Below are 63,311 nucleotides of genomic sequence, written 5' to 3'. Positions count from 1 at the left end.
TCCAGGCAGGATTTGAGTCCTCAATTTGTTGGTGGTGTACAATTAACAAGAACATAGACAGGATCAATTACGTCCACTACAACATACAAAAACTGGGAAATTGGACACAGAGAGGTTTCGAGGCAGTCCACGATCAACTGGCTGCAACTTCCCTCATGGCTTTCCAGAATCGAATAGCCCTGGACATGCTATTGGCCGAAAGGGGAGGTGTTTGTGCTATGTTTGGTGAACAGTGTTGTACATTCATCCCTAATAACACTGCCGCTGATGGCAGTCTCACAAAGGCCATAGAGGGGCTCCGAACACTCAACGGAAAGATGAAAGAACACTCCGGAATTGATACCACAATGTGGGATTCCTGGATGGATGCCTTTGGGAAGTATAGAGCCCTTGTGTCCTCTGTTCTGGTTTCCATAGCAGTATTTGCTGCAATTGTAACCTTGTGTGGATGTTGTTGTGTGCCCTGTCTGCGTGCCTTGCTTGACCGTCTCATCACCACAGCTATCTCACCTATGGAAAACAAAATGCCGCAAATGTATCCCCTGCTCGGCAGCGATCCTCAGAGTGATGAGGGGGACAGTGATGACGAAGAGGAGCCAAGCTTTTCACCGCCTGACCTGTACCCCGAGTCTGCTGAATACGACTCCAACTGTTAAGTACCTCTGAGTGTAAATGTGTTTGTGCTCATAAAAATTACCTTACAGCTGAAAAAGCGAACTGAAGTGGCTGTTCCAAAGTGAAATGAGAATTTGAGCAAATATGTAATAAACAGGAGGGAAATGTTGGAATTATTGTACATAAGTTATCCCATATTTACTCTGAGTGTTTATGTATCTATTAATTTCCAGGTAGGCCAATGTGCAACAGTATATGCCTGTAGAGTTGTTTTGCAGGAAGGAGAAGTGGAGAGACGTGGTTTCATCCCGGAGCCATCGCTGACATGCAGGAAGTGCGTCTCCCCACAGAAATAAGACTGAAGACGGAGCATACGGTCCGGAGGACAAGGTCGAAGTGATTAAACATGTACCAAGAAGAAGATAATGCTTGTATCATTTGAAGAGTTACAGCTATGTATTCCCCTCCCCATTAGTGCTGTAACTTTTGCTGTAAATCAGGGACCTCCCTAAAGAAATAAAGAGAGGGTACGGCAAGGTACGCTTCAGAGCGGTAGGAGATTGTAACTGAACGTATCTCTGCTGTTCTCCTCACGAGTAAAAGTAACTCTTGTCTTTCTCTTCTTTATGCAATGTTTATGAATGTTTTAGGTCGCTGATCCTGACAGGTTGTCATTGGCTCAGGTGGGGACTAGCAGAGAGACCAACGCTAATAGCTAACAGCCTCTGGCAGTGCCTGTCACTCAAAGCAGGAACGCCCTTAATTATGCAGAATTTTAAACGTCAATAAAAAAATAAACGAACAAGTTAGAAAAAAATCCACCTCTGTACAGTTGTCACGAATAGGCCTGTCACGAATAGGCTTGCTGACATTGCTACATGACCTATGACATCACTAAGCCTGAGGGTGGCCTGTGCTTCCTGTATCGCGTCTCTCGGATTCCACTTCCTCCCTGTTTTAACCGTGGGGGCTGTACACCTGACTACTGGACTGCGTAAGAGTCATCTGCAGTCTAGCCTTAGCACACTTAAACTCCTCTGTTAGACTAGTTACAGGGAGCTCCAGTATGCCTTTCCCATACAGCGCAGCCTGGGACACCAAGCCATCTCCTGATTGATGAATTAATCATCCTTACAAGCTTCTCAACCTTTGACAGACACACTGTCAATGGCCACATTAGTCTGGGCAATAAACCCAACTGCAAACACCATAGCCCTAGCCTACCTGGGAGCCCTGACCGGTCTATGCTCGAAATGCCTTGCATTATTTCCTGCCTACATCCTTGAACTGCGCTCTGTCACTAAGACTAGCATTCACCCCATTCCCAGACTCTTCACTGCCTTTTCTGGTATTTTGGGAAACACCTCCTCATTTATGACAAACCTCTTATTTACTACCTTTCCTTTAATAACTGAGATACATCACTTTCATCCCAGCCCACTGCAAGTTGCTGTTAATTTTGTCCAGCAGTCTGCTAGTACACGGAGCAGTTGACGTCACAATGTCATGTTATCCATGAAGGCCCCAATTGGAGGGGACGATGCCCTCCATGCAGCTTTTCTTCACCTACCACCCATTTCGAGGGCCTAATAATCACCTCCAAAGCCATTGTAAAGGCTAGTAGAGAGATTGTACACCCTGCTATGATGCCTACCTCCACCTGCTGCTATGCTACTCTGCTGTGGTAAAGCAGAGCTGTATATTTGCAAAACAGGCTTTGACTAGACCTTTGATACTGGCTGGGATTCTAAAAAAAATCAAAAGCTTCCCATAACAAACAGCAAAGGTCTAGAAATACAACATACAGGTCTCTCTTCTCTCGCTTTTTTTTCTCCATGTAACTGGACAGCCTCTGTGCCACAACACTGAAGAACACCTTCCCCTCAACATTAACCAGACTGATCGGTCTAAACTGACTTATCTCTACCGAGCCCTTCTCTTTGGGAATAAAAATCCCCCCTGCTCTATGCCAGGCCTTCGGGATAACCTGTTTCTTCCATAATACCTTCATCAACTTCCAAAGAAATCTTAGTACACCTCTTTCCACCTTGGTGGGCTTTCATCACACAGAGTATTTATCTCTCCAATTGGTGAAATTTCAGAGGGGAGTGGCATCTTCCTAAACCTTTCCTTATCCTTATGTACCTCCTCCAAGTACTCCTCCAGTTCCTGCTTCGGCACCATCAGGCTGCCATTCTTCTCTTTACCAAATAGTGACTTCACAGATCTGAACGAATCCCTATAAAATGCTACTCTGGACACTCTTTCCTTCTCCTATATTTCCTAATGTTCTCCGCCCTTCTTAGCGCTGTCAACCGCTCCTTCACACCTGCCTGTAAGCAATTAATGCTTTTCTTCTCTTCCTCTATAGCTTTTTTCCACTGCTTCTTTAGCATTCTCCTCTCCTGTGTGAGTCTATCGATTTCCTGCTGACGCCTAGACCTAACTACCTCTCCGTCCAGTTTCTTCCATTTCTCACTAATGCCAAATCTTTCCTGACCATAATCGTAGATAATTTCTCACACTTTGGCAGTGGTTTGACACTTTGGACCCCTTAGTACAAACTGAGCATGGTTTAAATGCCACAGCCTACCTGAGTGTTGTTGCTGACCATGTCCATCCCTTTATGACCACAGTATACCATCTTCTGACGGCTACTTCCAGCAGGATAATGCACCATGTCACACAGCTCATATCATCTCAACACTTTATTAATACTTACAGGATGGAGACACCAGGGGTCACAGTCACAGTTATGGAAGTCAAACTGCGCAAATACATTCGGTTCTGGTTGGGGATGGGCTTTTTGACAAAATTCATGTAAAACTAGCTGTCGTGACTTAAAAGCCATAGAAGGTTTTTGAGAAACTGTAATCACCTGTGCTTTCAGTCAAAAGGTTATCATACAGGTAAATTCACTTCACCACCTGTGGATCTTCAACAACTGTTCCACAAAAGTAAAAGGCTAAGAAAGGGTTTCTTCATGTTTTTGACTTTAATGAAAGGAGCAAAATTGGGTGAATAGAACTGACATCAGATATACGTTATTCATTCTCTTAATACTGCATAGCTACGTAGGGTTAATGCTTCAAACAGCAGCTTTTATGGTGGTTTAGCATCATTATTCCAGTGTAAATTCTTTAGTTCAGTCTAAATTGTGCTTGTAAAAAGTATGTGTTGTCTTGAAATGTTTGCGCCATTATTCCATTTGCCTTTGCTATAAGAAAGCTAAAGCTATAAGTCGTCCAGCTGCATTAGGGTGGGGATGTGCAGGTTCATGTGGAATGCAGCAGAGTTTTCAGCAAATCTTCATCCATTTCCTTGACACTGTATGAAATACAAAAGAAACACATGTACATGCACTGCTGAATTTAGACAGTCCACTTCCGTCATACAAAACATAGAAAAATAAAAATAAAAAAACGCCAAAATGTCTTACCTGTTGTTTTCATAATCATGCTAGTCTATCTCCATTGGGATTTCACCTTCATCGCCAGTGGAGGATCCAGATGAGCCCACGTTGCTACATGGAAAATATAAAATCTACCATTAGTAAGCCATGCATGCATAAGTTACTAACCTGGTAATGTTGCCGAAATATTTCCATGGGCAGAGTAGGAATTGTATTGTCGTTGTAATTTAGACTGCACTAACCTGTAGTAACCTTGTTCACCATATGCCGTCCACTCCATGGAATCCTGGTCAAGTAAGAAAAGAAAAAACACCGCACATACTTCATAAATACACTCTTGGAGACCATGTTTTTAAAATGTATTGGAAATGTGCACTTAACACTGAAGGATTACTTCTTGGGAAGAGATCAGAATTGTTTTGTGGTGATGGTCAGACGCATCAGCGTTGCCTACAAACTCGATGGAAATCTGCAATATCATTAAAAAAATTGTATAATTAATTATAATTATAATTATATTATTATAATTATAATAATTATAATTGTATAATTAGATATAATTAAAGCTATAATCATTCATAACCAGTTGTCATGATGCATCATGAAGTTGGTTATGACGACTTGTGAATACGTATAGATGGTAATAATGACCATTATAATGCTTTATAGATACCTTATAAAATATTATGAGTGCATTCATAGGGCATTATAAATACAACTTTCATAGAAAGTGTTACCAAAATTGGTTAGTGAAATTCAACTTCTAGCTCAACAATGCTAACATGCTCCATGCTAACAAACCAGTACACTAAATGATAAATTCAGCCGATCCACATCAAAGCAGCCAAATGCAAACATTTTAAGCCAAAGTTTTTACCCACACATTTAAACAAATTCTTTAACATGTATCTTAATTTCAGCCTAAAATGCGTACACTTACACTGACACATATGATCATTTTTATGTCGTTGTTTCTTTTGTTCAGCAATTCTACGTGTGCTACTTCCCTTAACGTCATCTTGTGAGCAAACTGTCCTGTTCAAAACAATATCTCAGTTGCAGTTTAAAAACTTTACATTGGCTTAATATTATTTCTAACATTTTTTTATTTATTTTTTTGTCTTATTTTATTCAATTACTCATTGCAAGAGTAATCGTTTTTAGGTATATCGATGTATCTAGCCTGAGATGGATACGTGTGAAAACTTAATAGATGTTAAAATACACACAGTGGATATATGAAAGGGATGTGGAAGACAAGTTACTGTACAGGTGACATATGAGTGTTAAGTGTCAGCTCCTTAATAATAAATTGAAAGCAGAAACTGAGCTAAACCCTGTGTCTCTCGTAGAACAGAAGAGATTAAAACGATAACGTATAAGAACATGATTTGAATACATATCGCTGTACTCTGTCCTATTACTGGGTGTGCATTTCTATTCCACCAGGTGTCAGCAATGATTTAGTACTTCCACATTTCACATTCTTATCAGTAAATTTTACAAGTATCTTGTTTTATAACTAATAGCTAATAGCGCACTATAGCATGAGAGGTGCGACACAGCAGGTCACCAGTCCATCACAGGGCTAACAAACGAATGTGGTTGTATTTCAGTTTATATTGCTTTTTGGGTTTTCCTCCTAAGAACATTTGTTGTATTAACTGCTTTAGCAATCAATGCTCAATGACCAGAGCCCATTATTACACAGCAAAGAGGGATGACTTCAAAATAGTAATTTAATATGGCAATGTAAATCTTTTCAGTCCTGGAGGATTTGGTGAAGTCTGATGCTGGTGGTAACGAAATTCACAAATTTCTCAAGCACAAGTATCTCTCAGAGATCTCAGGGGTGATGTGCAGTGATTCTTGATGTAAAAAGATGAGATATGTTACTAAATATATTGTATAACTTTCTGTTATGTTACAGAGAAAATGGTGTATTATCCACCTCTCTTATACACCAAAATATCATTTATATTTAAGATGACGGATAAAATAAGAATCCTTTATTTATCCCACAGTACAAAAAAAACAAAAAACAAAACAAACAACAAAAACAGCAACACGACTACATTTTAACATTTTCAACAAGTCTCCCTCTAAGACCTAAAAAGACATTAGCTCCACTCACCAGAAAAACACTCAGGTTCAGAACGTCGATTCATCCTAGTCTGTGAAATCCATGTGTTGGTCTTTGTTGGGCCACGGTTTTAGGTGAGAGAAAAAGAAATAAAATCCAGCCATCCTCGCAGGCTGGACTACACATGCCTATGTGAATTAGATCCCTTCTGAATTACAATATTTCTGATCACATCACTCCCCGACAAGAGGAAAATTGTTTCTCACAGAGAAGGAGGTTGGTTCTCAGCAATGAGACCAGAGCGAAACCACAGTGCAACTACTACGTGAGCTTCTGCACAGTGTGGTCAGATTTCATCAGGTAGACAACTCATATTCTCACAGTGTGCGTTCTCATTTGTAGATGCACAAACAGAATTAACAGTCAAGCATTTTAAATTTTAAGAATGTTTTTTTATATATATATCTCTGTTCAGTTTGCAAAATGATCAGAATTGTAAATACTTTGTGCATCTTAACCCAATTGATTGAAGGCATTTCGTGTTCATCGTAGACCAAGTCATGTCAATAGTTAAGGCAAGGCTAACCAACATTTCCCAGCTGCTCTCAACATACTGTATGTCTGACATGTTATCAGAAGCCTTCAAGTTGCATCAATTTTTATTTTATTTACTTTCTATGAGACATCAACTGTAACTCACCATCCTAGCTAAACAAAAAATAACCACATCTAGAACTGTAGTAATACAGCCTAATTTTCTGAATTTAGCTCAGATTTAGTAAGACATAGCATAAGCCGCTGACCTGACTCTTCTGTACCAGGTTCCTCATCATAGCAGACGCAGTAAGGGACGCCGGCACCTCTGATCCTGTAAAATAGTGACCCCTGACTTCATATCTGCTACTGATTCACATTTCTAGTTTGTCTGCCTTCTCTTTGCTTTTTACTGTGAAATGTCTCCTTTTTTTGTTTGTTTGTTTTTTTGTTGGGATTTTGAATGTATGATTCTGTTGCTTCTAAATGTTTTTGTACATTCAATTTGATTCTCAGTGTCTTGCATTAATCATGGGGTTGTGTTTGTGTTGAATTCAGTCCAGTTTACCAGCACCAAAAACTACGTCCTCCACAAAAGATCATACAGGTGAAGTACCATCTTTCTGACACTGTTTCAGTGTCAACTAAACGTTATTACAGCCATCAAAGGGGATTCATTGCAGGACTATTTTACTGGGATTCTTTATTTTTTATTTGTGTAGCTAATGTTTTGGCTGTGAGCATAGATATGTCTTAATGCTTGTAAAATCATTTTGGGATTTTTGACACTTTCGTACTGATGGCTGACTTGTTCAGCCATGCAAATGTGGCCTCCTTTCATTGGTTTTAACCCTCTCTGGGGAAAGAAAAAAAAAAGTTGTTTACAGCTTTTTGATTATGCAGAAATATCATTCATCCAAAACCTGGATGTCCCAGTCTTTCATAATGTTTAAATGCCCTTGTGTTTCTCTATGGGACATTTTTATCCCAGCCTTATACTGTTGGATAGTTAGTTAGTGTCCAAGTTGTGAAACAAGAACTTCAACACTCATTAAGTGCTCACAAATTTAAGTGACTTCGAACATGGTATGTTTGTTGGTGCCAGACAAGCTGGTCTGAGCATTTCAGAAACTGCTGATCTACTGGGATTTTAATGTACAACCATCACTTTGGTTCACAGAGAATGGTCTGAAAAAGAGAAAATATTCAGTGAGTGGCAGTTGTGTGGACGAAAAGGCCTTGTTGATGTGAGAGGTCAGAGGAGAATGGGCAGACTGGTTGGAGATGATAGAAAAGCAACAGTAACTCAAGTAACCGGATGTTACAATCCCTTGTGCCATGATCTGAGGCAAAACACATTTTGAAGCCTAGTCCAACTGAAAAGCCAACCAGCAGGCTAGCAGTCAGCTTCCAGCAAGCAACCAACAAGAAGACACCAGCTAACTAGCCTAGCCAACAGCCGGTAAGAAGTGATGGGACATGAGAACTACATTTCAACCAACACTTCACCCTCTGCCTAAGAATGAAAGTGAAACACTAAAGGCCACCAGCTAACTGGCCTAGTCAACAGCCGGTAAGAAGTAATGGGACATGGGACTTCAACCAACAGCTTTGAGGTTTACTCCACCCACACTCGGATTCACCAAATATGGATATGGGGGTCGGGTTGGGGTGAAGCTAAAGCAGCCTGAACCGGGTTAGCTCAGGCTACCAAGCTAGGCTAATTGCTATCCGAGGCTGATGCCATTTGTCCTGACTAAAATATAATATATAATACATTAAATACAGTCATGATTTAGAGATTAATGTCTTTAATTAAAAAAAAATATATATATTAGCGTTACAAGCGTTGCAAGTTATGAGTCACATTTCACATCTGGGCTGTAATAAAAATCAGCAATGTAGTGATGACTTTCAAAGTGTTCTCTGCCCAGATTTCAGGTCCTGCTAGTTCAGTTCTTCATCTCATTTAGAAAATCTGGATCACCTGAATCTTACACAGACGAACAAATAAAATAATGTATGTGTTATGTGTACATAATGTGTATGTGTACGGAATATTATTATGCATATCTACATTTTGGTTCTTCGAAGTTATATTACAGTCTAACTTAAACTACTAACATATAAACCTCGTTTCAATATCTACACTAGCTTTATGACACACTTCACTGAAAAGTATTATTAATTATTATATTTGTTCTGACTTCGGTTGCGGTTTGATAGATAGCCTCCCGTTAGCCTGGCTAACAAACCGGAGCCTCGCTGGAAGGCTAGCTTAATGCTTATTCATTAGCTGGCTAATTAGATAGTTAACTTCAGCTGGACTGGCTATATTGGGCACTGACACCGACCATAAGAATAAGTCTCCCACTTACCAGATGGTCTTGTGGGAGGTGCAGCAAAGCAGACAACTATTATTTTTTATTTAAAATGATCCAAATGGACCAAAACCTCAAACTCAGCCAAAAGGTTGTCATTGGCTCAGGTGAGAACTAGCAGAGAGACCAACGCTAATAGCTAACAGCCTCTGGCAGTGCCTGTCACTCAAAGCAGGAACGCCCTTAATTATGCAGAATTTTAAACGTCAATAAAAAAATAAACGAACAAGTTAGAAAAAAATCCACCTCTGTACAGTTGTCACGAATAGGCTTGTCACGAATAGGCTTGCTGACATTGCTACATGACCTATGACATCACTTAGCCTGAGGGTGGCCTGTGCTTCCTGTATCGCGTCTCTCGGATTCCACTTCCTCCCTGTTTTAACCGTGGGGGCTGTACACCTAACTACTGGACTGCGTAAGAGTCATCTGCAGTCTAGCCTTAGCACACGTAAACTCCTCTGTTAGACTAATTACAGGGAGCTCCAGTATGCCTTTCCCATACGACCCTGTGCCACTTAAGCAGCCTGGGACACCAAGCCATCTCCTGATTGATGAATTAATCATCCTCTCAAGCTTCTCAGCCTTTGACAGACAACCTTTAACCTTAGCTTACCTGGGAGCCCTGACCGGTCGAAATGCCTTGCATTATTTCTTGCCTCAATCCTTGAACTGCGCTCTGTCACTAAGACTAGCATTCACCCCATTCCCAGACTCTTCACTGCCCTTTCTGGTATTTTGGGAAACACCTCATCATTTATGACAAACTTCTTATTTACTACCTTTCCTTTAATAATTGAGATACATCACTTTCATCCCAGCCCACTGCAAGTTGCTGTTAATTTTGTCCAGCAGTTTACTAGTACATGGAGCAGTTGACGTCACAATGTCATGTCATCCATGAAGGGACCCAATTGGAGGGGACGATGCCCTCCATGCAGCTTTTCTCCACCTACCACCCATCTCGAGGCCCTAATAATCACCTCCAAAGCCATTGTAAAGGCTAGTAGAGAGATTGTACACCCTGCCATGATGCCTACCTCCACCTGCTGCTATGCTACTCTGCTGTGGTAAAGCAGAGCTGTATATTTACAAAACAGGCTTTGACTAGACCTTTGATACTGGCTGGGATTCTAAAAAAAATCAAAAGCTTCCCATAACAAACAGCAAAGGTCTAGAAATACAACATACAGGTCTCTCTTCTCTCGCTTTTTTTTCTCCATGTAACTGGACAGCCTCTGTGCCACAACACTGAAGAACACCTTCCCCTCAAAATTAACAAGACTAATTGGTCTAAACTGACTTATCTCTACCGAGCCCTTCTCTTTGGGAATAAAAATCCCCCCTGCTCTATACCAGGCCTTCGGGATAACCTGTTTCTTCCATAATACCTTCATCAACTTCCAAAGAAATCTTAGTACACCTCTTTCCACCTTGGTGGGCTTTCATCACACAGAGTATTTATCTCCCCAATTGGTGAAATTTCAGAGGGGAGTGGCATCTTCCTAAACCTTTCCTTATCCTTATGTACCTCCTCCAAGTACTCCTCCAGTTCCTGCTTCGGCACCATCAGGCTGCCATTCTTCTCTTTACCAAATAGTGACTTCACAGATCTGAACGAATCCCTATAAAATGCTACTCTGGACGCTCTTTCCTTCTCCTATATTTCCTAATGTTCTCCACCCTTCTTAGCGCTGTCAACCGCTCCTTCACACCTGCCTGTAAGCAATTAATACCTTTCTTCTCCTCCTCTGTAGCTTTTCTTCCACTGTTTCTTTAGCATTCTCCTCTCCTGTGTGAGTCTATCGATTTCCTGCTGAGGCCTAGACCTCACTACCTCTCCGTCCAGTTTCTTCCATTTCTCACTAATGCCAAATCTTTCCTGACCATAATCGTAGATAATTTCTCCCATCTTCTCTAACTTACTCTCTGCCGTCCCTTATGACTTACCCAGCGCACTGGCCAAATCATTATTAATCTATATATCTAATATTGTCTTGGCACACTTTGGACCCCTTAGTACAAACTGAGCATGGTTTAAATGCCACAGCCTACCTGAGTGTTGTTGCTGACCATGTCCATCCGTTTATGACCACAGTATACCATCTTCTGACAGCTACTTCCATCAGGATAATGCACCATGTCACACAGCTCATATCATCTCAACACTTTATTTATAATTACAGGATAGAGACACCAGGGGTTACAGTCACAGTTATGGAAGTCAAAGTGCACAAATACATTCGGTTCTGGTTGGGGATGGGGCTTGTTGACAAAATTCATGTAAAACTAGCTGTCGTGACTTAAAAGCCATAGAAGGTTTTTGAGAAACTGTAATCATCTGTGCTTTCAGTCAAAAGGTTATCATACAGGTAAATTCACTTCACCACCTGTGGATCTTCAACAACTGTTCCACAAAAGTAAAAGGCTAAGAAAGGGTTTCTTCATGTTTTTGACTTTAATGAAAGGAGCAAAATTGGGTGAATAGAACTGACATCAGATATACATTCAGTCTAAAATAATATCATACATTACATTGTACATTCTCTTAATACTGCATAGCTACGTAGGGTTAATGCTTCAAAAAGCAGCTTTTATGGTGGTTTAGCATCATTTTTCCAGTGTAAATTCTTTAGTTCAGTCTAAATTGTGCTTGTAAAAAGTATGTGTTGTCTTGAAATGTTTGCGTCATTATTCCGTTTGCCTTTGCTATAAGAAAGCTAAAGCTATAAGTCGTCCAGCTGCATTACGGTTGGGGTGTGCAGGTTCATGTGGAATGCAGCAGAGTTTTCAGCAAATCTTCATCCATTTCCTTGACACTGTATGAAATACAAAAGAAACACATGTACATGCACTGCTGAATTTAGACAGTCCACTTCCGTCATACAAAACATACAAAAATAAAAATAAAAAAAACGCCAAAATGTCTTACCTGTTGTTTTCATAATCATGTTAGTCTATCTCCATTGGGATTTCACCATCATTGCCAGTGGAGGATCCAGATGAGCCCACGTTGCTACATGGAAAATATAAAATCTACCATTAGTAAGCCATGCATGCATAAGTTACTAACCTGGTAATGTTGCCGAAATATTTCCATGAGCAGAGTAGGAATTGTATTGTCGTTGTAATTTAGACTGCACTAACCTGTAGTAACCTTGTTCACCATATGCTGTCCACTCCATGGAATCCTGGTCAAGTAAGAAAAGAAAAAACACCGCACATACTTCATAAATACACTCTTGGAGACCATGTTTTTAAAATGTATTGGAAATGTGCACTTAACACTGAAGGATTACTTCTTGGGAAGAGATCAGAATTGTTTTGTGGTGATGGTCAGACGCATCAGCGTTGCCCACAAACTCGACGGAAATCTGCAATATCATTAAAAAATTTGTTATCAAAATTCAAACCTCTATTCAAATTGTTAATTCAAAATGCTAAATGCTTAACTTGCAACCAAACCAGTACGGTAATGAAGTTGATGTCGATCTACATACAAAGATGCAAATCAGTGACAACATTTAAGCAAGTTTTATAGTACTTTAAAATATTTTGAATGCATTCATCATTAATTTACACCTTATAGATAAGTGTTACACTAAATTGGTAGATAGATTATTCTAGCTCACAGTTTGTATCGATTGCTCCATGTTGAGATAAAGGAATAAAGGAAATGTACGACCCTCAAAGCAGTGATTTAGTAGAAATCTTTTTACATACATTTAAACAAGATTCCTTTTAGATTGATCTTAATTTAGCAAAATGGTTTACTGAAATATGTGCTATTTTTATGTGTTGTTTTCTTTTGTTCGGCAATTCGTGGCACTCTCACGCATTTTGGGGGGGGGGGGGGGGGTGAGCCCAAAGACGAGTCCTGTTCAAACGAATATGCCATTGCAGTTTAAAAACTTTACATTGGCTTAATATTTCTAACAAGTTTTTTAATTTTAATTTATTTATTTTATTCAATTACTCATTGACAGAGTAATCGTTTTTAGGTATATCGATGTACTAGCCTGAGATGATACGTGTGTAATTAATAGATGTTAAAATACACACAGTGCAATATGAAAGGGATGTGGAAGACAAGTTACTGTACAGGTGACATGAGTGTTAAGTGTCAGCTCCTTAATAACAAACTGAAAGCAGAAACTGGGCTAAACCCTGTGTCTCTCATAAAACAGTAGAAATTAAAACGGTAACGTATAAGAACATGATTTGAATACACATCACTGTACTCTTCTTTCTATTCCACCAGGTGTCAGCAATGATTTAGTACTTCCACATTTCACATTCTTATCAGTAAATTTCACAAGTATCTTGTTTTATAACTAATAGCTAATAGCGCACTATAGCATGAGAGGTGCGACACAACCAGTCCATCACAGGGCTAACAAAGGAATGTGGTTTTCAGTTTATAAGAACATTTGTTGTATTAGCTGCTTTAGCAATCAATGCTCAATGACCAGAGCCCATTATTACACAGCAAAGAGGGGTGATTTCAAAATAGTAATTCAATATATAAAACTTTTTAGTCCTGGAGGATTTGGTGAAGTCTGATGCTGGTGGTAACGAAATTCACTAATTTCTCAAGTGCAAGTATCTCTCAGAGATCTCAGGGGTGATGTGCAGTGATTCTTGATGTAAAAAGATGAGATATGTTACTAAATATATTGTATAACTTTCTGTTATGTTACAGAGAAAATGGTGTAATATCCACCTCTCTTATACACCAAAATATCATTTATATTTAAGATGACGGATAAAATAAGAATCCTTTATTTATCCCACAGTACAAAAAAAAAAAAACAAACAAACAACAAAAACAGCAACACTACTACATTTGAACATTTTCAACAAGTGTCCCTCTAAGACCTGAAAAGTCATTAGCTCCACTCACCAGAAGAACACTCAGAACGTTCAGAACGTCGATTCATCCTATGGTGTGTAATCCATTGTGTTGGTCTTTGTTGGGCCACGGTTTTAGGTGAGAGAGAAAAAAAATCCAGCCATCCTCGCAGGCTGGATTACACATGCCTATGTGAATTAGATCCCTTCTGAATTACAATATTTTAGATCGCATCACTCCCCGACAAGAGGATAATTGTTTGTCTGACAGATGAGGAGGTTAGTGAGAGATAAGTTACATACACCCACAATGTGACAAAAATATTGCTGCAGTGTCATACAGATGTTATCAGGTAGACAACTCGTATTCTCATAGTGTGCATTCTCATTTTTAGATGCACAAACAGAATTAACAGTCGTGCATTTTATATTTTAAGAATGTTTTTTTTATATATCTCTGTTTAAGTTCAGTTTGCAGAATGATCAGAAGGGTACATACTTTGTGCATCATAACCCAATTGATTGAAGGCATTTCGTGTTCATCATAGACCAAGTCGTGCCAACAGCTAAGGCAAGGCTAACCAACATTTCCCAGCTGCTCTCAACATACTGTGTGTCTGACATGTTATCAGAAGCCTTCAAGTTGCATCAATATTTATTTTATTTACTTTCTTTGAGACATCAACTGTAACTCACCATACTAGCTAAACAAAAATAACCACATCTAGAACTGTAGTAATACAGCCTAATTTTCTGAATTTAGCTCAGATTTAGTAAGACATAGCATAAGCCGCTGACCTGACTCTTCTGTACCAGGTTCCTCATCATAGCAGACGCAGTAAGGGACGCCGGCACCTCTGATCCTGTAAAATAGTGACCCCTGACTTCATATCAGCTACTGACTTACATTTCTAGTTTGTCTGCCTTCTCTTTGCTTTTTACTGTGAAATGTCTTCTTTTTTTGTTTGTTTTTTTGTTGGGATTTTGAATGTATGATTTTGTTGCTTTAAATGTTTTTGTACATTCAATTTGATTCTCAGTGTCTTGCGTTAATCATGGGGTTGTGTTTGTGTTGAATTCAGTCCAGTTTACCAGCACCAAAAACTACATCCTCCACAAAAGATCATACAGGTGAAGTACCATCTTTCTGACACTGTTTCAGTGTCAACTAAACGTTATTACAGTTATCAAAGGGGATTCAGTGCAGGACTATTTTACTGGGATTCTTTATTTTTCATTTGTGTACCTAATGTTTTGGCTGTGAGCATAGATATGTCTTAATGCTTTTAAAATCATTTTGGGATTTTTGACACTTTCGTACTGATGGCTGATTTGTTCAGCCATGCAAATGGGCCTCCTTTCATTGGTTTAAACCCTCTCTGGGGAAAAAAAAAAGTTGTTTACAGCTTTTTGATTATGCTGAAATATCATTCATCCAAAACCTGGATGTCCCAGTCTTTCATAATGTTTAAATGCCCTTGTGTTTCTCTTTGGGACATTTTTATCCCAGCCTTATACTGTTGGATAGTTAGTTAGTGTCCAAGTTGTGAAACAAGAACTTCAACACTCATTAAATGCTCACAAATTTAAGTGACTTCGAACATGGTATGGTTGTTGGTGCCAGCTGGTCTGAGTATTTCAGAAACTGCTGATCTACTGGGATTTTAATGTACAACCATCACTTTGGTTCACAGAGAATGGTCTGAAAAAGAGAAAATATTCAGTGAGTGGCAGTTGTGTGGACGAAAAGGCCTTGTTGATGTGAGAGGTCAGAGGAGAATGGGCAGACTGGTTGGAGATGATAGAAAAGCAACAGTAACTTAAGTAACCAGATGTTACAATCCCTTGTGCCATGATCTGAGGCAAAACACATTTTGAAGCCTAGTCCAACTGAAAAGCCAACCAGCAGGCTAGCAGTCAGCTTCCAGCAAGCCACCAACAAGAAGACACCAGCTAACTAGCCTAGCCAACAGCAGCAGGTAAGAAGTGATGGGACATGCCACTACACTTTCAACCAACACTCCCCCCTCTGCCTAAGAATGAAAGTAAAACATTAAAAGTCAGCAGCAAACTGGCCTAGTCAACAGCCGGTAAGGAGTTATGGGACATGCGACTACATTTCTACTAACACTTCCCCCTCTGCTTAAGAACGAAAGTGAAACACTAAAGGCCACCAGCTAAGTGGCCTAGTCAACACCCGGTAAGAAGTAATGGGACATGGGACTTCAACCAACAGCTTTGAGGTTTACTCCACCCACACTCGGATTCACCAAATATGGATATGGGGGTCGGGTTGGGGTGAAGCTAAAGCAGCCTGAACCGGGTTAGCTCAGGCTACCAAGCTAGGCTAATTGCTATCCGAGGCTGTGATTGTCTGACTAATATATATAATCATTAAAACAGTCATGTTAGAATTAATGTCTATAAAGTGATGGACATGGATTTAACAACACTTTGAGTTACTCACCACACTCGATCACCAATTGGACATGGGGTTGGTTGGTCGGTGGGGAGATAAAGCAGCCTGACGCTACTCGTGTACCAAGCATTTCTGACTAAATATAAATATAATAATTAATACATTATATTTAGAGTAACGTTTAATAATAAAATATGCTTACAAGCGTTGCAAGTTATGAGTCACATTTCACATCTGGGCTGTAATAAAAATCAGCAATGTAGTGATGACTTTCAAAGTGTTCTCTGCCCAGATTTCAGGTCCTGCTAGTTCAGTTCTTCATCTCATTTAGAAAATCTGGATCACCTGAATCTTACACAGACAAACAAATAAAATAATGTATGTGTTTATGTGTACATAATGTGTATGTGTACGGAATATTATTATGCATATCTACATTTTGGTTCCTCGAAGTTATATTACAGTCTAACTTAAACTACTAACATATAAACCTCGTTTCAATATCTAAACTAACGTTATGACACAATTCACTTAAAAGTATTATTAATTATTATATTTGTTCTGACTTCGGTTGCAGTTTGATAGATAGCCTCTCGTTAGCCTGGCTAACAAACCGGAGCCTCGCTGGAAGGCTAGCTTAATGCTTATTCATTAGCTGGCTAATTAGATAGTTAACTTCAGCTGGACTGGCTATATTGGGTACTGACACCGACCATAAGAATAATTCACCCACTTACCAGATGGTCTTGTGGGAGGTGCAGCAAAGCAGACAACTATTATTTTTTATTTAAAATGATCCAAATGGACCAAAACCTCAAACTCAGCCAAAAGGTTGTCATTGGCTCAGGTGGGGACTAGCAGAGAGACCAACGCTAGCAGCTAACGGCCTCTGGCAGTGCCTGTCACTCAAAGCAGGAACGCCCTTAATTATGCAGAACTTTAAACGTCAATAAAAAAATAAACTAACAAGTTAGAAAAAAATTCACCTCTGTACAGTTGTCACGAATAGGCTTGCTGACATTGCTACATGACCTATGACATCACTTAAGCCTGAGGGTGACCTGTGCTTCCTGTATCGCGTCTCTCGGATTCCACTTCCTCCCTGTTTTAACCGTGGGGGCTGTACACCTAACTACTGGACTGCGTAAGAGTCATCTGCAGTCTAGCCTTAGCACACGTAAACTCCTCTGTTAGACTAATTACAGGGAGCTCCAGTATGCCTTTCCCATACGACCCTGTGCCACTTAAGCAGCCTGGGACACCAAGCCATCTCCTGATTGATGAATTAATCATCCTCTCAAGCTTCTCAGCCTTTGACAACAACCCTATAACCTTAGCTTACCTGGGAGCCCTGACCGGTCGAAATGCCTTGCATTATTTCTTGCCTCAATCCTTGAACTGCGCTCTGTCACTAAGACTAGCATTCACCCCATTCCCAGACTCTTCACTGCCCTTTCTGGTATTTTGGGAAACACCTCATCATTTATGACAAACTTCTTATTTACTACCTTTCCTTTAATAATTGAGATACATCACTTTCATCCCAGCCCACTGCAAGTTGCTGTTAATTTTGTCCAGCAGTTTACTAGTACATGGAGCAGTTGACGTCACAATGTCATGTCATCCATGAAGGCCCCAATTGGAGGGAGGCGACGCCCTCCATGCAGCTTTTCTTCACCTACCACCCATTTCGAACGACTAATAATCACCTCCAAAGCCATTGTAAAGGCTAGTAGAGAGATTGTACACCCTGCTATGATGCCTACCTCCACCTGCTGCTATGCTACTCTGCTGTGGTAAAGCAGAGCTGTATATTTGCAAAACAGGCTTTGACTAGACTTTGATACTGGCTGGGATTCTAAAAAAAATCAAAAGCTTCCATAACAAACAGCAAAGGTCTAGAAATACAACATACAGGTCTCTCTTCTCTCGCTTTTTTTTCTCCATGTAACTGGACAGCCTCTGTGCCACAACACTGAAGAACACCTTCCCCTCAAAATTAACAAGACTAATTGGTCTAAACTGACTTATCTCTCCGAGCCCTTCTCTTTGGGAATAAAAATCCCCCCTGCTCTATACCAGGCCTTCGGGATAACCTGTTTCTTCCATAATACCTTCATCAACTTCCAAAGAAATCTTAGTACACCTCTTTCCACCTTGGTGGGCTTTCATCACACAGAGTATTTATCTCTCCAATTGGTGAAATTTCAGAGGGGAATGGCATCTTCCTAAACCTTTCCTTATCCTTATGTACCTCCTCCAAGTACTCCTCCAGTTCCTGCTTCGGCACCATCAGGCTGCCATTCTTCTCTTTACCAAATAGTGACTTCACAGATCTGAACGAATCCCTATAAAATGCTACCCTGGACGCTCTTTCCTTCTCCTATATTTCCTAATGTTCTCCACCCTTCTTAGCGCTGTCAACCGCTCCTTCACACCTGCCTGTAAGCAATTAATACCTTTCTTCTCCTCCTCTGTAGCTTTTTTCCACTGCTTCTTTAGCATTCTCCTCTCCTGTGTGAGTCTATCGATTTCCTGCTGACGCCTAGACCTAACTACCTCTCCCTCCGGTTTCTTCCATTTCTCACTAATGCCAAATATTTCCTGACCATAATCGTAGATAATATCTCCCATCTTCTCCAACTTACTCTCTGCCGTCCCTTTTAGCTTACCTAGCGCACTGGCCAAATCATTATTAATCTCCTCCCACTTCCTAGTTTCAGCTGCACCTGGCCACTTCACGCTTGAATAGAAGATTGGAAAAACATTGTCTGGTCTGACGGGTCTCTTTCTGATTTGTCAAGAGGCAGCTGACAAATCTGTAGCAAACTGCGATGGTCATGTCATTATGGTACCAAAACTTTGAGAATGTCAGCACTTGTTGAAGTATGCCATGAGAATAAGGCTGTAAACAACAGGATCCAACTTTTACTAGTCAGGTGGTAGTAATAAAGTGAGTGTATGAAATACAGATGTCAGCAATGTGAATAGTGTGAATTAGTGCAGAATACAAAGATAACCTAAAGACAGCCATAACCACCTATAATCACCAGTTAACCTGATAACCATGTCTTCGGATTGTGGAACGAAGCCGGATTACCTGGAGAGAACGCAAGCAGACACCAGGAGAATATGCAAACCCCACACAGCCTAAAGAAAGGAGCAGGCAGGTCTTATGTAACCTAAACATACTGGGTGCCACAGATCACAGAGAACAGGCAAACACAAGTTACCCCTGGGTCATACCCAAAGAATCAGAACGCTTTATTAATACTTACAGGATGGAGACACCAGGGGTCACAGTCACAGTTATGGAAGTCAAAGTGCACAAATACATTCGGTTCTGGTTGGGGATGGGGTTTGTTGACAAAATTCATGTAAAACTAGCTGTCGTGACTTAAAAGCCATAGAAGGTTTTTGAGAAACTGTAATCACCTGTGCTTTCAGTCAAAAGGTTATCATACAGGTAAATTCACCTCACCACCTGTGGATCTTCAACAACTGTTCCACAAAAGTAAAAGGCTAAGAAACGGTTTCTTCATGTTTTTGACTTGAATGAAAGGAGAAAAATTGGGTGAATAGAACTGACATCAGATATACGTTCAGTCTAAAATGATACCATACATTACATTGTACATTCTCTTAATACTGCATAGCTACGTAGGGTTAATGCTTCAAACAGCAGCTTTTATGGTGGTTTAGCATCATTATTCCAGTGTAAATTCTTTAGTTCAGTCTAAATTGTGCTTGTAAAAAGTATGTGTTGTCTTGAAATGTGTGTGTCATTATTTCTTTTGCCTTTGATATAAGAAAGCTAAAGCTATAAGTCCAGCTGCATTAGGGTGGGATGTGCAGGTTCATGTGGAATTTCAGCAAATCTTCATCCATTTCCTTGACACTGTATGAAATACAAAAGAAACACATGTACATGCACTGCTGAATTTAGACAGTCCACTTCTGTCATACAAAACATACAAAAAAAAAAAAAAAACGCCTTACCTGTTGTTTTCATAATCATGCTAGTCTATTTCCATTGGCATTTCATCATCATTGCCAGTGGAGGATCCAGATGAGCCCACATTGCTACATGGAAAATACAAAATCTACCATTAGTAAGCCATGCATGCATAAGTTACTAACCTGGTAATGTTGCCGAAATATTTCAATGGGCAGTGTAGGAAGTGTATAGTACGTGTAATTTAGACTGCATTAACCTGCTGTGACCTTGTTCACCATACGCAATCCACTCCATAGCATCCTGGTCAAGTAAGCAAAGAACAAACACAGAACATACTTCATAAATACACTCTTGGAGACGTTGAGATATTTTTAAAATGTATTTGAAATGTGCGATTTAAACTGAAGGATTACTTCTTGAGAAGAGATCTGATTTGTTACATGGTGATGGTCAGACGCATCAGTGTTGCCCACAAACTCAATGGAAATCTGCAATATCATTAAAAAATGTGTTATCAAAATCAACCTCTAGCTCAACAATGCTAACATGCTCTGTGCTAACAAACCAGTACGGTGAACGATAAGTTCAGCCGATCCACATCAAAGCAGCCAAATGCAAACATTTTAAGCCAAAGTTTTAACCTACACATTTAAACAAATTCTTTAACATGTATCTTAATTTCAGCCGAAAATGTGTACACTTACACTGACGGATATGGTAATTCTTGTGTTGTACTTCTTTCTTTCTTCCATATTTGCCATGTTATGCCTTTGATGCGTAAGGAAAACGTACGACCTTTGGCAGATGTATGTTGAAATACTTTTTTAATTGCATTTTAAAATCATTAGATTGGCCCAGATTCACATTTCAACACATTTTCAAATATGTTACTAAATATGTTTGGCTTATTATTGTATTTTTTTGTTTTTTTGTTACAACTCCACATACTACTACTTCCTGTTCCGTCATCTTTCCGTCGTAGTCTCTAGAAGTACGCAGTATTAGAGGCCTGTTCAAAAACTATCTCAGTTGCATTTTAACAAGTTAACAAGTTTTCTCTCTTATCCCTCTTATCTGGGCTTTAAACCAAGTACGTTCCCCTAAAAGAATCAAAAAGAAATTAGCTCCACTCACCAGAAGAAACTGGCAGCAATGTTGAGACCATCATACGTATGTTAACCATGTGATCCATGTTGGGCCACTCTTAAATCAGAGGAAAAATAAATAAATGAATAAAATACGCCATTTCCCTAGAGAAGCAACTCTTACCTAAAAAGACAATTTAGGTCTCAATTATGTCTGAGGACTGAAACTGATTACAAAATTTTTATTTGATAGACTGTGACCCACAAAATCATGTCACAGTGACAAAGCAAGTTGGCATTTGATCCTTAGTACTGTGGGCTCCCACACTTAAACAAAAAAAAAAATACAGATTGAATAAAATGGTACACCATTGGCGAGATTTGGGTGCTGTGCTGAATTTTTTGCAATATGTTTGTCAAGTGAAGGAAGCGATGACCGGCAAGTTTAGATGTATGTTGAAAATTTTCTTGATTAATCCTGATTGGCCCAATCATTCAAAACATTTCAATTAGCTAAAGCTGTCTTTGGAGGTGGGAGGAAGCCAGTGACACAAGAAACATGTAAACTCCACATGAAAGGCCAAACTGGCATCGAATCCGATTCTTCTCGTGGAGGCTCACCGCTACCACCGTAGCGCACAAAAGTTATTTAGTTGTGTAACAGTGTTTCCCAACCAAACATGTCCACAGTGACCAAAAGCAGGGTTGGGCATTTGTCACTGTCACTGTGTACACCACTGTGTACACCTAGGAGGATGGAGATTCTTTGTTTGTCAAGTGGAAGGAAACGTATGACCCTTGGCAGTGTTAGATGTATGTTGAAATACTTTTTCAGTTGCATTTTAAAATCCTTAGATTGGCCCAAATTCATTTCAAAACATTTTCAATTAGCCTAACGAGCATGTCTTTGGAGGTGGGAGGAAGCCAGTGACACAGAGAGAACATGCAAACTCAACCCAAAAAAGCCCGAACTGGACTCGAATCCAGTTGAAGCCACTGTGCCGCCAACAAAAAAGTTGCTTTAGTTTTGATAGACTGTGTACCCACAAACCAAACCAAAACTCATGTTGTTGAGGTTCAGATTTGCTGACCAGACAATTACTTATTGCAGGAATCATCATTTTTAAACATCTCGGTGTATGTAGCCGATGTAGATGTGTGTGAAAATGTAATAAGACATTAAAATACATACAGTGGATATATGAAAGGGATGTGGACAACAAGTTGCTGTACAGGTGACATATGAGAGTTAATTATCAGCTCCTTAATAATAAATTGAAAGCAAAAACTGGGCTAAACTCTGTGTCTCTTGTAGTACAGAAGACATTAAAAATATAATGGATGAGAACATGATTTGAATACATATCGCTGTATTACATGTCCTAACAGTATTGGTTAATTGTTAATCATTAGTTTTACTTGGTTATTTATATATATTTAGTTACTGTGTGTGCATTTCTATTCCACCATGTGTCAGCAATATTTTAGTACTTCCATATTTCACATTTTTATCAGTCAATTACTACAAGTATTTTGTTTTTTAACTAATCATGGTTTGTACTATGAGTGAGTGAGTGTGAGAGGTGGGGCCCATCCTCCCCCGCCCCTTCTTGTGTCTTGGAGAAAATTACTGACAAAGACTCATGAAGTACTCAGAAACCCAGAGATGTTCACTCAGTGCTGATTATTTATTTGCAGCCATATTCACATATATCCTTGTGTTATGCATACTTCTTATTCTCTTTATCAAAACCTTTATCTGATATCCAAAGCATTTGAGTGACACTATCATTTGACAATTTGTGAGATGTCTTAAGGAATCTCAGCATTCATCATAATCCAGCAGATGAGAACTTCCTGGAACTCATCTTCTACTACCGCTTATCCTCATTAGGTTGCTGGAGCCTACCCCACAAAAGGCAGTGACTGGTCTCCAGCCTATCGCAGGGCTAACACAGAGACAAACAACCATTCATACTTGCACCCACACCTAGGTTCAATTTAGAGTCACCTATTAACCTAACAATGCACTGACAAAACCCCAGGGGTCCCATATAATCACTATGACCTCCAGAATCTAGGACCGCCACTGAATGCCATAATCCATGGTTTCAATCAAAATGTTGCCTCCATTATCACAGAGGATTCCATGGTTTCAATCAAAATGTTGCCTCCATTATCACAGAGGATTCCATGGTTTCAATCAAAGTGTTGCCTCCATGTTCACAGAGGGTTCAGTAAATCTTCATCTTCATCCACCTCCTTGACACTGCAAAAAAAAAAAAAAAAAAATTGTCTTACTATCATAATGAATTTATAGGTCTTTTATAATGAAATAACAAAAAAAAAGTTAAGGTGACTGATGTTACACATTCAACTTTAAGTTGAGGCATGAACAAAAATGAGCTGAGGGGTTGCTTAACCTTAATAATGCACCATGTAAAGATGGAAGAAACAGTAAAGGCATTTGGACAAAATAAAAACTTTAAAAGTAAGTGAGAAGTAGATGGGGATATGTGCATATTAATTATTCACTGAGTTGAACAGTCATAAGTAACTTACAGGAAAAGGTACTTGTCAGTAGCCATCAGTCTGCACAAAAAAAAAAACAAACAAAAACATACCTATTGTTTTCTTTCACCTGCTAGTCTAACTCCAGTGGGACATGATCATCACCAGTGGAACCAGTGGAGGATACAGACGGTCCCACACTGTTGCACAGGATAATAAAATATAAACAAAAATACAGTATGCTGTAATTCTTTTTGCAATCTTGGTGAAATGTTGACCAAAACAACACATACTTGGTTTCTAGATATTCTCGTACAGAACGTACAGCCACTCCTGCCGTCCATGTTGGCCAGCTTTGGTCCACCATATGAACTGAAAGAAATTATATGAAAAGGGAAACTCATTGTTGTTGAGGGAATAATGAGATAAGATAACAATTAAGATAAGATAACATAATACTTCCGCACTGGGGAAATTGAAATCCTACAGCAGCACAATTCAAGGAAAAACCAGTGACCAGGAAAGAAATTAAATGAGACATAGAGACCAGGTAGCAAAAAGACTAAAACATTAGATGGGACAAAGACAACAAAAACATCACACAAGAACAAAGTGACAGTTGTGGATTAAGCAATACCTGATAGCTGTCCCCTGTCGTCCATTACAGACTCACCCTCCCCCACTTCCTGAAGACTATGGGAAACACGATAGATGAAGTTTAGAATAAAGGAAACAAGAAAGACTGAAAGACTCATGCAAATACAAACAGAAAGAATACGTTTTTTATTTTTTACCTAGTAGCTTGTGAATTCCCATAAGACCCCATAGGTTGCCCACTGTTTGCAGGACCGGGCCACTGGAACACTTTGACAGAACTACATCATAATTAAGAAAGATAAATAAATCAAATACTGTTAGCATGTTACCAGACACTGAATGAAAATGAAAAAGTCCACGTACCAAAATAGAATTTAGTAAGTGTACAGTACGTGTAAATTAGACTGCATTAACCTGGAATGGCCTTGTAGTTCGCCGGATGCATTCCACTCCATGGCGCCCTGATCGAGGAAGAAAAGAAAAATACATAGCAAATACTGTGTAAAAATACACAAGACCGTGTTTTTAAAATATATTTGAACGGTGCATTTAAAACTGGAGGGTTACTTCTTGAGAAGAGATGGGGAATGTTTCATGGTCGTAGACGACTACGCCATCACACGGATCAGCGTTGTCCACACAACAAATGGAAATCTGCAATATAAAAGAAAAAAATTGTTACTGAATTGTTATCAAAATGAAACCTTACATAAAATGGCTATTGCAGTGCCACTCCATACTATTTTAGCACCTATTTTAGTCGCAGTGCTAACGAGCTAACAAGCTAACCAGACAAATTCAGTCAATTCACATCAAAGTACGCGTGATTTCAAGACAAAAAGTACTTTACCAACATACTGATATTAATTTCAATCTAAAATGTGTACACTTACTGGGACATTTATGCGTTTTTCTGTCATGTTTGTTTTTCCCTGCCTCTTCCGCATCTTCCTGGTGTCATATGAATGTTTGCAGATAGTGTGGTCTGTGCTGTATAAAATAAAATGTCTGCCAGTCGCATACAAAGCGGGCACATAAGACCCAGGGAACATAGGGATGATCCCCAGTGGACAGATTGTCTAAAACCTCCTCAATTTTGAGACTCCTTGCTCGATAAACTTCGAGTAAATTTTCAAAAATGCAAATTTCCTTGTTATATCACAGAGGAAACTGTGTAATCCTGACATATTTCTCTTTTACACTAAAAGATAATTGTATTTAGTTTAATAATTCATTTTTGAAATGGAAAAATATAAAACTACTTATTTTTCTCTGCAAAACCCACAAAAACTACAAACTTTTAACAATGTGTCCAACTGTGTACTGTGTATTGATTTTTTGTACCTGTCATTACATACATAGTCCGTCACTTTCATGTATGTAATTTTAGTATTTTTTGTTGGTAACGTGTAAAAATGTGTAAAGTCCGACAGTTCGTAGTATTCAATATCAAAATATTATTTCAGTTGCATTTTAAAAACTTAAGATTGGATTTTTTATTCAGATATGTTACTAAATATGTTATAAAACTTTTTGTTATATCAGAGAGAAAATTGTGTAATATTCATCTCTCTTATACACTATCAATCATATATATCATTTATATTTAAAATGAAGGATACAATAAGATGATGCTTTATATATCCCACAGTACAAACTACTGCATTTGAACATTTTCAACAAGTTTCCAAAGAAATTAGCTCCACTCACCAGAAGAACACTCAGGTTCAGAACATAGACTCACCCTAGGGTGTGTACTCCATGTGTTGGTCTTTGTTGGGCCACGGTTTTAGGTGAGAGAAAAAGAGATAAAATCCAGCCATCCTCGCAGGCTGGACTACACATGCCTATGTGAATTAGATACCTTCTTAGAGCTATCTTCTGAATTACAATATTTTAGATCACATCACTCCTTGACGAGAGGCTAACTCCTCGTCTAAGATAAAGAGCAAATGCTAAACCTGACTCATGCGTTGAGGAGGTTGGTTTGTTCCAGTACTGAGAAAAGAGACGGTGCTTTATATGAAGTTCTGTCACCCACGATACGTGTGGGTAGTATTCTGCAGGATGTGGTGCAGGAGTTTTTTCAGAAAAGCAGTACACACACTCATAGTGTGCCTTACACAAACAGAATTAAGTGTTTTATATTGCGAGAAGTACAATTTGCAAATAGATTAGAATTGAAAACAGTTTGTTCATCACAGCCCAAATCATGTATGTAAAACAAACTATTAATAGTTAAGGCAGGGCTAACCAACATTTCACAGCTTTTTTGTTTATTTTATTTACTTTCTATGAGATATCAACTGTAACTCACCATCCTAGATAAAAAAACATACAAAACAATTACTGTAGTAGTAATACACATAATTTTCTGAATTTACTTCAGATTTAGTAAGATACAGCAGTACCAGTATTAATATTTCTGTTCTTTATAAGTAAAGACAAGTTATTTATGTAGCCACAAATCATTAAATGACCTTTCTGCATACAACAACAAGCTCATCTAACGCAATTCATAGCGTACACAGAATTTCAATGCAACTGCTGATAAATGACAATATCATTTTTATGTATATAAAGAAAATATTTTAAAACGTAGCACACACACTGGTGCTTCCCATTTTAACAGAAACCTGATTGACATAGTCAATAAATGGGTCTGAAAAGTAACATAAAGTTACAGAACATTTCTATAAAATATATATATAAAAAAATGACTCTGAGAAAGGGTGTATTTTTTGAGAAGAACACAAACAGGAAACTGACTTCAGCATCAACATGTTTTGCAGCCTACAACTCCACCCACATCCTCCAAGGACTTATGCAGACCTGTCAAAATTAACAAAATAAATGAATAAATAAATAAAAATAATAAAATAAAAACATCATACTCAATCTAAATTTGTGGCCTGAGCTGGGCATGTTGGATTTTTTTTAATGGACTATATAGCTGAATGTCTGTTGCAACATGTAGAGGGTTGGCTTAATGGTGGAAAACAAGTTAATGTACAGGAGAAATGTGAGTTTTCATTATTAGTTTAAAAAATCAATTCATCAAAGCAGACAACGTTCACGCGAAGTCAAAAATGATCATGTGAAGGTAATATTATTACAGGTTGTATAAGCAGGTCGAACCAGCCGTGTACGTTACTACTTCTGTTCCACCAGATGTCAGCATTGCCTGTAAAGGTCATCACGTCTGACTGCTGGAGTATTTTTGAGAGGTTCTGAGAGCGACCCATGCCTTCACAGAATGTTTGTAGAAGCAGTCTGCATGCCTAGGTGCTTCATTTTATACACCTGTGGCCACAGAGGTGAGTGGGACTCCTGGATTCAGTCACTTGAATGGGTGATTGAATAACTTTACCAATATGGTGTACCACAAAAGCCCGCCTAAATTTATGTTGAGGTAAATTTCTGTATGCAATACATGTTACAGATCTGTGGTTTTATCCTTTCCCCTGTTTTCTAAGCGCCACCTGGGATGGCACGTAGCATGCTGTAGTAGTCGCGTTGGTTAAGTGTGCCTTGAATGAATAATTGTCACCAGGGAGCTGGGGCACCCCCAACTCCCTCACACCTACATCCATTCATAACGGAGGTAATCAGGCATCTGACGACGTCATCTCGGAATTCTTGAAATTAGAGGACTTATGGTGTCCTTGTCTTAAAGTAATAATGGACTGTCATTCCCTTCACTTAGTTCACCAGTTTTGCTATAATATAGATACAGATTGCAACAGCAGAACAGGGCGACTACAGGACTACATCACGAAGCAGACTGAGGGAATGTCGAGAGTGTGCAAAGCTGTCAATGGTCCAGATGTTCAGTGGCTCATTTACAGTTGGGAGTAGTTTCATCTTAAGTAAGCGAGCAACCAGTTTGTCTTCTTCCTTTGGGATTCAGGCAATTTTGAGCCACTGGTCATTTTACTTCCCTCTACCAGATAAAAATAACAGAACCAATCACATTCAATGAATTTCATCACTTTGCAGCACTGGTACGAACATTTGACCGGTGCTGTAAATGCATACAATTCTTTTAACCTACAGTTGTGTGCAGACTAGGCTCCACCACTAGAGGGCAAACATTGTAGTTGTTACATGTTTTTGGTGCAGCTGCTGCAAGCTGTTTGTAAAAAAGAGAGAGAGAAAGGAGTTCCCACGGACTCCCTGCAATGTTGGTTACTTTCTTCTTTTCTTTTTTCTTTACATGGTAAGTGTGGCAGGGCCCATCCACAGCTGGGCCAGAGCTGCTGCATTAATGACGGCGCCTCTCCTATACTGTTATGTCCTAAATGTCTGAGGGGGTCATAATGTTATGGTAGTCTTCTTTGAAGACATACCAACATTGAACGGGTAATTTAGATTCCACTGACCTGTGATGGCCTTGTTGTTCGCCAGGGGCTGTATTATTTAGTATCATTTATCTAAAAAAAAGACTTTGAACTGAATAAAATGTTGGTTGGTAGATTTATCGCAAGGATTACTGTGGGATATACCAAAAACTGGATGTGATTTGATTTGATTAACTTCAGCTTTTTATTTCGTCTATGACATCAAACTGCATATATTTCAATAAAAAAAGAAACAAATACTGGAGTGTTCTAAAAAATTTTGAACACTTTTCTAGTGTATATATAATAAATGTATACTGGTTCCTTGTCTTACCTCAAATTATACATACAGCACAATGGTGATGGTGGTTGTTTTGTAGCTCTGCCTCTTGCTGAATACTGATAACAGAGTATCTTGAGGTGAAATCCTGCTGGCGGAGTCCACAAGTTTTCATGGTCTAACTTGGAGAGTACAACATTTCCTGGTTGTAAGATGGAATGATGAGGACCGGATATACAGTTTAAAGAATGGAAATACTCGTTTTGTATCTGAAAGAGTTGAAATGTCAACAACTCTTATTGGGCATCGTGGCTGAGTGCTCCCTCTTGTGGCCTCTTCAGGTATGACTAATCAATCATATGCATGTCCAGACAGGTAGATACCCTACTCCTTTTTGCCTCCCTTTTTTGTTTTTTTCTTTACTCTTTTTTATGATAACATGTTTACCCATTTAATAAATGAATCTTTGTGTCCATTTTAATTTCCTGGTTAAACATCAAATAAAGACAAGGACAAGATATTTGTCAAAGTCATCACGGCAGTTACGTTCTGTTGTGGAGTGTATTAGACAGCTCACCTGCACAGTGCCCTCTCCTTTGCTGAGATAGTGGTAGTCCTGAATATTACAAAGAGCTGCTTCCAGTCTGGCCACTAGCCAAGAAAAGTAGACGGGCGCCTGCCCAGAGACTGGAGTTTGCCATGGGTAAACCTCGTTCACATCTGACACCATGTAAATAATCGTGAAGGAAGATTGTGAAGTATTCCGACAGCCCTGTAGGGTCTAGCAGACAAAGGGAACGTCTGACAAAATATCTGTCTGGGAAGGGCGTGTCATGTAGCAGAAGTTACAGTCAGCGTTATCAACCATATAGACTCACCGGCCACTTTATTAGGTACACCTTGCTAGTAAAAGGTTGGACCCCCTGTTGCCTTCAGAACTGCCTTAATTCTTCGTGGAATACTTTCAACAAGGTGTTGGAAACATTCCTGAGAGATTTTCACATCACACAGCTGCACATCTATAATTCGAATCTCCCACATCCACCACATCCCAAAGGTGCTCTATCTAATGGCTTGAGATCTGGTGACTGTGGAGGCCATTGGAGTACAGTGAACTCATTGTCATGTTCAAGAAACCAGTTTGAGATGATATGAGCTTTGTGACATGGCGCATTATCCTGCTGAAAGTAGCCGTGAGTAGATGGTACGCTGTGGTCATAAAGGGATGGACATGGTCAGCAACAATACTCAGGGAGACTATGACATTTAAACTATGCTCAGTTTGTACTAAGGGGCCCAAAGTGTACCAAGAAAATATCCCCCACACCATTACACCACCACCACCAGCCTGAACCATTGATACAAGGCAGGATGGATCCATGCTTTCATGTTGTTTACGTCAAATTCTGACCCTGCCATCTGAATGTCGCAACTGAAATAGAGACTCGTCAGACCAGGCAGTGTTTTTCCAACCTCCTATTGTCCAATTTTGGTGAACCTGTGTGAGCTGTAGTCTTAGTTTCCTATTCTTTGCTGATAGGAGTGGCACCAGGCGTGGTCTTCTGCTGCTGTTACTGTTGCCTTTCTAACATCTCCTCTGACCTCTCACAACAACAAGGCATTTTTTCCACACAACTGCTGCTCACTAGATATTTTCTCTTTTTCTGACCATTCTCTGCGAACCCTAGAGATGTTTGTGTCCGTGAAAATCCTAGTAAATCAGCAGTTTCGGAAATAATCAGACCAGCCCGTCTATCACCAACAGCCATACCACGTTCATAGTCACTTAAATCACCCTTTCTTCACCTGTTCTGACGCTCGGTTTGAACTTCAGCAAGTTGTCTTGATCACCCCTACATGCCTAAAATTATTGAATCTAGCCATGTGATTGCCTGATTAACAAGCAATTGAACAGGTGTACCTAATAAAGTGTTGTCTATCTACTCAGTCTCTTCAAAAAGTTCTGGGATTTAGTCACAATGCCCGAAGAAAGGAAGAAATGTAAGTCTTAAAATGAAATTACTTACTTTATTTGTTACTTTACTTAATTCGAGGCCACTAATCAAAGAAGTTACTGTAGCGGGCGCTGATTGGTCCACTCCGCACAAGCCCCGCCCCTCGGGTGCTAATGGCTACAACCAGCCCCGCCCCTCCCTCCTCTCTGCGGCTCACCACCAAGTACGCACACACACACGCAGCAGCACGCGGACAGGCAGGCGCGACGAGGGGAAAACACAAACTTCAACCTCACCTCTAAAAAAAAAACAAAAAAAACAGCCCCTTCTGTCTTTACAGGGCGTCTCAGGTCACACGCAGCCGCTGGAGGAGGATGAGCCAGCGTGTGTTTTAAACAGGTGTCAGCCCAGACGGGGCGCAGTCACCTTTTTTCTTGTCCCGCTGCTGTATGCGGTTCACTCCTGCGCTCCCCGTGACATGAAAACACTCCGCACGCGCCCGATCCCGTCGCGTTTACTTGTCATCCACGAGCGGCCGCGATGGTTAAATGTCCTGTTTAACGGCCGAGGTATGTAGACTTTTACAGCTATGGAAAAAAACAGACTGCCGTGTTCACACACTTGTTTTGTAATGGGCCTATTCAGAGTCCGCTGTTACGATGTGAAGAGCCGTTCAAGCTAAAATGTGAGTTTATAATGTAGTCTGGGTTTATGCTACGCTAGCATTCTCACGAGGGAGGACATTTTTTGACTCAACACTTAACATTGACCTTGTTTTTTTTTGTTGTGTGTGTGTGTGTTAAGGGTAGTTTTTTCTATTCTATAAGCTGCACTGATAGGTTACAGTAGGCCTTGTGTATTGCTGCCATGTGTCACGCCAGTGCATTGACAGATTTACAGCAGTCCACCTGCAGCGTGGACGCTGCAGACAGGGAGCAGGTGTGCACTGGAGACAGCTACACATCACAAAGGATGGTGGTGGTGGTGGTGGTGGGGGTCTCTTTTTGGTTATACACATTCAGCTGTACACTCACTTGCCAGTTCGTTAGGTGTGCGAGTGAAAACAAATGCATTCAGATATAACAGTCCCGTGCTAAGGCTTCGTGAAGGTTATGGTATTTAGCGTTTGTTTAAATTAACTGAGAGAGATGTCTTTTCAACTGTCGTTCTGGAGGTCGTGTGTTTTACAGTAATTTAACTGTGTTGTGCTGACACGTGCTTCTATGGTTTAGGCTTCACCACAAAGTACACCCAGTTGAATGAAGGGTGATTACTGCAGGACTATTAGAATTCGTTTACCTAACAAACTGGCAAGTGAGTGTATGTATGTTGAAATATTCATGTTAATGTACAGTTGTGGGACACAACAAGGAGTTGTGCTAGACCTTGATCACACATATAACTAATCCTAACCCTTGTGTTTGAATGGTTTTCTAATACACCACCTGGTTTTAGTAAGTGGAGTTTTCTCTGCTGTTGTGGAAACAATGAATATGTCAACCGTTACATGTTGTGATATTTAAATTCTTTCTTTTGTTGGTTCTGAGTCCTTATTTCCTCCCTTTCATGCTGTGTTTAAACACTTAGGTAGCTGCTGGTCGCAGGCGCTCAGTAAGCGAGAGACATTTCACTAGAAAGCCGATCAGATGAGATGAGTAATGGTGTGAGCGCAGAGTTAAAGATCATGGAAACAAAATGACAAGAGTGCATCCTGTAAACACGCCATAACCACGTGGGCTGGATGAGCGAACAGTCATCGCCTCTGGTTTACCTCCATCCACCCGTTTCCTGCCTGCCAGTAAACAATGTGTTTCAAATTCAGATGTAAATCCACCTAATCAAGCTACGCGTTCGTGACTGTCTTCCTCCGGAGGGGTAACACCGAGCACCGTGTAATAACAGATGATTAGTCATGTTTCCATCGGGTCAGCCAGCGTGCCTGCTTTCTATCAAATGTGTTTATGTGTGTCTTTGTCCTCGTGCTTCGCTAAACCAACATCGCCTAGTGCACCCAGTCCACCCCTGCTCTCGTCCACTACGCGCGCAGATGTCGAGCCATTATAACTATTATAGCCATTACTGGCAATTATAAATAGATGACCTCAATTGGGAAATGCACCGGGCTGCGTCTGCCTGAGCTGCCTCGTAGGACTTTGGGTTGTAATTATGCTGAACTCAGACCTGGGTACGGTGGAGGGCTGCACGCCCTTTTTTTGTACTTTTATCAGTTTTGTTTCTTTGGGGAGATATGACCGAAGTTTTGTCAGAGTTGATTCAAAATAAGACTAGAGAGTCGCTTTGAAGGGTGACATTTTACAGCTTCGAAGGCAGCTTTCTGAACATTTTGTTGGCGTAGCGACTTCTCAACTGGTAAGAAAAAATGGCAGATATTGAAAATAGTAAACAGTTATTTCAGTTAAGATACCGACGGCATCTGTACAGTAGATGAAGCAGCATGTGACTAGATACGAACTCACCTTGACAGAAAATGACAAAAAAAAAAAAAAAGATGACATAAGACCGTGACCATGACGATCAACCATGTCAAAGCATGTGATTAATGTGCACATCACTGCCAGCGTATGCCAGTATGCTGCCTGACCCACTTTTACAGTGTTGTTGGCCAAAACACAGACACGTTGCTACTGGAAGAGCTGATGCCAGTGTCACTTAAGTGCACGCAGCCTGTCTCGGTCGCTGAGATGAAGAATATTCTATAAACAGCTCGCGTAAGCCGACATATGAAAGCGAGATGCCATGGCGAGAGGGCAGAATCGCACTCGTTTGCATTCTTCTCTTAATGCTACCCGCTTCAGAAAAATTGAAGCCTCAGAGATTAAGATCAGCTCAGCTTTAACTTTCGAGGGCTCGTGGGAAAAAAAAAGGGGGGGCGGGCCTCGCACGCGAGCGCGAAAAAAGTTCCGCGGCCGCGCGCGTAAAGGTCGCCGTGCCTTTTAGCGCGGTTTCGGTTTGTCGTCTGCAAGATTCATTGATGCTCTTTGATGGCAGTGTGTGTGTGTGTGTGTGTATTTTTCGGCTGCTGTAATATTAATCTCAGCCTTTCTTTCCCCCCTCTCCTTCTTTCTCTCCGCCACAGAGGTGTGGAGCTGTCACATTTAAAAGGTCGGAGCAGAATGCCATACAGGTTCGCATGCTGGGTAAGAGCGCTAACTGACCCCGACACCTCTGCGCGAAAGGTTGTAAGTGCATGTAGTCGGCTGCAGTTTGGGCGGCGCGGAATGTTTTCCAAATATTTTGGTGGCGGTGCTTCGGGCTTTCACTAACCCTCGAGACGTGCTACCGTCTTCATCCGGTAAAATGTCTTCCAGCAGCGGTGCTCGATACAGTCTTCGCTCTGGAGAAGTCCAACATGTGGTTATATGAAAGCCAGACACATTTTTTTTTTTAAAGTAGTGTCTACCGAGGATCATAACATCAGCCTCAGACCTTGACGATTCAGTCCTTGAAATGTAGCCATAACTTTTTCTCATGCCTCAGTCATTTAAGAGTTCTCGAAACGAGCGCAGAGGGCTGTTATTTAGATCGCAACATGGATTCTCGGTTAGAAATTTAATTAAAAAAAAAAGAAACTACACTTGCACGTATGCAAACACAAACAGGAAGGAATGCAGCTGCCAACAACAACAAAAAAAAAAAAAAAACGCAGGCGCCACTGTTGTCTTTCGATAGGCCGTTTCATTTAATGGCTGACCCACTTCTCCACCTCCTGACCTGGCAGAAAATATCAGCAGCTGAATCAAAAGTGGGAGTCTGCCATACAGACACAACACAGAGACAGAGTATTGTACTGCACGCTGGGTTATTCTGTGCGTGTGTGTGTGTGTGTGTGAGGGAGAAGGAGGGAGGCATCATTCATCAGCCGTCCTCTAGCTACAGAGTTTCCTCATCAAGACTTCCACCGGCCTTGTCTTCTCACCACTTGTTTTTATCTCTCCGTCTCTGCCGCTATCTCTGTTTCTCACTTTCTCACATGTTCCCATGCAGTTGTCACGAATCTTGAGCTCCTCTAGTTCGCTGCATTTATTCCTTTGGCAGATTAAAGTCGTACGTGGCTGAGTCCTTGTAGCTATCCTTCGATAATCATCGTTTAAAGACACGATAAAAGCAGTTTGACACGTGTTACAAGGGCAGTGCTGATTACAAGTACTTCAGATTTGGTGTTCTGACGACACCAAGTGTCAGTTCGAAAACTAGGGGGTGCCGATACCAGCATCAGTATCAGGTTTCGATACTCTGCTCACATGCTAATGTCACTTTACACCAAAGCTAACATTAACCTCTTGGTAGTAGGCGCAGGTTAACTGGCTGTTAACAAGGGTCTTTTGGCTTAGAGGAGTGTTACAGATGTGGTCGCCGTCTGACGTAAAATAGTTTTAACTTTTTAAACATTCACAACACTTGGAATTCATTTGGTTGCAGCAAGACCTGTCGGCTCACTGGGGACGGCGCATTCGACTTGTTACTAGCATCTTCCTGACCTTTCAGACGATCTCACCGCTCACCAGTGGAAACCCGCAAAAGGGTTGGTCTATTCACTGGTTACACGCAGACACACGAGCTCCTTTGATGCTGTGGCATCAGCCGTGCCTCCCGCTGTGCTTCAGAGACTTCCCACCAAAGGAGCTTTAGCACGGCATCAAAACGATGAAAGCAGCTTTAACTGCACCAGTCAAAAGGTGCTTCGTTTGCCACTATTATACTGTAAATATATTGTCATGTCATCGCCAGAGCTTTTGTGTTCTTTTTAAACACTCCTAGCACCACTGGGCGCTGGCAAGTATCCACACGTACCCGTATTTGCTCTAACAAAAGGTGGAGCGGTATCGCCCGACGCCAGTTGGGAGAAAAAGGTTGAGCTAAAAACTAAGCAGTGCTGCGTGTCATGTCTGAGAATAATTAAATAATCTTGTTCATCAGGTCAGCTCAGAGTTAGAGGTCTATTTTTGTTTTAGTACACAGAGATTCCAGCTCATAGTTGGAGTTGTGTGCTGACACAGTTATAATGCGCCTCCCATCCAAAGTGTTGTCTGGATTTGAAAGTTGTTCAGTACGTGTTTGTATTGAACACAGTGTCCATGGTTCATTTTTTATGACTTCACTTCCACCCAGCTCGAGCATACAATATTTAACACTCGATACCAACCGCTGATTTACAGCTATACGTGCGCCTGCGCCTCATAGTTTCTCACAGTCGGTATCTATTATCTTAACGCTCTTTGTCTCATTTCTTCCAATCTGCTTGTGTCTGATACGTGACGTTCAAGGCTGTCTGCCTGACTGTGTGTGTGTGTGTGTGTGTGTGTATGTGTCTGCGTGTGTGTGTACTTCTGTCTGCATGTGATTGTTTTTCAAGGGAACATTTCCCCGGAAAAATGTAACATTTATAGCACCGCATCCTCCTTTTTTTATGCAGGGTTATGCAGGTCCTGCTTGCTTGCTCACACTCATTCACTCGTATTCACAGTGATTTACATGTGGTCACGAGTGGCCAAAGGGAAACGTTTGCATGCCGTTTGAATGTTTCATAAACAAGTCATAAACAGATTATCAATTCATGTCATTATCTGATCATGAAGCCACTTTCCCTTAATTACAATAATACACCAAAGTTGGAAACCAGTGCTCCCCCAAGGTTAACATCAAGAGATCAGATCAAAACCTGCCGACAACCTGACTTCTGGCCTCGCTTTGTCAGAACATTCTTCAGGTTTGTGTCTGCGTGAGTCTGCCTGCAGTCATTATTTTGCTATAGGGGAAAAACCTTTGTTTGTTTAAATATTCCTTGAGTCACAGTTACTTTAGGCAGCAGTAAGTCAAGGGTGCAGGCTGTTCATCTTACTGAGTCTCTGTTTATAGAATCCACACGCTTAGATCTGATGACTTTTTTTGTATTTTTAGGAGAACGCTTTTAGAAATAATCATCCAGGAGCAGGATTTATGCCGTCGGGCTGTATCTGGCTGAGACCAGATCTGACCAATCGGATCAAACCGCATCTGAAAAACAGAGCAGCAGATAGTTTCATGGATCGGTTTTTCTGCTTAATCGGAGCTAACCCACTTTTATGTGGTCGCTAATATCCGAATTTAGCCACGGGTATCACCCTTTCACCCCTTATTATTATATTAAGTTATTCAGTTATGATTCTGACTGCATCGTTTCTAATTATCAATCATGGGTTCGGTGTTTCCTGACATCGCGTCTCTCTGCTTCTATCAGAAATCCAAGTTGCGTTTAAGCCCACGGCTGGTTAGTCACCTGCGCAGGAGAGTTCAGAGCAAATACGTCAAAACAGACCTGCTCAAGTTGTTTCTGTGCCGGCGGAGCTCTAACGAAGGGTGACTCACAGCGCGCACCTCATTTTACCTTCAGGCGGAACAAGTTTATTATTATTCTCTCCTATAAACCTTCCACGTCCATCTTTCATCACACGTAACAATTTCTGCCACTAAGACCAAAGAATTAAACGAAAAATAATAATAATAAAAAAAAATAGCTATAGACACTGCTGCGTGCCTTTTAGTATAGAAATTCCTGTGGTGAAATCCTACATCCGCCGGCGTTCACCTCATTCAACCCTGTCCCCACTAAGCCCACTGCGTGAAAGGAGCTGTCAACCACAGCTCTACGGTGTTTTGCTCTAAACTTGTTGGGCTGTTGTCGGGGTAGCAGCATACAGCCGGAGAGAGAGAGAGAGTGTAAGTGAGCTGAGAGTGTGGGGAGAGGAGGGGCTTTGAGACGCCACAACAACACTGGCGCGAGTGAGGCTGTGGAGGGGAGAGAGAATGCGGCAGAAGGAGGGAGCAGACTGCCAGTGGTCGACTCTGGGAGAGAGGGATACGCACGCATCGCCTTTGTCTTTTTTCTGGCTTTTTCTTCCACTCTTTGTCTCATGGTTCTCGTCTCTCTGCGCCTCCTTGCTCTCGGACTCCCTCTGTCCTCCCCGCTGCTGATTCTGTCTCTCCTGGCAGTCTCCATCTCTGCGTCCTACATCCAGACTTCCTTCCACCTCAGCCCGTCTTCATTTTCCCCACCTATGGCCACCTGACAGTGAGCTTTTCTTTCCTTTTCCCCCCTCTCTCTTTTTATCTTCACCATCCCCCTCTCTGTCCCGTTAGTCCGGTTCAGCTGCTTCTTTTCTTTGAGCCGGTCTGTCAGGTCACCCATCTCTTACGATGCCCGTACTGGAGGGGCTCTGGGGTCCAGATCTCAGGATGCGGGACCCCGGTCTGGGGGTCTGTCCCGACGAGCCTCCCGGATCTCCGGTGTGGGGTCCTCTCAGGACTCCCCCCGTCACTTGCGGTGGGCTCTCGCTGGCCCTGGAGCTTCCCGCTCTCATACGACAGCTCAGAGCTGCGTGGAGAGCGCGCAGGGGAGGTCCCCGGGGACCGGAGAGAAGTCAAGCAAACACATGGGTGGAGGCAGAGAAGGTGGAGGAGGTGAAGCAGGACACGGAGAGCACGAGTACGCATCTGGAAGGTAACATGCCCACAATGCGTGATGCAAGTCCAGTGGGAGTTGGATTTCTGATAAATGTTTAATGTCTGATGTACGCTGTCTGTTTTGGTTTTATCCAGCATCTGTACTTGCTGCATGAAAACAGACTTGTGGCAGCAGATGTGTGTAACTTTGTTTAGTTATTTATTTGGGATCATTTCTTTGTTTTATCATAATTTGGCCTTTCAAAGTGTGTGAAACCTTTGTTAAACATGCCACTTTTGTGGATTTTGTGTTTTTTTTGTGCTTCCATATCTGAATTTCATAATGTCAGGTTTCGCATCCGTCGTCCATGCATCGGTACGTGTTTTCATTTTTGACAAGTGAATGTGTGACAGATTATCCTCGAAGTGGGCGCCTCCGGCAGTATGTTTACATGCGCCTGTTTTAAATTGACGGAGGTCGGGACCGGGTTCCGAGAAGCTCAGATAACAAGAGACAGTGGAATGAGGGATTTGGGCCGTAAAGCCAGGGTGTCCATTAAATAAAGCTGTGTTACCATCTGCTGAGCTGCAGCTGTCCTTGATGACACTCAGAATGACATCATCAATCTAACCTGCGTCCGTTTGTCACAGATGACGCAAAGTGACAGGAAATAAGGTAATCGTGTATTTAACGGTGACCTCGACGAACAACATTATTCTTCAATAGACCATTGTTGACTTATTGGCATTGACAATATTTTTCTGTTCACTATTTGACTGTTTGTTTTGTCAATGTTTTGCCATAACGGCAAACTAGTGTTGCAAAGCGGCGTCAGACTTGATGACGAGGGTTAAAAAAAACAAGGCTTAAAATATCACCTGGTAACAAAAACTGAAAAGTGTAGATCTTAATCTTTTAATGATGAAGTGATGATTCAGCCTTTGGGGAAATTGCCTTTTCTGACTCATCCAGTGGAAAATGAAGAAATGTATTGAGTTCGCTCGGACTTTCCTTTTTGAACTGTGGCGACCTCATTCATCGGATGATTTCTTATCGAAGGTGAAAGACGATCTACGCAATATTTGACTGTGGCGCACACAAATGTGTCGAGACACCGAGATAACTCGTCAGCCAGCGGTGATAGTGAGTCACCGTGACATTGTGGCTGAAACGGGTTATTTTTTAAAATAAAATTACATGTGACATTTGGTTATAACAAAAGAATCACGTATTGGTCTTTTACCACGAAAATCTAATTTAGTCATTAAGTGTTTCCCGCACATATACACCGGTGTCTGGCCTTACGTAAAGCTTGTTTTGCGGGCGTAGTTAACGGTATTTTAGTGCAGTTTCCAGGAAAAGTATTTTAAAATGTCTTAATTTTTGACCTCATGGCCTGGACTTGTTCTGTTCTTGTGAGACAATTTCTTCGTATCACTCCCATTGCCTGTTTCTTCTTTTGGCTTTCATTTTGAACATGTGCCTACTCAGGCTCGCTGACCAATTCTTGGAAAACTAGCTTGGGACTGTGAGGTTTGATTCCCTCCTTGTCCATGACTTTACTTCACTTGGACTAAATTCTCAATATATGTGAATAAATACAGTATATACATGGAAAATAATTATAATTTATAATTATAAATCATAATAATTATACTTGTTATTATGAATTATACTCATAGTCATATACAAACTGCTAAAAGGTCGTTCCATCGTTGAGTTGACGGTACCCGGCCAGCTGTGCACAATCATAGTATCTTCCTCCGTATCCAGATAAAGCATCAGCAGCTGCAGGCAGAAGGAAACATCGTCTGCCAGTGTGTGTTAAAAGAGTGTTTGTGTTTGAGTGTTGGCACTGCGTATGGCAGGAGTGCGTCCGACTGACAATTTCTGAGAAGGAAAACAGCCCCAAAGCGCAGTTTGTGCCATAAACACCCACTGAAGCCAAGTGAAATATTCCTATCAGCTCCTTGTGTCTGCCTCCGTATGTATGTATGTATGTATGTATGTGTGGGTGGATGCCGTGTGCCAAGTTTGCAATCTTGCTTTTGCATTTGGAATCAGGGATTTAACCTCATTCGTGTGTGTATGCGCGTCCACGTGCGACGCGCTGACATGCTGGAGCATGTTTGTTGCCGCTTCTTTAAACATCCATCCCTACTGATTCACGCTTTCATCCTAAATGACCCAGTTCTGCGCAGCGTGGAGACAATGACCTATTTACGACTCCGACTTAAAGGAAGGGAAAGGCACACGGCAGGGAGGGAGGGAGGGAGGGAGAGGGACGAGCAGACGAGGGAAGGATGGATCAGTTGGGGATGGTGAAAATGTTGAGCGGGTAGCAATGCGGAGAGGGAGCGGGGAGGATGTGGAGGCAGGAGCCAAAAGTAAGGGAGAAATCCAAAATGGAGAGTTGGCGTGAATGAAGACAGAGAGCCGGGGGGGGGGAGGGCAGAGTTGTGTTAATGTATTTGTCTATGTTAGAAGTGAGTGATCTGTCACTGCGGTGTTTTTCCAGAAGATGTATTTCCTCTTTTTCGTGCCTGCCCGGGTACAGGATAATAAGCAAAGAGGCCTTCCCCCTTTTTTTTTTTTTTTTTCCTTTCATTGCTGAAACTAGGCCAGCAGTGCTCTTCTTCTGCCTCCTTTTAACAGACTGAGTCACATCCCCCCCTCAAGCACTTTATATTTGTTTGTTGGACTATAACATACGTAAATAGAAAAGTGTGTAATTTCCCACAAAACGCGTGTTGTACATTTTATGCACATTTACCAAAACCACAAGCTGTGCCGCTTTGGCTGCCCACGCACGCTGGGCAAGATCTGGCAACCTGAGGGAGTTACCACGGTGACTTCAGCCCCCATTAGCAGGTAGTTTAGCTGCATCTGTGAAGCAGGAGTCACGGGGGTGATGCGAGTTGGCAACCTCAGGGATGTAATACGCTCCAGTTCCTGACATGTAAATTATTCAGTATTCCCATAGTTTTTAGTTTATTCAAGTGTAAATTTCGTGTGTTTGGATGTGTGTTGTGACTTAGGACCTAGTTGTGTTGTGTCTTGTTTGTTACTGGCCTCAGGCTGTGTGAGTTGCTCGTTCTTGAGGAGAGACTGATACTATTCAAGCTTCCATTGCGCTCCATCAAAACCCAGAGGTTTGCTTCTGGATCTCTGCAGACTGTCACTGTAGAATAGATCATAAACTGTGCAATTATAGTGACAGAAACCTGTGGACACTTCAAATCTTTTTCCACTTGACTAGAATATGTCCATCAGCTGCTAATATCATGTCAATGGATCAAACGTATCAAACCGAAAACCTTGACTTTCGATAGATCGATACTTTGTTTATGCCGAAGGCCCCTCTGCTTCGGTTGGCACCAATCTGAAACCACCGTGCATAATAACTGTAGCATGAACAGTACGTACTCGCGGAGCCAATTTGATATAAAAGAAACGTTCAGTCGCGCCCCTCAACAGCTGCGCGGCGGCGTGAAATGCATTTTCCTTGAGCAAATTTGGTCCAGACACACAATGTCCCAGAGATTCGGTGACATCAGTGATCCTCTTGTTTCACAGAGGCCGGTTTTAATGATCGTACCCGTCGTACATCAGATTTCGTAACGGTCATTATCTTGAAAACACAGCAGTGCTGTCGTGTGAAAACCCAACTCTCTTTTCTCTCCCTCCCTCCAGCTGATGGCAGACTGAACACTGGTCATGCTGGTGTGCTGCTGGCGGAGAGACGAGGCTCCTACCCGCTGATCGACCTGCGCATCTTTAAAAGCAAGTCACTCAATCAATCTAAATACGATCCAGTGGTCCACTAAAGCAACTTTACTGTCTTCATTTAGAAACTACATTCTCTGTACGTTTTGTGAGGAAATCTAATGCACTGATAAGGTTAACACAGTATAGTCGTCTTAACGTGTTCATTGAATTTGTCAAATTTTTGAATTATGGGATTGAACACGTGTATATTAATTTGCTGTCACATGCATTTGGATGAGTGAATACACCAAACATACACTCAAATAATAAAGTACTAGAATGTTAGGGACAGAAGAAAATGGTTGTATCCATCCATCCTTTGCCATATAGATGACACTAAGAATGACGCAGGATGAAATGACGAAAATTTATTTAAAGAACTAGAAATTAGGGCGCAGCAGAGACGAGGCTAGTTAAACCGAACTAAAAAACATCCAACATGGCGTCCAAACAGAAAGTAACCCCAAAAAAAATCTGCTAGCAGAAAACAAAGTAATCCAAAAGCCAAAGAGGAGTCCAGTACACAAGGAAGCAGGAAACACACCACAGTCACACCAGGGAAAACTCAAGGGTAAAAAGAGGAAGGACATCCAGGAACAAACGGGTAGCAGAAGAAGTAAAAAAAAAAAAAAAAAGATAAGAAGTGGAGACAGGACTACACATGTCATAGAGGGGGATGCTTCCATGAGGCAGGATGTGAGTAACCGTGCTGTATTCAGAAGAGGGAAATACTTTTGACCTGATGGAACATTATCTAATACTCAAGATACCTCATAGAGTTTTCTTACAGAAGGAAATCTACTTTAATGTAGAGATTTTAAAAAAATAGTTTTTTATTTTCTCAAGACCAGAAATTTGAGGAGGCTTCATATTCTTGGAGAACTGTCTGTGGTTTCATAGGTTCAGGAACCTTTATACGTTCCTGATGTTTGGTTGTTCTAACTGCCAATCCAGTAATAACAGGAAAGAAATTTAATTATCTGCAATAAAAACTAAAAATACTCTAGTTTTTGTCTATTGTAATTCCACGAATGAGCCCATTGGAAATTGCTTTAAATATCCTCAATATTAAATAACAACCAACTGGCTGTTTGGATCAAACATGAACTCTGTTATTTTCCTTATCCTGCAGACAATTACTAGAATAAAGTCACATGACCAGGAGCTGCTGTGTGAAAGTAAATAATTTCTCTTTGCAATTCCAGCCAGTGCCCAGCAGGGGGAGGTAGAGTCCGGCACCAGGAGAAAGGTGAAGCGTCTGCTGAGCTTCCAGAGGTACTGCCACGCATCCAGGTTACTCAGAGGTTTGGTTCCCCACACCCCTGGGTCCCTACACTTACTGGACGATGACTACCTGGGACAGGCCGCGGTGAGGACGCGCAAACACACACACTCACAGATTCAGGGTTTCCCCCAACTCTCTGTAACTGAACTGATTAATGTGTGTTTTCCTTTACAGCACATGCTATCAAAAGTAGGCACATGGAATTTTGACATTTTCCTCTTTGATCGTCTTACAAATGGTGAGATCATTTGTTAGTAAGTTATTTTGTTTCCATCACATACTCACAATATCGTTATTACACATACTCAGGATACTAAAAAGTAATTTTCAGATATCTGACTTGCCGCGCAATAAAGTGTACTCTTCCTCATACATGTTGATATGTTGGTTGTTGTAGGTAACAGTCTGGTGACCCTGATGTGCCATCTCTTCAATGTCTACGGTCTCATTCACCACTTCCAGCTGGACATGGTGAAACTACACAGGTTTCTGGGTACGCTGCAAGAAAGTGTTCATAATAATTATATGCGTCCACCCACTGCTCCCCATTTATCTCCAGCAATACCTGCTATAAAAGCTTTAAAATAAAGAGCAACCATATTTTAGTTGGATGCATCAGTTTTCCCTAGATGGCAGTCACGCACGTGTAAAGGACCTCATTTGTAAGAAGCGCGCCTGATTTGCCTCTTTGTCGCGGCAGAAACCTGAGAAGGGTTTAACTCCACAAAGGGAGACACTGAGCGTATGGGCCCCACAGCAACAACACAATCTGGACAAAGTGACAGAGGAACGACTGTTGTAGCCATTGAAGATTAACCCACTTCTAAAAGCCGCTATCAGATACTGCATGGCAACAGACGGTGAGCTGCGTGTTGTCATGGAAACACGGAGCAACGTCAGCATTTTTTTGTGCATTTTTATCCATGCATTAAAAAAAAAAAATGTGCAAATGACTTGAGCGTTCTCCACGAGACTGTCACACGTGAAACTTCCATATATACTTATATATTATTTCAGCGTTCTTACCGTACTCTTACAGTCAAACGCAGCATTCACTCTTAGGTCAGCAAGAAATCAAGTGTAGTGGAAATGGAAACTAGATAGTCATTTACAGTAGTGTAGACTGTCAATGTGAAAGGTCAAATTAGTGTCCTGTGTTTCCAGGTATGGTGCAGCAGGACTACCACTCCCAGAATCCCTATCACAATGCTGTTCATGCTGCTGATGTCACTCAAGCCATGTACTGCTACCTGAAGGAGCCCAAGGTAATAAGATGCCTTGTCTTCTCTCCATACACACACACACACACACACACACACACACACACACACACACACACACACACACACACACACACACACTGTACGGCTTCAGCACTTATGAGCTTCTCCTTGACATATTCCATTAGCTTTGCTCCCTGGGAAAAATCCCCGAAGCCCTCTGACCAGATTAAGTGTCTTGGCATCTTCCCCTTATTTAGTAATTGCTTTTGTGTCCTCCGTTGCTCTGTGAAGCACTTTGAGATGCATCTATTTTGTTAAAAGCACTAAATGAAATTCGATACAGCAAACAACGCCGGTGTGTTGCAGATAACAAGCGCAGTCCGCAGTGAGATGACGAGCCGGCAGCCTCTCCAACCCACTGTGTCATTTTGTCCTTTACTGACCATTAAGCATTTATCTCCGCGCTGTGATCCACACCTGAGCCTGAACACAATACAAAGTCAAAACGACAAGCCTCAGTTTAAGCTCTCTTCTCAGGTTACCAGTCGGCTTTAGAATTGATTTTAAGATGTCATCGTTACTCTTTTTTTCCGTTCAGACTTCCTGTCTGATGACATGAAACATTCGGTGACATCTTTTAAGCCAAGTCTTTAACCCATGTTTGTTAACTTTGGTCCGATTTGTTTTCTCAGTGTCGACTTGTTTTCATCTGATTTCTTTTATGTGAAACACGTGGTAGGGTGTTTCCTAAGAATCTAATTCTTATTATTGTTTATTAGTATTGTTATTATAAAAATAAACCCGCATTCATAAATATCCATACAACAATACTCCGCCCTTTATTAGAATTCATTTACAGAAGATCAAGAAGATAAACTGATGAATTGAAACCGATTTAGTATACGCCTTAATCATGCTCTATGCTGTGTACTTGTATCTTATACATAAATCTGGAAAAACCGGCATTGATGTGTTGATGAAATTTGCACCAGTCAAAATAAACACTATAAATCAGGATATTCTCTACTTGCATCTCATCCGAATCTTTTGTGTTCAGTTTATTATTGGAGCTTCGTTTAGAAATAAATTTAACCACGCCTCACACTGTGTGTAAGCGACATTTGTAACCTTGCGGACATGCGTGTGTGTCGCAGCTGGCGGAGCAGCTGAGTCCCCTGGACGTGTTCCTGGGTCTGATGGCGGCCGCCGCCCACGACGTGGACCATCCCGGAGTCAACCAGCCCTTCCTCATCAAGACCAGGCACCACCTGGCGTCTCTCTACCAGGTAAACACGGGGGCGTGGGTCCGCACATGTGCTGCGTTTAGTGTCCGCGGCTCAGACCTGCGCTGATCACATTTTGGATGTCGCTCATCCCGGACAGAACACGTCCGTGCTGGAGAGCCACCACTGGAGATCCACCGTGGGCATGCTGCGGGAGTCGGGGCTGCTGTCCCACCTGCCTGCTGACATGTCGTAAGAACACACAAACGCAAACGACACCCTGAGTTCAGATGAGATTACTTTGCAATGAATAAATAAATGTGCAGCGTATTTTCAGAAAGATAGTTTCCAGTGAGCTGCAGGTAGAGTCATAAATGAACGGAGCGTGGATTAGTTGCGTACGCTCAGTGATGCGTCCCTCTGCTCCGCAGGCAGGACATAGAGCAGCAGCTGGGCTCTCTCATCCTGGCCACAGACATCAGCAGGCAGAACGAGTTCCTGTCGACCTTCAGAGAGCATCTGGACAACCAGGACCTGGACCTCCAGCTGGCTTCGCACAGGCACTTTATCCTGCAGGTGCGCGTCTTATTTCCTCGACAAACTCTCACGTGCGTGCGTGCGTCCAATCCAGGTTTGACCGCATCCGTTCGTTTCTCTCCGCTTGCCTTCAGATCGCTCTCAAGTGCGCAGACGTCTGTAACCCGTGTCGGGCGTGGGAGCTGAGCAGACAGTGGAGCGAGAGGGTGTGTGAGGAATTCTACAGGCAGGGTGACTAAGCTTTAATTATTCTTCTCTCAGTTTGCATCAAGATAAACATACAATGGAGGAAGCAGTAGTCATTTCACTTCTCAGGCACCTTGTTTTTCTTCATAAACCGTGACTAAGTGGATCATTAATGAATCATTTATCGTTAATGATTCATTTGACCTGACACCGAGCTACTTTTACTGGACATGACGATGCTAAATAACGGCGGTGCCACACATTGTTATGAGCGCAGTTCCGCACAGTGGCCCTGCGCGGCTATTAAAAGACTGAAGAATGACTAAAGTTTATATACAGGATGTTAGGATTAGGTACAGCATTTTAAAATTCATTTTAACAATGAACCAAATTGAAATTATTTAACGATATAGACAATTAATGGTCCATATCGTGATGGCTGTAGCCACAAAACTGTAAACATGATCTTAAAACTCAGTGTCAAAGCCAAAAAATGGACCCAAAAACAAGTTTTTACCCTTTTTAAATCTACAGGTCCAAGTTTAAGCCACTTAAAACAAATGTAAATTGTTTCTGGACTTAAATCACGTCTGCATCTGTGTCGTCCTTCGTTTCTGTTTTCTGAATCGTTGTTGCTAACCTGGCAGGTGACTTGGAGAGGAAGTTTGACTTGGAAATCAGTCCTCTGTGCAACCAGCAGGCTGATTCTGTGCCAGCCATCCAGACAGGTAAGTCCTGAGCGTGCACATACACACAGATTTCAAAGCGAAGCCGTCGCGGGGAGCGAAGGCGGCTCCGTGCGTGTCTAACAGAAGATGTTCCTGTGTGTCAGGTTTCATCTCCTACATTGTGGAGCCTCTGTTCGAGGAGTGGCACCGCTTCACCGAGCCCAGCCCGCTCAGCCAAACTATGCTGGGTCACCTGCACAAGAACAAGGCTTGCTGGAGTCGCCTACTGTACTCACACACACCTTCAGACACACAAACAAACTCCACTCCAGAAGGAGGAGGAGGAGGAGGAGGAGACGCAGAGGGAGAGGGTGAGGGTGAGGGAGAAGACATCCCTTAATCTTCCTGTTGTTTGTCCGGGTGTTTTATCTTCTTGTAAAAATGGAGGATAGGAGTCTTTACGCTGCTCCTCGTTTGTCCTCCAGCATATTTCCTCCCACGGCTGGTTGTTGACAGGCTCTGAAAGTGGGAGCACTGGAAGCAAGTTTGGCCTGGATACGTGAGAAATGTCTCCCTCTGCTGGAAGCAGATGGGAAAAAACAAAAACTAAATGAAGAGCGACAGATTCCTGGTGGAGCTGATGGAAGAATAATCTTAGTAAATAAATGCAAATTTCTAGTCATGCGTTGCTCTGTAACCCTGTGGTATCTGCTTCAAATTAACGGAGGAAAGCAGGAGTAGACTGAAAAGCTTCTAGCTGATGATGGAAGAAGGATTCATGAATACAAGAGTTTGCACAATGCTGCTAGAACAGTAAAGAAAAAAGCCAAAATGATTAACTAGTCAGCTGGACTGTGCTGGGACGAAGACACAAAGTATATGAAAGAATAAATGGAATCTAAGAATATATCAACTATACTATGCTTTTTAAACTCTTAGACAGTACGTGTTAAGCTCTTTTCACCCTTTTTCTCTTGTTTTGTACTGCTTGCACTTCTATTGGATGCTTTTTCATACAGGTGTCACACTTGTCTACTTTTCACTGAAGTGCGTTTTTAACTGACAGCACTAAGCTGGTACGTCACAGTACTGTCACATGTATCCTGTTTTAACTGTGCGACTATAAGACTGACTCAGCTGGACTTTTTTTGGACGAGACTCAGCGAGAGCGCATTCATCTAAATGGTCTAACCTGTACATACCGCGATGTACAACCTCAACTCAACTTCACACGCCAAAATCTCAACAATGTATTCATCTTTTTACTGGTTAACTCTCCTCACAACTGGTGTCACCTTTGCTGTGACAACTTTATGGGTGCGCTCATTTCTAACCTCACTTTACAAGCTCACATACAACAAGGCCTTAACAGCGACTCAGTCTGTCTGTGAAACCTATTTTTTTAATTACCATTTTCTGGACTTTATTGTGATACGAAACCGCTCACTAACGGTTTCTGCTTGTTTTTCTTCAGCTGTACCAGCATACTGAAACACACACACACACAGAGTACGGTAGCGGCTTGTTTCCTGATTGATCTTTCAGTCAGTATTAGGATCAGATTGACTTTTACACCTGGTAAGAGTTGCCTCTGTGCCAACGTACTGTTACAAAACATCCTCTCACGGCTCTTTTACCTCTATAAAGCTTTTGTATTCTTCTGCTTCAGTCAATGTATGTCATGGACACACTTGGGCCAATTAGTGACTATAAATGCCTCTAATTAATCGAGTGGCACTGAACATGTCTCGCAAAAAAAGAATTAAAAATATATTCAGTCTATTTGAAGTTTAAATATCTCTAATCTTATACATATGTACAGTATATGAAATATAACAACGGCGAAACTGATCCATGTTTCCTAAAACAAAGGGATTCGTAAATACTAGCTGGTCCAAGTATAAAATGTATCACTATAAAACCTATTTCTACTGTTCTTGCTCTAATTATGTACAGTTCAAGTTGTCACATTTAAGATTTCCAGTCCTTCTGGCATGATCGACGCTGCGCACGCAGCGTTTTTACGGAGGTCTGGATCTAAGCCGAGCTGCTGAAGAGCTTTATGATTCTATCAACCCAGCCGACACAGTTCTGTAATATAATCCAATATTGACAAAGTTATGAAAAGTTTGTTTTTTTAGATGTTACACTAACTGTGATTATACGCCTTTTTTTTTTTTTTTCCACAAGGCACAGTGCAATAACGTTCCCTGGCCGGGGTGTAAGAAAAGTGGCCATATTCATGTCTATAGCGTAAAACATTCACACGTCTTTGCTGTAACACTCTCTTGGCTTTGCTGAAATTCCCACTATATAAAATTATTATTGTTTGAGGCGTCGCCGTGGTAACAAAGAGTCATATCTCTGAAAATCTACTGTACAATTAACTCACCGACGCACTTTGATTTCCAGAGTGACGTTCACTGACTTTTTTGCGGCTCAGATCTTCTTCCTGTGCTGAGGACAAAACAAAATCTGTTTATAACTACAAACTGGGAACATTGTGAGACACGGCTTTATAAATGCGCTACCCAAAAAAGAGCATCATTTGAGTGTCTGGAAGTCATTTGCTACTGCCATAGTGTAGACCTGGTCTGGACACACAGCAGGCCTCAGGCTGCCTTGTATTTGAATACCTCTCAGAATTAGCACTGATACAGGGTAACTGAGCCATACTGGTTTTACTAACTGGTACAAATACGTACTGTATGTCTAGAATTATTATAACAGCTTTACCATGATTATCTATCTAAACGTGATTTAGTCTAATAAAACCTGTGAATCTATTGTGATTTTAAAAAAAAAATAAATCCAGTTTATATAAATGAACACACTGTTAAAGACATGTTTCTGTGAAGGTTTTTTAATGAACATGCTCAGCATATTTTGTTTCATGAAAAGATTCAGCAATAACCTGTTAACAGTTTGCAATCGGCCTGTGTCCACGCCAGATGTCCGTCTCACAGTGCGGTCACAGGATGGTTTCACAGTATATTAATGCCATCTTCTTCATTCATTTAGAGCTTTTTGTTCATGTAGTCGTGAAGTTTAAGTCCGTTCTGCACCTTGAAAGCAGCACTTTCCTAAAATTAGCCATGAAACTGCGTTTAGCGAAACTTGCAGGCGATCAAGAACTTGGCCATATGTCCGTACGGTTTTGGGGAGAATAATTAAAATCCGAAACTGCAGTATTTTAAACGGTGAGATAGCGGAGCTGTTTGCACTGTGGTGTGTCAAGCGATCCGAACAAGATCTGAAGCTCTGTATGGTTTTCGAACGGGTCGTCCGACTCCTCGACTGTACGTCTCTGTTTTGCCATTTGAGCACTGTGATCAATAAAATAACTCTTTTTCAATTACCAACCACGCCATCGGGTGTCCCGTGTGTATTTTTGTGCGTAAACCTGAATAGAAACAGCCACCAGGTGACCAAGAGTTGACCTTTTGTTTCGTTAACAAATGCCATGAATTAAACTGACCACTAGATGGCAATAAAACAATTTCAGTGGCTCCATGTGAGGTGAATGCCAAAAAAAGAGCTCTCTCCTCATGGCAGGGGGTGCCTCTCCCTGCTGCTTTGTTTACAGTATAAATACAATAGTCGACCTGACGATCAACATGATTACTTCTGTGATGTAAGCCCAGCTCGGGGCAATGAGCTCATTTGTCAACAAAAAAAAATAAAGAAAGAAGAAAGACGGGCTGAAATCAAACATTGCTGAAGCTGTGTGTAGTTGTACTTTACAGGGTCACGCTGATGAATCGTAAAACCGAGGTTTGCAGCGTTTTCTGACGTTTTTTTTCAATATCAAACTTTCAAGGAGGAGTGAAGACGTATGGAGCGGGATTTCACACCGGGGCATGTCGGGTGAGAGCTGTGAGAACACGGTCAGACAAAAGCAGGAAAGTAGGAGAAGTGAGGGAGGCTCAGCATTCAAACACGAAACTGTTGTAAATACAGGGTTGAACAAGTGGGGAAGCACAAGAGATAGTGAGATTGTAGTGATCAGAGAGGTGGTACACGCACGGCCTGTGTTTCCCTCATTTGCATATCTCTGATTTGCAATGCAAACAAGGCTCGTAGATTGTGTCTGATGCAGAGTCCACTTATGATAGTTCAAGTATAAAATCACACAACTGCTTGACTTTTCTAAACTTTATCTCCAGCAAGGCCTACGTCTTTTGTTTCCCCATTACTCTGGGAACTTTTTAAGTGCGTTGTTGCTGCTGCTGCTGCTGCTGCTGCTGCTTGCTTTGAGTACGCGCAGATGAGCAGGGGACAATCGGAAAAAGACGAGCCAAAAAAAAAAAAAAAAACTCGTGTTTTTGACCCGAATCTGATCATCGGAGCGCGACATCAGGCGTCCATTCATGCTGTTAATTCCTGTCTCTCGGCCTCAGATGCACACACACACACACAGTTCGCCGCAGTCCGTCAGCATTCACTCCAGCATGTGTCACTGTAAATATTGACACTGCAAACACAGCCCCTCTCTCGCCCCCTCAAATGACACTCACTCAACCACTCCCTCTGTGAAAACACTCGCTCCATTAGCCTTTGGTGACGATAACCATCTCCCTCCAAACCTGGCAAAGGTGCTCCTCGGTGCTCCTTTTTTTTTTTTTTTTTTTTTTTTTTTTGAAGAAGAAGTTAAAGACTGTAATCGCACCTGAGCTTAAAAGGTCAACTGAACTCCTTGTTGGCCTCACGGCTGAAAGGTGGGGAGATAAAGTCTGAGTGTGTAGAAAGTGAAAAATGAAACTTGTGGTGTTCGCATGCTACGTCTGTCTGTCTCGCTATGCCTGTCTGGCTACTGCACTCGGCACTGAAAGGGTTAATATCCTGTTGTTAGTCATTATCTCTTCTATGTGCATCACTGTTTTTTGCATTGTCAGTTTCTGTCTTTAAAAAAAAAAAGAAAAAGAAAAAGCACAGCAGCGTATGTAGGTTTAATGGAGCGGCCGCTTGTGCTTAAGCAGAAAGGAGAAGTGGAGCGCATGCGGCGTAATTATGAAAAGGATTTCTCACTCTTTCCTATTGCCTCACAGTCACTCACACTGTACATACTGTATATAAATACCAACATATACACCACATTACACCCCCCACATCTGCACTGTAGGGGAATAACAACAAGGCCGTGGACACTTTCAGACTTCGTCTCTGCCTTTATGTCTGACTGAAGAGGCTGCTTTAAGCCAAAAGAAAGTTAAAATATATGAACCACGAGGGACATATTTCCCATTCCTTTCCAGTTTCTCCCCCCTACAGGCAGGCCCTGAAGCAGCTAATTTGGTTCAAGTTCAAATTCAACCCTGAGATAACAACAGATGACGGACCGCCCCGTCATCACTCGAGCAGTTAAACCTATCGCATTGGCCATTGTACTTTATCGCTAATGAAACATTTCACGCTCACTCTCTCTGTGTATCAGCTGCACGGACTGGCACAACCCCCCCCCCCACACCACCACACACACACACACACACACACACCTCATAAAAACATGTAATAAATGGATGCTGACGTGTTCTAATGCAGATCTAAGAGGAGATGCGCGTTGTCATGAACTCCCTTAAACAAAAGGGCTCGATCTTAATGCACAACATGTAGCAAGTGTGCAATAAATAATATCCACTTTTATTTATATGGCATAAATAATACGAATTGTCTGGAGATGCTCTGCAGATCCCGGCCGGTGACCTCCAGAGTGATACAACAAGGGAAAAAAAGTCCCTTTTAACGGGAAGAAACCTGGAGCAGAACCCAGCTCATAAGGGCGGGAAGCCATCTCCTTGAGGTCAGACGCAGAGAAAGAGACAGCTGTGTAGAAAATCTGGCTGAAGATTCAGCAACTTTAGAGAAATCGCCGAAGCGACGCAAAACCAGATTAACCCCTGACCTCCAGGCCAATCACCGAAGGTCGACCGCGAGCGCTTTCCGTACACTTATTATGAACTAACCCTTATCTGTTAACAACTCTGCAATACCCTGCACTCTCGATTTCGTCAGGTTTACACTCCACTACATCCCTCCTTTAGAGCGTCTCTGTGCTGCAGGTGGTTTCCAAGCAGCGCACTGTGTTGTGGAATGACTAAAGCGTACACTTAGGGGAAATAAAGGGTTAATTTGTCATGCAGTACGGAGATCTCTGACATGCAACACCCACACATCCATCCACAAACACTCTGCAAAATAAATATGTAGGTAATCAAATTCCAGGACCTCTGACTCTGTGCGTTATGTCTTTCTGCTGTATGTCTAGAAGCGCATCTCCCTCGTTGTACGTCGGTGTGTGCGTCCAGAGATAAACTTTACACCTGCCTAAAGGAATTTGTTCTCATATTTTCAGCATGTTTTTCTTTTCTTTTTCTATTTTTTTTATTAATGCATACGCAGTTCTCGCAGATTTATTGGCTGCTTTTCGACAATTTGCATACTGCAAATATGTGTAAGAGTGTGTGGGTAGATGAGAAGGCTTTTAGCAAAGGAAAAGAACACGGTGTAGATTGTGATTTTTTTTTCTGTTCTGACCATTTGACGTAAGTCTCTGCGCGGATTTGGCACGCAAGCGGCCCCAGCTCGAAGGGTTTATCTGTTTATTTCCACAGAATGCTGAGCGGCCCGCGGTGAAAGTGTTACAATTGCAATTTCTCACCAAACTGTACAAGTTGTGTACAGTTTCCTGTTGATTACCCATATGTGCGTAATTCCCATTTTCACGTATTGACCTCTGACCTTTACTATGACAGAGTGAAGAGTGTCACCTCTGATCAAATGAGTTTCCTATTGTAGGGAATTCAATTCTAAAAATGTGTAGCAATGTCCAGAATGGAAATCAATCAATCAATATCTCGCACATCTGTTATAGTTTCCTTTAACTTTGCAACGCTGCCTAAAGTTCACCAGAAAACATTATTGAACTTCATTCATCACGCTATATTTGTGTTGCAACATCTTAAATGAGTTTTTCATTCTGTTTCCACTCTTGTTGGTCTGCCCAAACAAGTACAATTATGAAAAAGCTCTCAAGTACTTGCAAATCTCTTTTGTGCCGTTATTCTTCCACAGTAGCCCTCATAAGATCATTTTAAGAAAGGTCTTTTCAGGGGGTTTGCCATATACATAAACACACAATTCCTCTTCAGACCCGCTGAGGGAATATGAGCAGCTTCCTGTAAGTCATGCCTCCTCTTGTTATTACAAGTACAGTTCAACCTGCTCGGCCTGTTCCTCCTGCTCTGCACCATTAGTCAAATCATATTGCTATCAAAGCCACAATTGCACGGGCTCAGTAATAATGTTGCTCCTGTAAACAAGACGTTTAGTTGTGGATTTATCCATGCATGCCAGTGTTTATTTTGTCTAGATTTGGGGGGGATGTGAGTAATGTTTGTTTGTGGTTTGCATGACCATGTTTCATGGTGGTATTAGTTTCCAGGCAACTGGGCCAAAGACACTCAGACAAAAACAGGTTTTTAATTTATATGTATATTTAATATAATTATTATGAAGTAAAAAAAAAAAAACCTGATTACAATCTACACTGGTCAGGCATAACATTATGACCACCTTTTAATATTGTGTAGGTCTCCCTTGTGCCTCCAAAACAGATGTGATTCATCAGAGAATGGACATGGAACTCTGGAGGGTGTCCTGTGGTGACTGGTTACAGACTGGTAACCCAAGGGCCTTTGGGTGTCATGGGTTGAGGGGAGGGGCCTCTGTGGATCATCCCACACATAGTTGATCACTTTGGGATGGAGGTGCTTGGTCTGGTCCAGTTCCACGTATTTCCTAGCAGGACGTCTGTGAAGGTTCTCAGTAATCCAGGTCATGGTGATCCAAAAGGCATTTGAAAAGACAACTGGACTTGTAGAGTTTTGAGAGGATGTTTTTTTGAGAAGCTCAAATTGGATTCCTATCAGAACAATGCATTGCCACACGATGGTCAATATGATTTACTTCCCCTGTGGGTGGTCATAATATTATGCCTGACTGGTGTATGGTCTTAGGTGAATTGTTACACAAATGTTCATTTCATGGCTGGAAATCAGTCAGTCGTTAATAACAGTGGTAGCACGTTAAAAGTTCTGCAACAACCTCTATGGGGTGAGTAGAAAGATTGAAATGTTTCACAACTAATGAACAAACATAGAAATATACTTTACTATACTATTTTTGGTTATAATTGGGTTATAATTATGTCATTAGCAGCTACAATAAGCTAGCAAGCAAATTAAAAGAGTTAGCTATAAGTAATGGAATTAAACTACTACTAAACGTAATGAAACTAGCTAACTTAAGCTAGCTAATAGCTAAGCTAAAAGCCAAGAGCTTAAACGGGCAGGTATATAAACTGCTTGACTCATAAGCTAAAACTAATAGGTCATTGCTACCTGAAAGCAATCCAAAGGCACTGAACTAGTGGCTACAAGTACTCAACAAATTGTTAAAATTGTGGGATAAAAATAAGCGACATATGCACCAAGTGAAATATTTATCTCCGTTTTTGTGTAACTAAAAGTTTTAAATAAAACTATCATTGGCTAAAGGTCCCAGACAAATATACCTGATGTACAAGTAAAAAACAACAACAACAAAACACAAACTAGCTTGCTTAGAGTAATTTTTAAAAACTTTAAATGTTAGTTATTTAGTGTAATAATTAATAAAATAATTAGAAGTACACATAGCTAAGTACCTTAGCTATAAGTAAAAGAAAACTCATTTAAGAAAGCTTAAAGTTATCTATCAACACAATAAACTGTTAGCTTAAAGTACAAGCCAGAATAAAGTATGAGTGTGTATTTTTTTTAACTAATTTATGAAATTTGTTTAATTGTTTCAAACACACATCCTATGTTGTCTTTATTTGCCTTTACTTTTGCAATGTCTAACGCAGTCTTGTATATGAATGTACAAGATTATATGAGAATTTAAATATGCAGCCTGAAAGCTACATTTGAATACCTTACCTGAACGAGGGGTCACTGAGGGTTACAGCTTCACTGGCAGTGAGCAGGGAACGACAGCTTAAGCCTATGAAAGGCAGCAGGGTCTTGGCTCAAAGATCAATTAGCAGCAAAGAAGACAACATTTACATCTCTATCAGCAATCTATCAACATTCAAAACAAGTGCCAGTGACGACACTTTCAAGATTGGGAAGAATCTGCCCCCTAGGCTAAGTTGGGTGAGATACATTCACAGCTTCAGCAGTGTCTATTGCTCTAAAGCAATTCAGAACATCATAGTGCACATACATAGCTTAGGTGTGCACTGGTTTAACACTTCCACTGTACACCGATCAGTCACAACATTAAAACCACTGACAGGTGAAGTAACATTGCCCATCTTGTGACAATTCAGTGCTGTGCAGGGAAACAGTTGGACCTAGTATTCATTCATGTGGATGTTACTTGTACTTGACATGTACCAGACCAGTGCAGGATGTTGACCTGGCCTCCAAATTCACTAGATCCCAAGCTGATCAATTACCTGTGGGATACACTGATCCCTCTCATCAACCCATAGGACCTAGAGGCCTCCACTAACAACATCCTGTTTCCAGGCACCACAGGACACCCTCAGAAGGCCCATGTCCATTCTCTGATGAGTCACAACTGTTTTGGAGACACAAGGGAGACCTACACGATATTAGGAAGGTGGTCATAACATTATACCTGATGTATGCCTGTATGTGTGCAATGCATCCTTTTAGGCAAGTCCATTCAACCAGCCCCACAATCATATTTCCACACTAGATTAGATTAGAATCAACTTTATTGTCATTGCATGTGTACAGGTACAGAGAAACAAAAGTATTTATCCAGTACAGTTTAGCAACTAACTAACTAAGTGCAAAGCAGTAAGTGCATGTATTTTTCATCTAATGTGGGAACATGAAGCAATATCAGACAAAGGGAAGGTATCCTCTAATATCTGTTGACTTCTTTCTTGGATGTGATTTGGGAGTCTCCCACAAGAGGGGAATTCTGGAGGAGTTTACTCTCCAAAGTTAAACTCCCATTTTCCCATGCATGTCATTTGACTTGCAAATCTTTATGCAAATCCACTGTTCTAGGGAGACTCAGGGAGAGGTGGGTGATTGAGTGTACACAGAAGGGTAGGTCAGTTCAAATCCATGTGTGTGTGTGTGTTTGGAGCACAGAGAAAAAGTGGGATTCTAACTTTTCATGCTCCATCTTGCCCTCTCATATCTCTCATTGTCCCAGGGCTAACAAGGTTTTTTTTTCTTTTTTGGTAATGAAAATGTACCCAGGGGGCACATAATATTTTGCATACAAGATTGGATAAGGGTTTGTGTGTGAGAAGCGTGTGTGTTCATTGAGCTGCCCACGTTGCATCACAAAAGAATGAGTGACACATGTACCTTCCTCTTTCTAGTTGCAAAACAACTCTCTTCTTGTTCTCTCTCCTTCGGCGTGTGCGCGTCTTTCTTCATTCATATGTAGCCACTAGTAGTAAGTGGCCGTGGTAGTGAAAACTCTGGGGAAGTTGTTACAAAGAGGGGAAGTGTGTAGTAAAAATATGTTGAGTATTGTTCAGCTCATTGAAAGTGAGTTTCCTCTTTTTCTTCTGTGCATGTGCCATAGGGTGTGTGTATCACTGCTGCAGGTGTGTGTGGGCATGTCGCATGAGGAGGGATACACCCACATGCTCCACTCCACTACTGATGTGATGCACATAAAATAACTGGATATTGCCTTTTTTTTTTTTTTTTTTTGTTCTTCCTCCTGCTGCAAACTTCCTCCAATTCTCTGCGTGGCGATTGCACCATAAACTAGAGACGGTTCCCCCTTTCTAATCCAACTGCTTCCCGATGAAACCCTTAATTAATCTCATTTTACTTCCCAACGACGCACAGACGTGCTCGCTTGACGTGACCTTTGCCAGCCTTTCCGCGCGTGCTAGGAAAAAAAAATAGTGCCGTAGTTTTCACCGAGCGTGTGAAACAAGCCTAGTCTGCAGAGTGGCGTTTGTGAAAATTTTGAAAGTGTGAAATTATAGTGGAAATAGAAGTCTCGTGTACTGTATGTGAGATGGATGTGTAATTGAGGTTATGTCAGTGCGGTGTCACTTGCATCATCATGTTAGTCGTGAAACGCAGCACGCGTGCGTGTGTTCACACTCACGCCGTATGTATGACCCAGAAGGCTCTGCGAAACACATTCTTCCCTTCAACCAGCATCGCTCACTTCCTGCTGCCTCTTCCACCATCCCATCGATGTGTCCCATCCCTCCGGCTCGAGAGACTCGGGCGTTCGTTTGTCGTCCGGGTGCCGTCTTCATTTCTCCACGACAAAAGAAGGACGTGAGTCTGGTGCCGTCCGGTTTTCTCGTTCCTCACTTCCTCGCTTTTTGTCTCCTCTGGATAAATGACCACTCAGCTTAATTTCTGTGTGTATTTTGCTCTTTGATTCGTTGTCAGTCTCCATTTTCTCACGTCTGATGTAAAACGCTAACTAAAAGCTCCTCCTTTTTTAAATGACATGAATCTGAATGTAGGATGTGAACCCGTTCCATTTCCTTTTAACTGTGTTATATTTATATTTGACGGACTTTCTGGTGGGAAATGTCGACCAAAGAATGTAGAATAAATGCCGGGCTTACAGTTTGCAATGTCGAAAAATACAAAACAACCACAATAGCTCTCAAATAGATAAAACCACCGTGTGCGTGTGTGTCACATTTCTCACACAACAAGTCTTCCTTGTTTTCAAGGCTGAGTTTCAATTTCTCTTTCTGGGAAAAGGGGATGAGAGAACTGGAATGAGGAAGTTGATATTAAAAACTTTTATTGATTTAGAACTTCTTCACGCACACCAGCCTCTTCGTCGCTTTGTAATAGAAATCAGAATTAGCAGTAGCGAAGGATTTTAGTGTAGCATAAAAATGTGGACTTTAATCTGAAGTTTCACTCTCAAATGATTAACAAATGCCGCGCTTGCGTAATCATTGTTTATTGGCGGGATCTAATGCAACCGTTGCATGCATCGGTCTGCAATCGCAGGGACATTTGTGCTGAATGTCTCAAGGTTTTGGTTTCCTGTGAAAATGGGACAAAATCTGAGGCCAGAGAGGAATTTGTGGGTTGTCCGACATGCATGTTTTGATCACCCAGTGCCCCCACACTAATGCATAATTTACAGCACCGCGGTGTGTAGCTAGCGTGCAGAGCTTTGCCGTATCGTGACGTGCACCTCACCAGAAATGTGACTACACAATGCGGTTACGCATAACATAACAATGTGGGCGCACACACAATTAAGCGCACGGTTATAAAGGCTTACGAAGGCCTAACCCCCTATGACGTGCATGTGCCGTCAGTGTGCCGCTGTACTTTAATTAAGTTTAACCCCTAACCCTACGCACGTTATATTCCTACACCTGTGCACCAGTGTGTTGGCATTGTTCTGTAATTACGCCACCAAAACCCTAGGTGGCGATTTACAGTTTAACTCAATACCATGGCAACTGGACCTCAGCAGACCATGTTAAAGTTATACGGGTCAGTGGTGGCTTTCACTGAAATCACTGCAGAGGAACGTTCGGCCCTTTTTCTGGCCGCTGAGACGCGTGGATGAGGAAATGCATTTCACACCGATCACGGGCGTTACGGTCTGCATCGCTGCAATGCATAGTGGCATTCCTGGGTAGATGCACATCGGGTTACGACGTATGTTACGTAAGTATGCCATAGCTACGGCCATTTAACCCCCAAAAAAGAGGACACTATTGCACCACAACCTTAAAATTTTGCAAGAGTTGGTCTCCACAACTTAATAAAAATGAGAACACACACACACACACACACACACACACACACACACACATATATAAAACACCTATCGACTTTCTGTCTTTGTAAGGACCTTTCATCGACATAAAGCATTGCCTAGCCTTTACCCTAACCCCAATCATCTCAGCTCAGGTTCATAAACTCCCATTTACCCTAAAAACAAGTTTTAACAGGTTTAAGAACGTCTGTGGCCCCCCAATGACAAAATGGCCCCCGCAATATTAGTATTCCATGAGCCCCGAGAAAGTTAATCGGACATTACCCGCACATTTTGGAAACAGATGTGCAAACGTGTGAAAGTTATCAGGGATCGAAATTCTTCTCCGAGCCCTGTCACTCACTCTCTTCAGTTTTTATGCATGTAAACAAGTACGATGCCGCGAATACCTTTCAAGCAGACGCGCCGTCGACCTCAGTTAACTCCGGGCCTCTTGGCAGCCAACCTGAACCCATAGGAACACCTTCCTCCTCTGATATCGTCACGCTACATGCCGTGTGAGGCTGCCCATGTTTTTACAAGTAATACCTTGATCTTCAATATCGGCAGCAGGTTTCAGTGGAAATATCGTCTTTGTCATGAACCAGAGTGGTTATCAAGGGGGAAAGCTTGACCTTAAAGTCGTACCTTAATTAGACCTTAATTAGTTTGTGGCGACGACGAATCTCTGGGCCACGTCAAGTCAACAGCGGACTATTTTTAATACGAAAAGTTGTCCAATAATAATAAAAAAAAACTTAAATACTGAACATACTTATTGGTCTTAAAATAGCATGCAGTACAAATTCTGTACCAGCAGTGCCATCTCACTGCTCATGAATCAATCATTAAAAAGCGTATGTTGCATGAGTCTGTTAATTTTGTATTTTTGTCTTATTTATTGTTACTTTTTATTTATTTAGTCTGTTTACTCTTTTATTTATCTGCTTATTTTTCTCTTCTTTTCGTGTTTTTTTTCTTTTTTTTTATCTCAACTATATGTGTAAGTATATATTGAAATGGATACCAAAGCAGTTGTAAATGTGTAATGTAATGTAAAAATGTAACATTGTACTGTATGTATGCAATGGAAGATTTTGTTGAAAATAAAATGTCAGTTCCAAGAAAAAAAAAAGCGTATGTGGCAATCAAATGGGTGTTCAAAATTTCCTTTGAGTTCTGAGAGCTACAGCTTAAACAGAACTGGAAAAAAAAATTACCCTCCTCTTCAACCCCTGCGTTCCTTCCTTGAAGATGCTGCCGCTTATGGAAAATCACGTGACTCCAGGATGTCATTTGCTCGACTTGACTGGAGAGTTTGATAAGTGGAAGGCCAGGCGGCAGATGCATGGCACAGATAGAGTGGATTGTTCCATTATTAGCACTTTTGTTTTTTTTTATTATCAGCTGGAAAGAGACAGCTAAAGCGCTCCAGGGTTATAGATCTTTTGATAGACACATCGGCCCTTGAGGCGCTATGAGTGGTACCTTATGAATCAGGTGTTTTGAATGTTAAAAGTATTCTCTGGATTGAGATTACATCCTGCCATTTGAAGAAACATAGACAGGGAAAAAATGAAAGACAGGACAACAAAATGTTACATTAGAAAGGAGCTCAATAAATAAATAATAAAAGAACTGAAGTCAGAGAGAAAAGCAGTAATGCGCAGGCGAGCTGTCCAACCAAAACTTCAGGATCCGGCTGAGCGAGAACAGGCGAGAATTTCCTAACACCGAGTGCGAGTCCTGACACGATGCCGACAGTGACGCCGATCCCCGGGACGGGATCACGGAACAGGGAGTGAGACTAAACCCAGAAAAACGGGATTCCACTCTCTCTGCTCACGGAGCAACATACCTCTCCAACACTTTCCCACGAGAAAAACCTCAGGCGTTTTTCGGTCTAGATAGAAAGAGAAACAGAGAGAGAGAGAAAAAAAAAGGATCACGGAGACAGATATATAGATACTACGTGGAGCCTCATGGGAAAACAGGGGGCACGGCCCAGCGTGTTACAGTTGGGGTGGGTGGGTTGGTGGGTGTGGGGGTCTGACAGGTTGTCATTTAGAGACGGCCAGACGCGCAGACACCTAGAGGGATTATGCACGACAATTCATGAGAAAAATCACCAGATAGGGATCAGCTGGCCACCCCTGGACCACAAGGATTTCATAACTGTCTCGTGAGTTGTGTTCGTGTAGAGAGAGGAGATTAAATCCTCTTGGCTTTAAATGAGCTGCCGGGACAAGTGGTTAAATACACATGTGTAGCCGGCTGCCATTTGGACACATTCATATGAAACGAGGGGTGTGGCTCACCCGGTTCATCTCGTGACCCACTAATGTGCCTAGAATTGGCAATGGTGTGGCTTTTTTTTTTTTCTTTCTTCTTCCCATCTTCCTCCCACTGTCTAATGCATCCACCGCCGTCTTTGTCACAAGGATTTAGCCGGAGCTGTCTAACCTGTTCTCTGTCTCCATTTATCAGCTGGATCTGAAGGGATTTCTTTTCTTCAACACCTCTTCCTGCTCTTCTAAGGAACATACAGGGGAAGTATTATGAGCTATGTAAGCGCATAAGCACTTTGTTATGGCTTTAATCCCTGTATATTCTGTGTATACCGCATCATTTGCGTATGTAGAGCAACCCAAGGAGGATGGCGTCAGGCACCTGCTCAGCTGAGACGCCTCCCAGCAAGGTTTGTAACAGTGACTGAACCTGACCTTTGACCTTTTGTCCTCCTCAGGGATGTTAGCTTCAGGGAACAACTGAAATGTCTGAAATCTTATATACTGAAGGAATACAAGGGCATAGAATTTTTTATTTTTTTTGTCAATATTCCAAAATGCTCCCACCTCCAAAGACATTAGGTTAATCAGCGATTCTAAATTGGCCCTGGGCGTGAGTGTGAATGGTTGTTCGTCTGTGTTAGCCCTGTGATAAACTGGGTGCACCCCGCCTCTCACGCCATTGCCAGCTGGGATAGACTCCAGCAACCCCCGCGACCCTAGTGAGGGCAAGTAGAAGGTGAGATGATTATCCCGAAATGTATATCAAGGAAAGAAAAGAATGTCACTGAAGGTGAAAGAGCGAGCCGTATCCTTCAGACAAGAATCTAAAAAATGTCTTGGCGTGAAGTAGAAATAATGATATCAAGT

At 41.5% G+C, this 63,311-nt stretch overlaps 1 protein-coding gene and 3 long non-coding RNA genes across 7 annotated transcripts; 1 reads left to right on the top strand and 3 right to left on the bottom strand.

Moving 5' to 3' along the window:
* Positions 1 to 3,353: 3,353 nt before the first annotated feature.
* Positions 3,354 to 6,424, bottom strand: LOC124999222. The gene is made up of 5 exons (XR_007111173.1): positions 6,162 to 6,424; positions 4,422 to 4,496; positions 4,270 to 4,313; positions 4,055 to 4,138; positions 3,354 to 3,942 (listed from the first exon to the last, which is right to left on the bottom strand). It is a non-coding gene; the product is annotated as an uncharacterized LOC124999222 (long non-coding RNA).
* Positions 6,425 to 11,629: 5,205 nt separating this feature from the next.
* Positions 11,630 to 12,400, bottom strand: LOC124999223. The gene is made up of 4 exons (XR_007111174.1): positions 12,325 to 12,400; positions 12,173 to 12,216; positions 11,958 to 12,041; positions 11,630 to 11,844 (listed from the first exon to the last, which is right to left on the bottom strand). It is a non-coding gene; the product is annotated as an uncharacterized LOC124999223 (long non-coding RNA).
* A 10,607-nt stretch (positions 12,401 to 23,007) lies between these two features.
* LOC124998697 lies at positions 23,008 to 26,430 on the bottom strand. 2 transcript variants are annotated; one of them, XR_007111087.1, is made up of 8 exons: positions 26,157 to 26,430; positions 25,014 to 25,100; positions 24,861 to 24,907; positions 24,644 to 24,724; positions 24,487 to 24,542; positions 24,143 to 24,221; positions 23,963 to 24,049; positions 23,008 to 23,607 (listed from the first exon to the last, which is right to left on the bottom strand). It is a non-coding gene; the product is annotated as an uncharacterized LOC124998697 (long non-coding RNA). The 2 variants fall into 2 exon arrangements; XR_007111088.1 differs by having other exon boundaries at positions 26,191 to 26,430.
* A 4,804-nt stretch (positions 26,431 to 31,234) lies between these two features.
* Positions 31,235 to 50,722, top strand: LOC124999226 (cAMP-specific 3',5'-cyclic phosphodiesterase 7B-like). 3 transcript variants are annotated; one of them, XM_047574044.1, is made up of 13 exons: positions 31,235 to 31,590; positions 34,119 to 34,179; positions 42,156 to 42,245; positions 43,436 to 43,599; positions 43,690 to 43,753; positions 43,913 to 44,008; positions 44,680 to 44,780; positions 45,893 to 46,024; positions 46,122 to 46,213; positions 46,393 to 46,537; positions 46,633 to 46,729; positions 47,332 to 47,412; positions 47,517 to 50,722. In XM_047574044.1, exons 1-13 carry the CDS (start codon positions 31,570 to 31,572, stop codon positions 47,750 to 47,752), a joined length of 1,380 nt encoding a protein of 459 aa, XP_047430000.1. In that variant the 5' UTR covers positions 31,235 to 31,569; the 3' UTR covers positions 47,753 to 50,722. The 3 variants fall into 3 exon arrangements, with proteins under 3 accessions (XP_047430000.1, XP_047429999.1, XP_047429998.1); XM_047574043.1 differs by lacking the exon at positions 34,119 to 34,179; XM_047574042.1 differs by lacking the exon at positions 31,235 to 31,590 and having other exon boundaries at positions 34,141 to 38,519.
* Positions 50,723 to 63,311: the final 12,589 nt, after the last annotated feature.

Source organism: Mugil cephalus, chromosome 21, assembly GCF_022458985.1.
Source record: "Mugil cephalus isolate CIBA_MC_2020 chromosome 21, CIBA_Mcephalus_1.1, whole genome shotgun sequence".
Taxonomy (NCBI): domain Eukaryota; kingdom Metazoa; phylum Chordata; class Actinopteri; order Mugiliformes; family Mugilidae; genus Mugil; species Mugil cephalus.
This window is presented reverse-complemented; position numbering and strand designations above follow the sequence as displayed.

Bases quoted from the DNA above. Each gene is read 5' to 3' on its own strand.
- LOC124999226 (XM_047574042.1), top strand. From the start codon at position 38,216: ATGCCCGTACTGGAGGGGCTCTGGGGTCCAGATCTCAGGATGCGGGAC. The intron at 46,025-46,121 runs GTAAACACGGGG...CATCCCGGACAG, and splicing joins ACCTGGCGTCTCTCTACCAG to AACACGTCCGTGCTGGAGAG. The intron at 47,413-47,516 runs GTAAGTCCTGAG...CCTGTGTGTCAG, and splicing joins TGTGCCAGCCATCCAGACAG to GTTTCATCTCCTACATTGTG.